We start from the raw sequence: 64,384 nt of genomic DNA, 5'->3' as shown, positions 1-64,384 counted from the left end.
GACCCACTGACTCTAGCAGGCTTCGGCCTACTCACTCTCCTCAGGACGACGCTAGTTTTGACCCACCGACTCTCGCAGGCTTCGGCCTACTCACTCTCCACAGGACGACGCTAGCTTTGGCCCGCTGACTCTCTCAGGCTTCGGCCTACTCACTCTCCTCAGGACGACGCTAGCTTTGGCCCGCTGACTCTAACAGGCTTCGGCCTACTCACTCTCCTCAGGACGACGCCAGCTTTGGCCCGCTGACTCTCACAGGCTTCGGCCTACTCACTCTCCTCAGGACGACGCTAACTTTGGCCCGCTGACTCTCACAGGCTTCGGCCTACTCACTCTTCTCAGGACGACGCTAGTTTTGGCCCACTGACTCTAAACAGGCTTCAGCCTACTCACTCTTCTCAGGACGACACTAGATTTGGCCCCCTGACTCTAATAGGCTTCGGCCTACTCACTCTCCTTAGGGCAATGCTAGCCTTGACTCACTGACTCTAACAGGCTTTGGACTACTCACTCTCCTCAAGACGATGCTACCTTTGACCCACTGACTCTAGCAGGCTTCGGCCTACTCACTCTCTTCAAGGCGACGCTAGCCTTGGCCCACTGACTCTAACGGGCTTTGGCCTACTCACTCTCCTCAGGACAATGCTAACTTTGACCCACTAACTCTAATAGAGTCTGAGCCGTTTGTGCTCCCCTCAGAGCCAATCATGTGGTCTGCAGCCCCTTCCCACATCTTCTCAGGAAAAACATAGAGTAACGAAAGACAGCTGCATTCCAGAACATACATATAATAAGTAAATAACGGTTATATACAAACAAATTACTAGGAAAGGCTTGAAGGAATGATTAGGATGAATGGTAGACAGACATGGTAAGGAGAGATGAAGTGGGGTATAAATCAAACTGCTTTCATTCTAGATTCACCATGAGCAACATTCAAATAAGGTGCAAAAAAATCCCCTATTTCTCAAATCTGGGCCCTCCAGCTTGTTTGGACTTCAACTCCCAGAAGCCTCAGCTGCCTCGGTCCATAATGAGGGATTCTGGGAGATGGAGTTCAAAAGGCCTAGAAGGGCAGAGCTTGGGAAACCGTGCCTGGGAGCGAAGAGGCTCCCCCTGGCGGACAGTGCCGCCTTCGCAGCCTGTGCTGACGTCAGAGCCTCTGTTTGGACTTCAGCCCCCAGAAGCCTCAGCTGCCTGGGCTTAGGCGCAGGGATGCTGGGAGCTGTAGTCCAAAACCCCTGGAAGGGCCAAGCGTGGGACACTAAAAAGGGGGCTGGGGAAAGCATGTTGGGGGCTGGCTTCTGGATACTTGAGAGGACTTTGTCTTCTTTTTCTCCTCACCTTAACAAGGGGAACGAGCTCTGAGGATTATTACCTGGGAAGGAATCCCACTGGAGCATTGCAACACACCCAAACACCTGGGAGTCACTCTGGACCGTTCTCTGACCTACAAGAAGCACTGCCTGAACATCAAACTAGAAACAATATCATACAAAAGCTGACTGGCACAACCTGGGGATCACAACCGGACACAGTGAAGACATCTGCCCTTGCGCTATGCTACTCTGCTGCTGAGTATGCATGCCCAGTGTGGAACACATCTCACTAAAACAGTGGATGTGGCTCTTAATGAGACATGCCGCATTATCACGGGGTGTCTGCGCCCCACACCACTGGAGAAATTACACTGCTTAGCCGGTATTGCACCACCTGACATCTGCCGGGAAGGAGCAGCCAATAGTGAAAGGACCAAGGCAGAGACATCTCCAGCTCATCCCCTGTTTGGGCATCAGCCAATACGTCAACGACTTAAATCAAGACATAGTTTTCTTAGATCTACAGAGACACTCGCTGGAACACCCCAGCAAGCGAGAGTCCAAAAGTGGCAGGCCCAAACCCAGCACCTCAACCAATGGCTGATACCCAATGAGAGACTCCCCCCTGGGCACACAGAAGACTTGGCAACTTGGAAGGCGCTGAACAGACTGCGCTCTGGCACCACGAGATGCAGAGCCAACCTCAAGAAATGGGGCCACAAAGTGGAGTCCACGACATGCGAGTGCGGAGAAGAGCCAACCACTGACCACCTGCTGCAATGCAACCTGAGCCCTGCCACATGCACAATGGAGGACCTTCTTGCGGCAACACCAGAGGCACTCCAAGGGGACAGAGACTGGTCAAAGGACATTTAATCAACTACCAAACTTGCAAACTTTGTGTTTTATCTGTTTGTTTGTTTGTTTTTGTTCTGTTAGAAATGTAATACAATGTTCTGGTTGCAGATGACACGACAAATAAAGAAATAACAAGGGGAACCTGGTGTTTGGGGGTTTTTTTGCACCCAAGCAAGCCTGTAACCAAGGGGGCACTTTAGGGGTTCAACCCCCCCTCCCAAGTTTTCCAGTCAAACAAACAAACAAAAAACAATGTCTTGTTTACTCATGAATCCCGCTGCCAAAAAAACAGAGTTCCTCCAGAATTGCAAGCACCATCTCAACCAAATTTGGGTTATTCCCATTGTTATAACCCAAATTTATAACCTGGGGGTGCAACGGGTTAAACCGCTGAGCTGCTGAACTTGATGATTGAAAGGTGGCTGCTTCAAATCCGGGGAGCGGGGTGAGCTCCCAATGTCAGTCCCAGCTTCTGCCAACCTAGCAGTTCGAAAACATGCAAATGTGAGTAAATAAATAGGTACCGCTCTGGCAGGAAGGTCATGGCACTCCAAGCAGTCATGCCCATGGCTACATGACCTTGGAGGTGTCTACAGACAACACTGGCTCTTCAGATTAGAAATGGAGGGGAGCACCAGAGATTGCAATTTAGCAATCCTAGGCGAATAATGCATGCAGATCCCAGTAGGGTGGCTAGTTGCTGCTGACAGATAGTTATTTTGTCAGCACCGATTGTGTTTAAGTGCAGGCCAAGGTTTTTAGGCACTGCATCCAGTATGCCGATCACCACTGGGACCACCTTGACTGGTTTGTGCCAGAGTCTTTGCAGTTCGATCTTTAAATCCTCATATTGTGTTATCTTTTCAGGTTGTTTCTCTTCAATACTATGTCACCTGGGACTGCAACATCATAGAATCATAGAATCAAAGAGTTGGAAGAGACCTCATGGGCCATCCGGTCCAACCCCATTCTGCCAAGAAGCAGGACAATCACATTCAAATCAACCCTGACAGATGGCCATCCAGCCTCTGCTTCAAAGCCTCCAAAGAAGGAGCCTCCACCACACTCCGGGGCAGAGAGTTCCACTGCTGAACGGCTCTCACAGTCAGGAAGTTCTTCCTCATGTTCAGATGGAATCTCCTCTCTTGTAGTTTGAAGCCATTGTTCCATTGCGTCCTAGTCTCCAGGGAAGCAGAAAACAAGCTTGCTCCCTCCTCCTCCCTGTGGCTTCCTCTCACATATTTATACATGGCTATCATATCTCCTCTCAGCCTTCTCTTCTTCAGGCTAAACATGCCCAGTTCCCTAAGCCGCTCCTCATAGGGCTTGTTCTCCAGACCCTTGATCATTTTAGTCGCTCTCCTCTGGACACATTCCAGCTTGTCAATATCTCTCTTGAATTGTGGTGCCCAGAATTGGACACAGTATTCCAGGTGTGGTCTAACCATAATCCATACCTTGTTTTTTAACACAATCGTGAGGTCAGGAGTCTTGTGCTCCAAAACTCTGTCAGTCTGAATTTGGAAGTCCCAGAGTAGTTTGATGTGTTCATTCTCTTTAACTTTTTTCTGTCTTGTGATCCCACCACTTCTTTGTCGCAGGCAGATTGTGTTTGTGGCACAAGTTTCAATGAATCATCTGAGCAAGGGTGTTGTGCCTCTGCTTGGAGTCTGTTTGCGCGATCTTCTTGCAGCAGCTGAGGATGCGACTGAGAACAAGCCACGAGAATAAAGACCAAGACCCACCCAGAGGGAAAGTGTTCTTGCCAGACATCAAGGGAACCACTGACCGCAGAGGGAAGCTGATGAGGAAACACAACACACAAACTATCTCCAGATCCACCAAGAAAATCCAACCAATGCTCTGTTAAGCAAAGGACAAGAGGTGTCCTCTCTCTTCTACAGGAGTCTACCATTGTATACCATGCAGCTGTGGACAAGAAGTCTCCAGAGGGACCCCCAAATACAATTCAAGGTGCTGGTCTTGACCTATAAAACCCTGTACGGTTCCGGTCCAGTGTATCTGTCCGAACGTATCTCCTGCTACGTCCCACCTCTGAGTTTGAGATCATCTGGGGAGGCCCTGCTCTCGACCCCACCACTCTCACAAGTGAGGCTGGTGGGGACGAGGAGCAGGGCTTTCTCAGTGGTGGCCCCTCGCCTGTGGAACTCACTCCCCGGGGAAATCAGGGCATCATCATCCCTCCTCGCCTTCAGGAGGAGGGTGAAGACTTGGTTATGGGACCAGGCCTTTGGGCAACCAGGCAATTAAAGACCAGCAGGATTGACGAAATGGTATTAAAAGCAGATCTATGAGACAGCAAACACTGATAATGTAAGGGAGGAATTAGGTTTGTATTGATTTTATAGATTTTATTGGAATAATGCATGAAGCTGTTGGTAACTGTGAATTTATTGTAATTTGTGATGATTGTTGTGATGCAGGCATCTAAGCGTGCCTTTACTGTGTAAGCCGCCCTGGGTCCCCTTTGGGCGGGGTAAAAGAACCCCAAATAAATAAATAAATAAATACAGCAGCAGCATTGCCCAGACACGCGTCAAGGAACAGGAAAGACTACTTCAGACTCCTTCAACCAGAGAAGTCAGCCATAGCAGAGCACCTGATGAACCAGCCTGGACACAGCATATTATTTGAGAACACAGAGATGCTGGACCACTCCAACAACCACCATGTCAGGCTACACAGAGAAGCCACTGAGATACACAAGAAGCATATGGACAATTTCAACAGAAAGGAAGAGACCATGAAAATGAACAAAATCTGACTACCAGTAATTAAAAAAACTCTAAAATTAGAACAGCAACCCATTACATTTTTATTTATATAGATTATGGTCTGACTTGGCCACGGTAGTCCACGCTCTGGTTACATCCCGCCTAGATTACTGCAACGCTCTCTACGTGGGGTTGCCTTTGAAGACAGCTCGGAAGCTCCAACTAGTCCAACGCTCGGCAGCCATGATTCTAACAGGAGCGGAGCGCAGGGAGCATACAACCCCCCTGTTGCGCCAACTCCACTGGCTACCGATCTGCTACCGGGCTGAATTCAAAGTGCTGGCGTTGGCCTTTAAAGCCCTAAACGGTTCCGGCCCAAGCTACCTATCCGACCGCATCTCTGCCTATGAACCCACCAGGAGTTTGAGATCTTCCGGGGAGACCCTGCTCTCGATCCCGCCTGCTTCTCAAGCTCGGCTGTCGGGGACGAGAGATAGGGCTCCTCGGCTGTGGAACGCCCTTCCTACGGACATTAGACTAGCACCATCTCTAATGGTATTCCGCAAAAAGGTGAAGACCTGGATGTTTGTGCAGGGGTTTGAGTAATTTAGTGCAATCTGGTAATGGAACATAGGAATGGAACAATGGACGACGAACCTGGACTACGCTTGGATGATGAGAAGATTGGGTACGGTTGTTTTTTGTAATAATTGTGCATTGTAATTGCTTATTGGTAATTTATGGATAATGTGTTAAGTCAATTGTTATATGTTGTATGGAACCACTGCTGTTTCTACTGTTTTTACTGTTTGTGAACCGCTGTGAGTCGCCTTCGGGCTTGAGATACAGCGGGATAGAAGCAAAGTAACGACACCAAATTGGGAGGGAGAGCCAATAGTCCAGAGGACAGGAGCAGAATTCAAAACGATCTTGACAGATTAGAGAGATGAATGGCCAAAACTCACAAAAAGAAGTTCAACAGTGACAAATGTAAGATACTCCACTTTGGCAGAAAAAATGAAATGCAAAGATACAGAATGGGTGACGCCTGGCTCGAGAGCAGTACGTGTGAAAAAGATCTTGGAGTCCTCGTGGACAACAAGTTAAACATGAGCCAGGAATGTGATGTGGCGGCAAAAAAAGCCAATGGGATTTTGGCCTGCATCAAGAGGAGCATAGTGTCTAGATCTAAGGAAGTCATGCTCCCCATGCTCTATTCTGCTTTGGTTAGACCACATCTGGAATACTGTGTCCAATTCTGGGCACCACAATTCAAGAGAGATATTGACAAGCTGGAATGTGTCCAGAGGAGGGCGACTCAAATGATCAAGGGTCTGGAGAACAAGCCCTATGAGGAGCGGCTTAGGGAACTGGGCATGTTTAGCCTGAAGAAGAGAAGGCTGAGAGGAGATATGATAGCCATGTATAAATATGTGAGAGGAAGCCACAGGGAGGAGGAGGGAGCAAGCTTGTTTTCTGCTTCCTTGGAGACTAGGACGCAATGGAACAATGGCTTCAAACTACAAGAGAGGAGATTCCATCTGAACATGAGGAAGAACTTCCTGACTGAGAGCCGTTCAGCAGTGGAACTCTCTGCCCCGGAGGGAGTGTGGTGGAGGCTCCTTCTTTGGAAGCTTTTAAGCAGAGGCTGGATGGCCATCTGTCAGGGGTGGTTTGAATGCAATATTCCTGCTTCTTGGCAGAATGGGGTTGGACTGGATGATGGCCCAGGAGGTCTCTTCCAACTCTAGGATTCTATGTTCAGCAGTGGAACTCTCTGCCCCGGAGTGTGGTGGAGGCTCCTTCTTTGGAAGCTTTTAAACAGAGGCTGGATGGCCATCTGTCAGGGGTGCTTTGAATGCAATATTCCTGCTTCTTGGAAGAATGGGGTTGGACTGGATGGCCCAGGAGGTCTCTTCCAACCCTTTGATTCTAGGATTCTATGAAATAAGTAAATTATCTTAATTATAATTTTAAGTATGCTATAATTATAATTAGTTTTATAATAATAATCATAATTAATCCAGCATATAGATCTCGTTTGCTGTGACATAGTGTGCTTTTCTGTCAGTAAAATGATAATAATAATAATAATAATAATAATAATAATAATATTGTTGTTGTTGTTGTGATTCCTAGGAGGAATAGGGAGGGCTGGTGACGTCACGCGGAGGGGGCGGGGCAAGGGAATGTGGGCGGAGCAAGCGCGGGGAGGGACCCGATTGGGCAGCTGCAGCCAGCCACGCCCCTTCCGGTCTGAGCCAGCCTTTCCTTTCGCTTTCGTTTCCCGGCTTCCTGTTTCGGAGGGCGGCGGTGCCTGAGGGCCAGCGGGAGGATGGCGTCTCCCTCTCCGGCCTGCCCGTGGGTGGAGGTGCGGGGCTTCCCTGCGGAGGCGGCGGAGGAGCTGCTGGTGCTCTACTTCGAGAACCGGCGCCGGTCCGGAGGGGGCCCGGTCAGGGACTTCCGGCGGAAGGGACCCCGCGCACTCCTGGCCTTCGAGCAGGCCTCAGGTCAGGGACCCGGATGGAGAGGGATACAGAGCGGGGAGGGGGGCCTCAGGGTGTCCGAGAAACACCGGGAAAGTGGGGTGGGCTCCCCAAGGGCCCTGGATCTCTGAATGTAGGTGAACTATAACTCCCAGAACTCAAGTTCAATGCCCACCAAACCTTTCCAGTATTTTCTGTTGGTCATGAGAGTTCTGTGTGCCAAGTTTGGTTCAATTCTATCATTGGTGGGGTTCAGAATGCTCTTTCATTGTAGGTGAACTATAAATCCCAGCAACTACAACTCCCAAATGTCAAGATTCTATTTTCCCCAAACTCCACCAGTGTTCACATTTGGACATATGGAGTATTCGTGCCAAGTTTGGTCCAGATCCATCATTGTTTGAGTCCACAGTGCTCTCTGGATGTAAGTGAACTACAACTCCAAAACCAAAGGACACTGCCCACCAAACCCTTCCAGTATTTTCTGTTGGTCATGGGAGTTCTGTGTGGGAAGTCTGGCCCAATTCCATCATTGGTAGGGTTCAGAATGCTCTGTGATTGTAGGTGAATTATAAATCCCAGCAACTACAACTCCCAAATGTCAAGATTCGGTTTCCCCCAAACTCCACCAGTGTTCACACTTGGGCATATGGAGTATTTGTGTAGAGTTTGGTCCAGATCCCTCATTGTTTGAGTCCACAGTTCTCTCTGGATGTAGGCAAACTAAAACTCCAAAACCAAAGGACACTGCTCACCAAACCCTTCCAGTCTTTTCTGTTGGTGATGGGAGAACTGTGTGCCAAGTTTGATTCAATTCCATCATTGGTGGGGTTCAGAATTCTCTTTGATCGTGGGTGAACTATAAATCCCAGCAACTACAACTCCCAAATGTCAAGATTCTATTTCCCCCAAACTCCATGTGTGTTCATATTTGGGGATATTGAGCATTCATGTAGACTTTGGTCCAGATCCATCATTGTTTGTGTCCACAGTGCTCTCTGGATGTAGGTGGACTACAACTCTAAAACCAAAGAACACTGCTCACCAAACCCTTCCAGTATTTTCTGTTGGTCATGGGAGTTCTGTGTGGGAAGTCTGGCCCAATTATATTGTTGGTGGGGTTCAGAATGCTCTTTCATTGTAAGTGAACTATAAATCCCAGCAACATCAACACACAAATGTCAAGATTCTATTTCCCCCAAACTCCACCAGTGTTCACATTTGGGCATACTGAGTATTCCTGTCAAGTTTGGTCCAGATCCATCTTTGTTTGAGTCCACAGTGCTCTCTGGATGTAGGTGAACTACAACTTCCAAACTCAAGCTCAATGCCCACCAAACACTTCCAGTATTTTCTGTTGGTCATGGGAGAACTGTGTGCCAAGTTTGGTTCAATTCCATCATTGGTGGGGTTCAGAATTCTCTTTGATCGTGGGTGAACTATAAGTCCCAGCAACTACAACTCCCAAATGTCAAGATTCTATTTCCCCCAAACTCCATGTGTGTTCATATTTGGGCATATTGAGCATTCGTGTAGACTTTGGTCCACATCCATCATTGTTTGTGTCCACAGTGCTCTCTGGATGTAGGTGAACTACAACTCCAAAACCAAAGGAAACTGCCTACCAAACCCTTCTAGTATTTTCTGTTGGTCATGGGGATTCTGTGTGGGAAGTCTGGCCCAATTCCATCGTTGGTAGGGTTCAGAATGCTCTGTGATTGTAGGTGAACTATAAATCCCAGCTACTACAACTCCCAAATGTCTAGATTCTATTTTCCCCAAACTCCACCCATGTTCAGATTTGGGCATACTGAGTATTCGTGTAGAGTTTGGTCCAGATCCATCATTGTTTGAGTCCACAGTGATCTCTGGGTGTAGGTGAACTACAAATCCCAGGAACTACAACTCCCAAATGTCAAGATTCTATTTTCCCCCAACTTCACCAGTGTTGACACTTGGGCATATTGAGTATCTGTGCCAAGTTTGGTCCAGATCCATCATTGTTTGAGTCCACAGTGATCTCTAGATGTAGGCGAACTACAATTCCAAAATCAAAGGACACTGCCCACCAAACCCTTCCAGTATTTTCCGTTGGTCATGGGAGTTCTGTGTGGGAAGTCTGGCCCAATTCCATCATTGGTAGGGTTCAGAATGCTCTGTGATTGTAGGTGAATTATAAATCCCAGCAACTACAACTCCCAAATGTCAAGATTCGGTTTCCCCCAAACTCCACCAGTGTTCACACTTGGGCATATGGAGTATTCGTGTAGAGTTTGGTCCAGATCCATCATTGTTTGAGTCCACAGTGATCTCTGGATGTAGGTGAACTACAACTCCAAAACTCACCAAGATATGATATCCATGTATAAATATATGAGGGGAAGTCTGGCCCAATTCTATTGTTGGTAGGGTTCAGAATGCTCTGTGATTGTAGGTGAACTATAAATCCCAGCAGCTACAACTCCCAAATGTCAAAATTCTATTTCCCCCAAACTCCACCAGTGTTCACATTTGGGCATATTGAGTCTTCGTGTAGAGTTTGGTCCAGATCCATCATTGTTTGAATCCACAGTGATCTCTGGATGTAGGTGAACTACAACTCCAAAACTCAAGGTCAGTGCCCACCGCCATCAACTCCGCTGGACCAGCCATGTTATCTGGATGCTCGACCACCGTCTCCCAAAGCAGTTGCTCTACTCCGAACTCAAGAATGGAAAACGGAATGTTGGTGGACAGGAAAAGAGAATTAAAGATGGGCTCAAAGCCAACCTTAAAAACTCCGGCATAGACACTGAGAACTGGCACCCTTGAGCACTCCAGCTGGAGGTCAGCTGTGACCAACAGTGCGTCAGAATTTGAACAGTCCTCTTGGGTAGATAGAGAGGAATTTAAATAAAGTGTTGTTGTTGTTCTGCTGCTGGTGTTGTTGTCATTAACTGGCCCTTGAGCGCCCCAGCTGGAGGTCAGCTGTGACCAACAGTGCTGCAGAATTTGGTCCTCTTGGGTAGATAGAGAGGAATTTAAATAAAGTGTTGTTGTTGTGCTGCTGTTGTTGTTGTCATTAACTGGCCCTTGAGCGCTCCAGCTGGAGGTCAGCTGTGACCAACAGTGCTGCAGAATTTGAACAGTCCTCTTGGTTAGATAGAGAAGAATTTAAATAAAGTGTTGTTGTTGTGCTGCTGTTGTTGTTGTCATTAACTGGCCCTTGAGCACTCCAGCTGGAGGTCAGCTGTGACCAACAGTGCTGCAGAATTTGAACAGTCCTCTTGGGGAGATAGAGAGGAATTTGTTGTTGTCATTAACTGGCCCTTGAGCGCCCCAGCTGGAGGTTAGCTGTGACCAGCAGTGCTGCAGAATTTGAACAGTCTTCTTGGGGAGATAGAGAGGAATTTGTTGTTGTCATTAACTGGCCCTTGAGCACTCCAGCTGGAGGTCAGCTGTGACCAACAGTGCTGCAGAATTTGAACAATCCTCTTGGGGAGAAAGAGAGGAATTTGTTGTTGTCATTAACTGGCCCTTGAGCGCCCCAGCTGGAGGTTAGCTGTGACCAGCAGTGCTGCAGAATTTGAAGAGGCACGAATAGAGGGTGAAAGAAACGTGCCAAGAGGAAGGTGCATCAAGTCAACCCCGACCGGGACCGCCTTCCACCTGGAAACCAATGTTCTCACGGCGGGAGAACATGCAGAACAAGAATAGGGCTCCACAGTCACCTACGGACCCAATGCCAGAACACTAATCCTGGAAGACTATCCTACTTGGCCAACGAGGGATCACCTAAGTCAGTAAGTAAGACCTAGACTAACATTTGTCTCCCACATTTCTGTCAGCCGGCACTTCTGGTTATTTATTTGTCGTGTCAGAGCAACCAGTCCATTATATATTACATTTCTAACAGAACAAAGCAAACAGACAGAAAAATACACAACTTGTGAGTTTGGTAGTTGGTTAAATGTCCTTTGACCAGTATCTGGCCCCTTGGAGTGCTTCCGGTGTTGCCGCAAGAAGGTCCTCCCTTGTGCAAGTGGCAGGGCTCAGGTTGCATTGCAGCAGGTGGTCAGTGGTTTGCTCTTCTCCCCACTCGCATGCTGAGGATTCCACTTTGTAGCCCCATTTCTGAAGGTTGGCTCTGCATCTCGTGGTGCCAGACCTCAGTCTGTTCAGCGCCTTCCAAGTCGCCCAGTCTTCTGTGTGCCCAGGGGGGAGTCTCTCATTTGGTATCAGCCATTGGTTGAGGTGCTGGGTTTGAGCCTGCCACTTTTGGACTCTCGCTTGCTGAGGTGTTCCAGCGAGTGTCTCTGTAGATCTTAGAAAACTATGTCTAGATTTAAGTCGTTGGTGTGCTGGCTGATACCCAAACAGGGGATGAGCTGGAGATGTCTCTGCCTTGGTCCTTTCACTATTGGCTGCTCCCCCCTGCCACTTTTGGACTCTCGCTTGCTGGTGTCTCTGTAGATCTTAGAAAACTATGTCTGGATTTAAGTCGTTGACATGCTGGCTGATACCCAAACAGGGGATGAGCTGGAGATGTCTCTGCCTTGGTCCTTTCACTATTGGCTGCTACTTCCCTGCGGATGTCAGGTGGTGCAATACCGGCTAAGCAGTGTAGTTTCTCCAGTGGTGTAGGGCGCAGACACCCCGTGATAATGTGGCATGCCTCATTCAGAGCCACATCCACTGTTTTAGCATGGTGAGATGTGTTCCACACTGGGCATGCGTACTCAGCAGCAGAGTAGCACAGCGCAAGGGCAGATGTCTTCACTGTGTCTGGTTGTGATCCCCAGGTTGTGCCAGTCAGCTTTCGTATGATATTGTTTCTAGCGCCTACTTTTTGCTTGATGTTCAGGCAGTGCTTCTTGTAGGTCAGAGCACGGTCCAGAGTGACTCCCAGGTAGGTTCCCATGAGAACAAACCTCACCGTCTCCAGTTTCTTGGGAACTGCCAGGAGCAGATTCCAAAACCACTCTCTCTGGGCCATTTCCATTCTACTCCAGGTCCTCTGACTCTCTCATAGCATCCCCTTTCTCCTCATCTGAACACTCAGAATCATACCAGGCCGCAACAACAACACCCCAGTGTTGTGGGACCTTGTCAAATGGGCTGCATCCACAAGTTCCCTCTCTTGCTCAGCTCTCCTTCTTCCTCTTCAGATGCGGAGAGGGTCCTCTCCAGAGCCGAGCACGTCCTGCAAGGCGTCCACCTGGAGGTCCGTCCTGGGCCTCCTCGTGACCAAAAGAAGGTGCTGATCCACGGCCTGAGTCCCCAGAGCAGCCAGGACTTGGTGGAGCTGTACGTGGAGCACATGCTGAAGTGCGACCGGGGCGCCTACTCCCTCTTCCGCAGCCCGGATGGCAGGCAGGCCCTCGTTCAACTCCAGCGGCCCATCAGCCACGCAGGTAAGCATTTGTAAGCTTTGTTGGGAGACTCTGGGGCCTGAGTATTGGCCACCCAGCTTTGCCCCCTGCTCAGCCCTGGGCTTACCCACGAGGAGACCTGTATAAAGATATACGCTCTTGATGGCCAAACAATATAACTGGACAGGGGGCAAACAGATCCCAACACTGTCCCTCCTTTTATAAGGAATTCACACCACTTTGGCACTTATAGCGTTTGAGGGGATGTCTCTTGATTTAAAACCTTCGCTGCCACCATAAACCAAATAATCAGGAACCCTCTAGCTATTTAAAATGTTAAAAGGCTTTTCTAGGACCACCAAACACTATATATTAAAAGGCTTCTTTGAGGAGAAACAGGAGAGGGTAATTTAAAAAAAGGAAATAGACTCAAACCACAAATGGCACTTGACTCAGGCTTAAATGTTAAAAATAACAAGAAAACGTTTATTGAATACAAGTTACAGAATAAAAGTGAATGCAGGTTCAGAGGCTTGGCTGTTACAATTAAAGTGTTCTTGGTTCTTAGAAACGTAACGGTTGCTTGAGAGAATGGTTCTATGCTTTGTTACAATTCCTAAACTCAACCCAGCTATTTTCTTTCCTAAAATAGCTGTAACCAGTCTGCCACAGCCTGCTTTGCTGTGCAAACTTCAAGCAAGCTGCCTATTTCCTAACAGAGACTCCTAAAACTCTAATCCTACTCTAACATCACCCAGAACTGAACTGCACTGTCAAAATAAGCTTCTCTCTTTCCCTCCAACTGGCTAACTCCGCCCCCCTTTTCCAAACCAATCCTGGCTGTTTCAGGGCTGGCTCAGGCCTCGGCCACTCCCCCTCTCTGAACTGGAGCTTTTCCCTAAACCAAGATGGCTCCTGCAGCTCTCTGCCAGGCCTTCCAAGCTGAAACTACCTAGCCTGTCTCTTCCTAGGCCCTGCCACCCCCAGCTGGCAAGGTAAGGGATCTTCACATTCTGCAACCACACCCTCATTCCAGCCAGCTGACCCAGCAACTTAAATTTCCAGACAGCAATTTAAATTTCTGGGAAGACCTTATCACACCATGTGCTGGCAATGTCTTTATCACTCTTTTCCACCTGTTACTAAGGAGGCTGTCCAGGTCCTGAACCGGTGCTTGGCCGCTGTAACGGACTGGATGAGGGACAACAGATTGAAACTTAATCCAGACAAGACAGAGGCACTCCTGGTCAGTCGTAAGACCGAACAGGGTACGGGGTTACAGCCTGTGCTGGACGGGGTCACACTCCCCCTGAAAGCTCAGGTACGCTCTTGTTACATCCCGAATAGACTACTGCAATGCGCTCTACGTGGGGTTGCCCTTGAAGACTGTTCGGAAACTTTAACTAGTCCAGCGAGCGGCAGCCAGATTGCTCACCGGAGCGACATACAGGGAGCATACCACCCCCCTGCTATGCCAGCTCCACTGGCTGCCGATTCAGTTCCGAGCACAATTCAAGGTGCTGGTTTTGACCTACAAAACCCTGTACGGTTCCGGTCCAGTGTATCTGTCCGAACGTATCTCCCTCTACGTCCCACCTTGGAGTCTGAGATCATCTGGGGAAGCCCTGCTATCGACCCCACCACTGTCACAAGTGAGGCTGGTGGGGACGAGGAGCAGGGCTTTCTCAGTGGTGGCCCCTCACCTGTGGAACTCACTCCCGGGGGAAATCAGGGCATCATCATCCCTCCTCGCCTTTAGGAGAAGGGTGAAGACTTGGTTATGGGACCAGGCCTTTGGGCACTCCGGCAATTAAATCAGACAACCAGGCGAGTAAGACCAGCAGGATTGATGAAGTGGAACGTAAACCTAGATCTATGAGTAGTGAACGCTGACCATGTAAGAGGAGAATCTGGGTTTGTATTTGGTTTTATTGATTTTATTGATTTTATGGTTATAATGTATATTAGGTGTTAACTGTGTATTGTTGTAATTTTGTGTTGATTGTTTTTATGATGCAGGCATCAAATTGTGCCTTGCTTTTGTCAGCCGCCCTGAGTCCCCTTCGGGGTGAGAAGGGCGGGGTAAAAGAACCCCAAATAAATAAATAAATAAATACGCAGTCTGGGAGTTCTCCTGGATTCATCGCTGAGCCTGGAACCCCATGTTTCGGCGGCGGTCAAGGGAGCTTTTGCACAATTAAAACTTGTGCGCCAGCTGCGTCCGTACCTTGGGAAGGCTGACTTGGCCACGGTAGTCCACGCTTTGGTTACATCCCGCTTAGATTACTGCAACGCTCTCTACGTGGGGTTGCCTCTGAAGACTGCCCGGAAGCTGCAGCAAGTCCAATGCACGGCAGCCAGATTACTAACGGGTGCTGGGTACAGGGAGCACACCACTCCCCTGTTACTCGAGCTCCACTGGCTCCCGATTAGCTTCCGAGCACAATTCAAAGTGCTGGTGTTAACCTATAAAGCCCTAAACGACTCCGGCCCTGTTTACCTCTCCGAACGTGTTCTCCCCTACGAACCATCAAGACCATTAAAATCGTCTGGAGGGGCCTTGCTCTCGGTCCCTCTGCCTGCACAAGCACGGCTGGTGGGGACGAGGGACAGGGCCTTCTCGATGGTGGCCCCTCAACTTTGGAACTCCCTCCCATTAGAGATCAGAACTGCCCCCTCCCTCATGACGTTCAGGAAACTAACAAAGACCTGGTTGTGGAACGCGGCATTTGACAACTGATTTAATTCTTTGCCCACATAGAATCATAGAATCAAAGAGTTGGAAGAGACCTCCTGGGCCATCATCCAGTCCAACCCCATTCTGCCAAGAAGCAGGAATATTGCATTCAAATCACCCCTGACAAATGGCCATCCAGCCTCTGCTTAAGAGCTTCCAAAGAAGGAGCCTCCACCACACTCCGGGGCAGAGAGTTCCACTGCTGAACGGCTCTTACAGTCAGGAAGTTCTTCCTAATGTTCAGATGGAATCTCCTCTCTTGTAGTTTGAAGCCATTGTTCCGTGTCCTAGTCTCCAGGGAAGCAGAAAACAAGCTTGCTCCCTCCTCCTCCCTGTGGCTTCCTCTCACATATTTCTACATGGCTATCATATCTCCTCTCAGCCTTCTCTTCTTCAGGCTAAACATGCCTAGCTCCTTAAGCCGCTCCTCATAGGGCTTGTTGAAAGGAGGATGATGAATGGGATTGGACGATTTGGCTCTTTTAACTGTGTTGATAATGTTTTAATGTGTATGGTGCTGATATTTTAATCGTGTTATAAAGTGGCATTGTGTTGTTATTGTATATTTTTTGTATGTTAACACATGTTGTGAACCGGTCCGAATCCCTCTTTGAAGGTGAGAGGGTCAGTATATAAAATCTCGAAATAAATAAATAAATACATTTATTAGGCTAATTGAAAAGGAACACAAATAACAACAAGAACTTCAGTTCTTACCTGCTTCTCCTCTTGGATCGAGGTGGGTTACAGCAAAGTTAAAAAAACATCAACACTGTAAACATTATAAATACACAAATGTTTTTCTATGAAAGATGGATAAGTAAAGGTAAAGGTTTTCCCCTGACATGAAGTCCAGTCGTGTCCAACTCTGGGGGTTGGTGCTCATCTCCATTTCTAAGCCGAAAAGCCAGCGTTGTCTGTAGACACCTCCAAGGTAATGTGGCTGGCATGACTGCATGGAGCGCCGTTACCTTCCCACCGGAGCGGTACCTATTGATCTACTTGTTGCGGAAGGTTCGTTACCAGAGATCATTTAGAGCACAATCAGGAAGGAAGAGAAAGGAGACAGCAACTGATTCCAGGCTTTTTAATTCTATCAAGCTTGATAGGGTGTCCAGAAAACAATATCTGACACAAGTTGGAAGTAAGATTTGCTCCAGCATTTATAGCATAAATTCACAGGTTTACACATGCGCATATGAGTCTTGACATTTACACAATCTAATCAATATCAATTTGTCCTCGAGGAACCGCAGCCAAGAACAATTGTTGGCAAGATATTATAATTTCCACTGCTCCCCTTTTTGTCAGCTGATCAGCCACGTTCCCAGACGAATTACGTAATCTTTAGAATGAATCATAACTTCATATATATCTCTTTATACATATGTCTTCATATATGTATCTTTAACATAAAACTTATTCAAAAGCAGCCTCCCCATTAATTCTTCTGTGATTACTTTCACAATACATTATTTTCCTCAGTTGATCATTTAAAAGGTGTGTGAAATTTCCTGCTATTTTCATCAACCAGACAGGAGGTGGCGCTACTACTACGTGACCTTTAGATGTTAGTTTTCGGATCAATAATATCGATTTAACTCATGAGCCAAGTTTCCTACCTCAGCCTTCAGCCTTTAACCTTGGCTTCTTCAAATATTGACTTAAGATAGAGCCAGCCTGAAAGTTTTTTAAGTCATCTGTTAAATTTCTCTTCCACCAAAATCTTTGCTTCCCAGCCTCAAGAACGGACAGGTAAGCCTTACTGCTCATTATTTTCATTTTAAATTATGATTATTTTATTTTTCTCCTTATGGCCACCACATACTCACATTTGCATGTTTTCAAACTGCTGGGGCCGACAGCAGAAGCTCTCACCACTCCCCAGATTTGAACCTGTGACCTTTCGGTCACCAAGCTCAGCAACCCAGCGGTTTAACCCACTGTGCCACCGGGGGCTCCATTGAAAGATGGATAGTAACACATATTTCTAAAAAAAAAAAACATATTAAAATACATAGAAGAGAGATTAAAATACAGGACACGAGTGTTTACTATGCCCGGAAACTCATTGGCAGCCAGTGGAGTGGCTTTAGTATCAGAGGTGTAATATGCTCACTCCTGGATGGTCCTGTAACCAGTCTGGCTGCCGTATTTTGAACCAGGTGCAATTCTTGAATATAGTACCATGCTTACACAAATCGAATGCTCTCCTTATTTGGCTAAATAACCATATATACTTTGTGTATTTGTGTGCTTCATTGTGTTTCAGGACATTGAATGTTTGCCTGAGTTAATATATATGCTGAAATCCGTTTTGAGTCCCCTTGAGGAGATAGGACGGAATACATTTAAAGTGTTGTTGTTGTGATGGTGGTTATAGGGTGTGCATTAGGGTCACCTAACATGGTCATCTTAGTGCTGAGTCAAAGCAAAAGAGGAAGCTGCTTCAGGAGCTGCTCTTGGACTTCCTATTTCAGGGACGCCACCTCTATTTTAATGGCCATGGCTCAGTGCTAAGCAATGCTGGGATTTGTAGTTTGGTGAGGCACCAGCATCCTTTGCCAGCCCCCATGACTCCACAGCATTGATCCAGGGCAGTGAAAGTGCCTTCATTCTACAGCAGAGAGACACCCCGAGGTTTTATTTTCTGTTGCTGGAACACACTTAGAATCATAGAATCCTAGAATCAAAGAGTTGGAAGAGACCTCCTGGGCCATCCAGTCTGACCCCATTCTGCCAAGAAGCAGGAATATTGCATTCAAATCACCCCTGACAGATGGCCATCCAGCCTCTGTTTAAAAGCTTCCAAAGAAGGAGCCTCCACCACACTCCCTCCGGGGCAGAGAGTTCCACTGCTGAACGGCTCTCACAGTCAGGAAGTTCTTCCTCATGTTCAGATGGAATCTCCTCCATTGCGTCCTAGTCTCCAAGGAAGCAGAACACAAGCTTGCTCCCTCCTCCTCCCTGTGGCTTCCTCTCACATATTTATACATGGCTCTCATATCCCCTCTCAGCCTTCTCTTCTTCAGGCTAAACATGCCCAGCTCGTTAAGCCGCTCCTCATAGGGCTTGTTCTCCAGACCTTTTATCATTTTAGTTGCTCTCCTCTGGACACATTCCACTTGTTTTTTGAAGAAGGAATGCTAAGCAGGCAGTCAATATAATGTGTGCCTTTTTTGGCCAGATTACAGAGAGTGCACTTTTTGCTGCTGTGCATTACATTTGGCAGCAAATACTTTTTTTTATACCAGGGTTTTGAAAATGGAGGTGTTGTCAGAGCGAGACCCTCCGGTCTGGCACAGCGAACTTGAGGTTTCCAAAACACACAGACTCAATTACCACACAGCATTCTTCTTCGGTTTCGAAATAATAAGCTTTACTGGAAGCATCTATGTACAGGCGACTACATGTTGATGAGGAAAGATGGCGACTGACAAAGTACAGGACTAAACACACAGACAAAGAAACATCCTGCCCTTCTGTCTTATCTGTCTACTAGCCGGTTAGCCCCCTTGTCTTCTCAGGGCTGTTATCTCAGTCTCAAGGACTTTACTCTCTGGCCTATAACAATAATAATCTACTACACGAATGAACATGACTGAAACCATCTTGTTGTTGTTCATTCGTTCAGTCGTCTCCGACTCTTCGTGACCTCATGGACCAGCCTACGCCAGAGCTCCCTGTCGGCTGTCACCACCCCCAGCTCCCTCAAGGTCAGTCCAGTCACTTCAAGGATGCCATCCATCCATCTTGCCCTTGGTTGGCCCCTCTTCCTTTTGCCTTCCACTTTCCCCAGCATCGTTGTCTTCTCTAGGCTTTGCTGTCTCCTCATGTTGTGGCATTCAAAGGACTTCAACTTTGTCTCTCGTCTCCTTCCCTCCAGTGAGCAGCCGGGCTTTCTTTCCTGGAGGATGGACTGGTTGGATCTTCTCGCAGTCCAAGGCACTCTCAGAACTTTCCTCCAACACCACAGCTCAAAAGCATCTCTCTTCCTTCGCTCAGCCTTCCCGAAGGTCCAGCTCTCACATCCGTAGGTGACTCCAGGGAAGACCATGGCTTGGACTAGGCAATGGATCTTGGTTGCCAGTCTGATGTCTCTACTCTTGACTCTTTGATCGAGACTGGACATGGCTCTCCTCCCAAGAAGGAAGCATCTTCTGATTTCCTGGCCACAGTCTGCATCTGCACTCATCTTTGCGCCTAGAAATACAAAGTCTGTCACGGCCTCCACGGTTTCTCCCTCTATTTCCCAGTTGTCAATCATTCTTGTTGCCATAATCTTGGTTTTTTTGACGTTTAGCTGCAACCCGGCTTTTGCGCTTTCTTCTTTCACCTTGATTAGAAGGCTTCTCAGCTCCTCCTCGCTTTCGGCCATCAGAGTGGTGTCATCTGCATATCTGAGGTTGTTCATGTTTCTTCCAGCAATTTCCACCCCAGCTTTGCATTCCTCCAGCCCCGCACATCCTCGCATGATGTGTTCTGCATACACGTTAAAAAGGTTGGGTGAGAGGATGCAGCCTTGCCGGACGCCTTTCCCAATCTTGAACCCGTCTCCTGTTCCGTGGTCAGTTCTGACTGTGGCTCCTTGGTCCTTGTACAGATTCCTCAGGAGAGAGGGAAGGGGGCTTGGGATGCCCATCCCACCCAGAACTTGCCACAATTTATTATGATCCACACAGTCAAAGGCTTTAGAATACAATACTAACACATTGAAAAACATATATAAAATAATTGCAATTATCCTGACAGGTGTGCATTAGATTCGATGGCGCGTGAGACTTGAGTCAATACAGTATTAATATGACAATATTGATGGTGTCTCCGGCAGAGTTCCTGTCGCTGGCGGAGCAGGTGGGGGGCCGCCCACTGGAGGGGTCCACGCTGTGCCTGGAGTGGCTGGAGCAGACGGAGAGCCTGCTGGTGCGCAACCAAGGTGGGAAGGAGCCCTTGCAGAAGGACCTGCTGGAGCTCTACTTCGAGAGCAAGCGCAGCGGAGGGGGGCCCGTGCGCGAGGTACGCCTCCTCCCGGGGGGCCACACTGCCATCGTCACCTTCCAGGAGCGGGAAGGTAAGCGGGAAATGGGGAGGGGACCACAAGAAGGGGGAGCGAGGGAGGGACAGGCCTCATCCTCTATTGCTTTGCCCCGAGCGGGCAAGGCTTCCCTCTCCCCAGCATGGCAGGGATGTGCATAGACACAGGCACAGCAGTGTAGCCGGCATTTTCATGTTTGATGAATTAATGAACTCTACTCTTAGCCTGCCCTGAGCTTGCAGAGAGATGTTTGGAACGTCAGCCACCCATTTGGGTCAGTATTTATTTGTCGTGTCAGTATCAACCAGACAAGTGTATTACATTTTTAACAAACAGACAAAACAGAGTTTGCAAGCTTAATAGTTGATTAAATATCCTTTGACCAGTATCTGGCCCCTTGGAGTGCCTCTGGTATTGCCGCAAGAAGGTCCTCCCTTGTGTATGTGGCAGGGTTCAGGTTGCATTGCAGCAGGTGGTCAGTGGTTTGCTCTTCTCCGCACTCGCATGTCGTGGACTCCACTTTGTGGCCCCATTTCTTGAGGTTGGCTCTGCATCTCGTGGTCTGTTTCGCACCTTCCAAGTCGCCCCGTCTTCTGTGTGCCCAGGGGGGAGTCTCTCATTGGGTATCAGCCATTGGTTGAGGTTCTGGGTTTGAGCCTGCCACTTTTGGACTCTCGCTTACTGGGGTGTTCCAACGAGTGTCTCTGTAGATCTTAGAAAACTATTTCTTGATTTAATTCGTTGACGTGCTGGCTGATACCCAAACGGGCTGAGCTGGAGATGTCTCTGCCTTGGTCCTTTCACTATTGGCTGCTACTTCCCGGCGGATGTCAGGTGGTGCAAGACCGGCTAAGCAGTGCAATTTTTCCAGCGGTGTAGGGCGTAGACATCCTGTGGTAATGCGGCATGTCTCATGAAGAGCCGCATCCACTGTTTGAGCATGGTGAGATGTGTTCCACACTGGGCATGCGTACTCAGCAGCAGAGTAGCATAGCGCAAGGGCAGATGTCTTCACTGTGTCTGGTTGTGATCCCCAGGTTATTCCACACTGGGCATGCATACTCAGCAGCAGGGTAGCACAGCGCAAGGGCAGAGGTCTTTACTGTGTCTGGTTGTGATCCCCAGGTTGTGCTAGTCAGCTTTCATATGATATTGTTTCTAGCACCCACTTTTTGCTTGATGTTGAGGGTCAGTGCTGATTTATACGCAGATGTTGGTGCTTAATGTGTAAAAATAATAATGCCATTTGACATTGAATAGGCATTAACCCCTTCTGATGATCCAACATTTTCACTTATTCAACTCTCTCCCGGCCAATTTATGTTGGACAAGTGAGACTCTACTGTATATTTAAAAAGCAATTCAGCAAAATAGTGGAAAATTAATGATCGAAAACCAGGAATAATCCTCAGAGTTCAAAGTACATGAAAAGCAACAAAAACCAGGAATACAAAAGCAGGTAAAGTCCAAACATTCAACACAAGAACAATCCACAGGAACATGAAGCATGAACTATGGAATCAGGAAGCATGACACTCGCTGGAACACCTCAGCAAGAGAGAGTCCAAAAGTGGCAGGCTCAAACCCAGCACCTCAACCAATGGCTGGTACCAAATGAGAGACTCCCTCCTGGGCACACAGAAGACTGGGCGACTTGAAAGGCGCTGAACAGACTGCGCTCTGGCACCACGAGATGCAGAGCCAACCTTCAGAAATGGGGACACAAAGTGGAATCCTCGATGTGCGAGTGTGGAGAGGAGCAAACCCCTGACCACCTGCTGCAATGCACCCTGAGCCCTGCCACATGCACAATCCTTCTCTTCTTCAGGCTAAACATGCCCAGCTCTTCAAGCCGCTCCTCATAGGGTTTGTTTTCCAGACCCTCGATCACTTTAGTCGCCCTCCTCTGGACACATTCCTGCTTGCCAATATCTCTCTTCAATTGTGGTGCCCAGAATTGGACACAATATTCCAGGTGTGGTCTAACCAAGGCAGAATAGAGGTCCTTAGACCTCAATATTGAACTCATCTGTGGCACTACTTCCCTTTGGCCACGTGGAGGCAGCATCTGCACAACAAAAACAGCATCTATAAAAACATAGCATGCCACCCATTCGAAGATAAATACTAATTTCAGAAGAAAATGCTTTATTTATATAATATATAAGGGGCTGAGGGGGAAAAGGAAGGGGCCCGAGGTTGTTAGAAATTGTGGGAGTTGAAGTCCAAAACACTTGGAGGGCCAAAGTTTGCCTATGGCTGATACAAAGCAAAGGTGCATCTTTCTGGGCTCCACTGTCCCTTTGGCCAGTCTTTTGGGGAGCGGGGGAAATGTTAGTCAGGATCCAGGGTGTCCCCACCTTACGCTTCCTGCATACATAACTATGAAACACGGTGGGAAGAAAATTATTATTATTATTATTATTATTATTATTATTATATAAATTTCAAGGGATGTTCTAAGGAATAATAATAATAATAATTATAATAATAATGTAAACAACTTCATTTATACTCTGCCACCATCTCCTCAAGGGACTTCCTTAGTGATTTTAAGAGCTGTTCAACTGTGGAACTCTCTGCCTCAGAATCCAGTGTAAGCTCCATCCTTGTAGGCTTTCAAACAGAGGTTGTATGTCCATCTGCCATGGGTGCCTCAGTTGTCCTTTTCCTGTGTGGCATCATAGGGTTGGATTACATGGTCCATGTGGTCTCCTCCAACTTTAGCAAGGACTTCCTAAGTGCTGTTCAGCAGTGGAACTCTCTGCCTCAGAATCCAGTGGAGGCTCCATCTTTGGGGGCTTTTAAACAGAGGCTGGGTGGCCATCTGTCATGGTTGCTTTAATAGTGTTTTTTTGTGTGGCACCATGGGATTAGATATGATTCTATTTACAGTTGTGCTGAATGTGGTTTGTTTGTGCTTGGATTGCTATCTGCCTGGGGAGGTGCTTTGAGAATGTTTTTCCCGCAGGGCAGAAGGAAGTTGGACTAGATGACCTTTAGAGCTCCCTTCCATCTCTAGGGTTCCTTTGGGTTTGCCCTTGTCCTCTGTTTGCCCTTCTCCTCTGTATTTGGGTGTGCACCTGGGTCACTTTCCACCTGACCGGTTGATCCAGCTGGGCTCAGCCTTGGGGTTTGTCCTTGTTTGAAAGAAAGTGAATGGCCAACTATGCCAGGAATGCGTCCTTTTGCCAAATGGGAGGGAACCTTGCCCAGAGAGTCCCACGAAGGCTCCCCAGTCCATCCCTTTGGTTTCAATGCACCTGCAAAGGGTCCCCAAAGGTCACACCTGGCTTGGGAATGGTCTCCACCCTCTCTGACCAACAGCACAGCCTCCCGGTGCCTGACCATTAGAATCATAGAATCATAGAATCAGAGAGTTGGAAGAGACCTCCTGGGCCATCCAGTCCAACCCCATTCTGCCAAGAAGCAGGAATATTGCATTCAAATCACCCCTGGCAGATGGCCATCCAGCCTCTGTTTCAAAGCTTCCAAAGAAGGAGCCTCCACCACACTCCGGGGCAGAGAGTTCCACTGCTGAACGGCTCTCACAGTCAGGAAGTTCTTCCTAATGTTCAGATGGAATCTCCTCTCTTGTAGTTTGAAGCCATTGTTCCATTGCGTCCTAGTCTCCAAGGAAGCAGAAAACAAGCTTGCTCCCTCCTCCTCCCTGTGGCTTCCTCTCACATATTTAGACATGGCTATCATATCTCCTCTCAGCCTTCTCTTCTTCAGGCTAAACATGCCCAGTTCCCTAAGCCGCTCCTCATAGGGCTTGTTCTCCAGACCCTTGATCATTTTAGTCGCCCTCCTCTGGACACATTCCAGCTTGTCAATATCTCTCTTGAATTGTGGTGCCCAGAATTGGACACAATATTCCAGGTAAAGTGGTCTAACCAAAGCAGAATAGAGCATGGGGAGCATTACTTCCCTCATTCTAGACACTATGCTCCTATTGATGCAGGCCACAATCCTATTGGATTTTTTTGCCGCCACATTGGGACGGAGGCCTTTCCCTTCCAGGGAGGGGGCTTTCTTTCAGGCCTGCTGCTTTGGAGCTGCCTCTGGTTCCCTTTGGTGCATCATCATCATCATCATACTCATAATAGCAGCCTTGGAGAAGGGTCACCTGGCTGAAGCAGGAACAAGTCATCAAGAAATATGTGATATACCGTAATGGCTTGAGTTTTATGTGACATTGTGTCATGATACCAGGGCTCTGATGTATTCAGGTATTTATTTATCATGTCAGGAGCAACCAGACAGTTGTATTACATTTTTAACAAAACAAACAAACAAACAGACAGACAAAACACAAATGTTGCAAACTTGTTATTCTATTAAATGTTCTTTGACCAGTGTCTGGTCTGGCACCTCAGATTAGGCTTCACCTTGCTCTCAAACACCACCAGACCACGGCTGTAGGATTTATAGTTTATTGTAAAGTTTCCAAAAGAAGGCAAAGGTTAAGTCAATACAAAGTTACAAAGTTCAGGTAAAATGCATGGTACAGTTCCAGAAATCCTTACATAGGTAAACAGGAATCATGAAGCAGGAAGCACAAACCCTGTGCCCAGCAGCTTAGCCCAAAAGCAGCACGAAGAAACCCAGGCTTTCCAGCCTCAGTGCAGGTAGTAGATAGCCACATTGAAACTGACAGCTAAGAATTGCCCGTGGAAGCCCTAAATACATTTTGCACATCAAAACAATCTAGTTTCCCACAATCTACTTTCTCACTGCTCCCTTGACCTGACGCTGACTTAACTTGGCTGCGATCCGAGAGCTCCATCTCACGGTTTCGTTATCCCTTTGAAGCAGCACCTGGCTCTCCTCCTTATCAGTTGCATTCCTGTCCTGTGAGAACTGCTTCTCCATCTCAGAAGCAGGCTAAGAAAACTGAAAACTGAAAACCATCAGGCTCAGGCCGCTCAGGAGCCCGTTGAACCACAACATCTGGCCACTTGGCGTGCCTCTGGTGTCGCCGCAAGGAGGTCCTCCCTTGTGCGTGTGGCAGGGCTCAGGTTGCATTGCAGCAGGTGGTCAGTGGTTTGCTCTTCTCCACATTCGCATGTCGTGGATTCCACTTTGTGGTCCCATTTCTTGAGGTTGGCTCTGCATGTCGTGGTGCCAGAGCGCAGTCTGTTCAGCGCCTTCCAAGTCACCCAGTCTTCTGTGTGCCCAAGGGAGGGGGAGTCTCTCATTTAGTATCAGCCATTGGTTGAGGTTCTGGGTTTGAGCCTGCACTTTTGGACTTGCTTGCTGAGGTGTTCCAGCGAGTGTCTCTGTAGATCTTAGAACACTATTTTTTGATTTAAGTTGTTGATGTGCTGGCTGATACCCAAACCGAGGATGAGCTGGAGATGTTACAGCTTTGGTCCTTTCACTATTGGCTGCTACTTCTTGGCGGATGTCAGGTGGTGCAATACCGGCTAAGCAGTGTAATTTCTCCAGTGGTGTAGGGCGCAGACACCCCGTGATAATGCGGCATGTCTCATTAAGAGCCACATCCACTGTTTTAGTGTGGTGAGATGTGTTTCACACTGGGCATGCATACTCTGTAATCTTTTAATCTCCTCCTTGTTCTGGCCTTCCTTTGCAGTGGTGGAGAGGGTCCTGCAGCAGGGTTCCCACCAGCTCCCGGGGGTCGCCTTGGATGTCTGTCCTCACTATGACTTCCTGGAGCCCCCACAAGAGAAAGAGAAGGAGGAAGAGGAGGAGGAAGAAGTGTGGGAAGTGCCCAATGGAGGAGAAGGGGAAGGGGGCATGGAGGCCTTACCAGAGGAGGCCCCCCAGCTGATTTGGATCCCTCTCACGGAGGAGGTCCCCCTGCGGCTGCTGCAGTCCGACCTGGTCTTGCAAGAACTGTCCTCTCCAGTGCCGGAGTGCTCCTTGCGCCTGGAGGGGCTCCAGCTGTGCATCTCGGGGGGAGACTCCACTACACGCTCCCGGCTGGAGGCCCACGTCCGAGGTGCCTTGCGGGGGGCCGTGATGGAGTTCGTGCCCCTCCCCGACTGGACAACAGCGGACTTCCTGCGGCGGGAGGACGTCCAGCAGGGCTTGGCGGAGCGACTGGCAGAGCGACGGGTGGCGGCCTGCTTCCTGCCTCCGGACAAGAGCGGGGTCTCTGTCACAGCGGTGGCTCTGACGGCGGTCCAGGCGCGGCAAGCGGCCTCCTTGCTGGGCTCTTTCCTGCGGCGCTTCTCGCTCCCGCTCTCGGAGCGGCACCTGCCGGCCCTGGCCTCCTCCGCCTGGGAGCGCCTGCAAGCGGAGCTGCGGCTGTGCCTCCTGCGCCCAGCCGAGGATGGGACCCGTCTGGAGGGGGTGGCGCTGTCCGGCCTGGAGGACGAGAACGCGGAGCGGGCAGAGGTCTTCCTGCGGGAGAGCGCCCCCGACGAGGCTCTGGTGGCTATGGAGCCTGGGCAACTGCGCTTCCTGCAGCTCTATCATCAGGAGGTGTTGGCCGGACTGGCCCACCTGGCCCCACTGCCCATCGAGGGGAAGGATGTCACCGGCCTGCGGGTAAGAGACAACGGAGTGGGGGGGGGGGGGGACACCCAGGGTTGGGAGGGACCCCCACCTTGAGATAAATCATCCCTTCATATCTCAATTATTTGTCAATTTTCTCAAGGAACTCCTCTTGAAATTTCAGTAAGGCCTTCGACAAGGTCCCCCATGACCTTCTGGCAAGGAAACTAGTCCAATGTGGGCAAGGCAAAACTACAGTGAGGTGGATCTGTAATTGGTTAAGTGGACGTACCCAGAGGGTGCTCACTAATGCTTCCTCTTCATCTTGGAAAGAAGTGACGAGCGGAGTGCCGCAGGGTTCCGTCCTGCGCCCGGTCCTGATCAGGATCTTTATTAATGACTTAGAAGAAGGCCAAGAAGGCGGGATCATCAAGTTTGCAGACAGGACCAAATTGGGAGGGATAGCCAAGACTCCAGAGGACAGGAGCAGGATTCAAAACGATCTTGACAGATTAGAGAGATGATTGGCAGAAAAAATGAAATGCAAAGAGACAGAATGGGGGACAATGAGGCCTGGCTCGAGAGCAGTACGTGTGAAAAAGATCTTGGAGTCCTCGTGGACAGCAAGTTAAACATGAGCCAACAATGTGATGTGGCGGCAAAAAAAGCCAATGGGATTTTGGCCTGCATCAAGAGGAGCCTAGTGTCTCGATCTAGGGAAGTCCTTCTCCCCGTGCTCTATTCTGCTTTGGTTAGACCACATCTGGAATATTGTGTCCAGTTCTGGGCACCACAATTCAAGAGAGATATTGACAAGCTGAAATGAGTCCAGAGGAGGGCGACCAAAATGATAAAAGGTCTGGAGAACACACCCTATGAGGAGCGGCTTAAGGAGCTGGGCATGTTTAGCCTGAAGAAGAGAAGGCTGAGAGGGGATATGATAGCCATGTATAAATATGTGAGAGGAAGCCACAGGGAGGAGGGAGCAAGCTTGTTTTCTGCTTCCTTGGAGACTAGGACGCAATGGAACAATGGCTTGAAACTACAAGAGAGGAGATTCCACCTGAACATGAGCAAGAACTTCCTGACTGTGAGAGCCGTTCTGCAGTGGAACTCTCTGCCCCGGAGTGTGGTGGAGGCTCCTTCTTTGGAAGCTTTGAAACAGAGGCTGGATGGCCATCTGTCAGGGGTGATTTGAATGCAATGTTCCTGCTTCTTGGCAGAATGGGGTTGGACTGGATGGCCCACGAGGTCTCTTCCACTTTCCTCATTTTCAACAGATCTCTGAACAAACCTCTGAAGATGTCATTAGCCAGAGATGCAGAGGAAACATCAGGAGAGAATGCTACTGGAACGTGGCCAAATAACTCAAAAATCTCACAATAACCCAATGTTGTTTGTGTTTCCAATTCTGAAAGGAATATTCCCACTAATTGCAAATAGGCTTTGGAGAGAGCAGGGTTCCATAAAGTTGGTCTTTCGGTGGTGGTGGTGGGGTTGATGCAAAACGATGGGTCCTCCTTTCTGGTGGTGCCTTCTGGGAGGCGGGCCCAATTCCCCTCCAGGCCACTCATGTCGTGCCTTCCTTTGCAGCTGAGCGGGGGGTCCAGGGCGTGCCAAGCGGGGGCCGAGCTGCTCCAGAGCCTCCTGGGGGCCATCCACTCGCAAACGATGCTTCTGCCTCGCCTGCCTGGCATCAGCCGCTTCTTGCTGGAGGATCGGGGCCGTGCCATCGTCCAGGGCTTGGAGCCCCGCTTCCGCTGCGCTGTGGGTCTGGAGCGTGTCCGCTGGAGCCCCCCAGAAGGACGGGTAAGAGGCTTTTTTTCAGGGGATGGGGGCAAAGGCATTGGGGGTTTTGCAGCAGTTCAGCAGATCAGAAGCATCCAGTGCCAGCAGTAGAGCCATTGAGCTTCAGCAAATCAGGAGGCAAGCTGTCAGGGGTGATTTCCAAAACAGAAAAAAAACACTCAAAAGTACCCATTTTGCTCACATCTAATGCTCACTTTTGAAGCTATATTACCTCTCCAAAATTAAGGTGTGCAGGAGTGTCCTGTCATACGGTGACCTTTAGTGCTCAACCTGGGGGTCGGGACCACTGAGGGGGTCGTGAGGGGGTGTCAAAGGGGTCGCCAAAGACCATCAGAAAACACAGTATTTTCTGGTGGTCATTGGGATTCTGTGTGGGAAGTTTGACCCAATTCTATTATTGGTCGAGTTCAGAATGCTCTTTGATTGTAGGTGAACTATAAATCCCAGCAATTACAACTCCCAAATGTCAAGATCTATTTTCCCCAGACTCTACCAGTGTTCACATTTGGGCATACTGAGTATTCGTGCCAAGTTTGGTCCAGATCCATCATTGCATGAATCCACAGTGCTCCTCTGGATATAGGTGAACTACAACTCCCAAACTAAAGGTCAATGCCCACAAAACCCTTCCAGTGTTTTCTGTTGGTCATGGGAGTTCTTTATGCCAAGTTCGATTTAAATCCATCGCTGGTGGAGTTCAGAATGCTCTTTGATTATAGGTGAACTATAAATCCCACCAACTACAACTCCCAAATTACAAAATCAATCCTTGGATGGTCCAGCAGACCATCACCAGCATTCACATTTGGGCATATTGGGTATTTGTTCTCAATTTAGTCCAGTGAATGAAAATATATCCTGCATATCGGATATTTTCATTACGATTTATAACTACTAAAATGACAGGTATCAAGTAGCAACCACACCAGCTTGGTAAAATCAGCAAGCAGTTTATTGAAGAATATATGTAGGCAAAGCAGTAAAAATAGCAAAATTAGTAAAGTTCCAAAATAGAAAATAGTTCATAAGCTTCAAAGGAAAACAGGATGCATGAGTACATAAAAATCCATGGAACTAGGCACTTGAATTCATGAAACAAGACAGCAGGGAAATCCCATAGGCAAAACTTAAGGTTGGCAAAAACTTGATACATGAAACTCAGAGCACTTGAAAGCAAGACTGGGATAAAATAACTACATTGCCTCAACTGAGGCAACTCTCTCCCATGAATCATTATAACGCTTTCTCAGATCCCAAAACTGAAAGTAAAGCATTTGTCAAGACCCAGGCGGACCAGCAAGGCAAGACAGCAGTTAAGGAGTTAAACAAAGGTCTTTAATGTCAATTAACATAAGAAAAAGGGCTCTTGAAGGCAGAAAAGGGCTTGCAGCCAGCAAGAATGTAAACAAACCAAGTCCCAGTCAGTCCTCGCTGGGAAAAGGAAAGCAGCAATAACACAGGCAGTAAGGCTTGAATTCAGCGGCAAAAACTCAGTCCATTCCAAATCCAAACAAAACAGCAAACAGCAATCCGCATGAGGAGCGGTCCAATGAAGTCACCAAGGGATAAGCAGGAGCGTAGAGTGGTCAGGCAGTCCGAGGGTCAGGGCAGGAGATAAGACTCACGAATCCAGTTCCGGCAAGGTCGTCCACACAATCAGGAATCCACGAAGCTGTAAGCAGGAGCTCAGGGCAAGAGTTAAACACAAGGCACACGGTAACACGACACTTTGAACTCTGCAACTAGACTGCTCCCAAACTGCTCCTTAAATCTCATCCGAGTCGCTGGAGTCACTTCCAGGTGCATCCATTTCCACAGGTGAATCACGACTTCTCCACTGCTGCCATTCTGTACTTCGGACTGCATCCTGCAAAGTAGTATCTGAAACCCAAGTGTCAGTAAAACCCTGGAACTCATCACTAGAAGTGGGAGCATTAACCACAGCTAACACTTCCTGGACCTTGGTCCAATCCAGCTCTTCCTCTTCGCTGTCAAACTCCTCACAATCAGCTACATCTTTAAGGCGTTTAGAAACAGATTCCTCATCACTATCCGAGCTGCGTGCTACTCGCTTTACACCGCGGTAATCCTCCACCTCCATTTCCTCGCGAGTAAACCCCTCAAAATCCTCCTCATCCGTAGGCTCTAGGAACAAGTCTCTAATACGCTTCAGCTGTTGCTGAGCGTCTTCCTCTTCCAAACCTCGTTTCCTTCTACTACTACTAGTAGGTACATGAGACAGACGCTAAGACACAACAGCATTTCTCTTGACTTCCCCCCAGATAAAGGTTTATGATCTCTCTTTTGCTGTGGATGAACTGATCGTCTCGGTCTCTGTTTACTAATTTTTTTCTTTCTGTTTAAGCTTTCATTATATTCTCTCTCATTAACTTCTACAACATACAAATCATTTTCAGACACTTGTTCTGAGAAAAGCTGTGAAGGGCCTCTCCCAGGAATGTGGCCTTGTGAATCTTTCTGAGACAGCTCAAGGTCCCATCTGTGACGTAGGTAGCTGGGTGTCAGCTGCATTAAGATCACTCATGACCGAAAGCTCATGAGTTTGAAGCCAGCCCTGCACAAAATCTAAGACTCCAAAAACACACTTCTTCTTCCTCTTCCCTTGAGAAAGAAGCCCCAAAGTGACCACTCTCCATAGGGACACTACCTCTCTCCTTCGCCTGGAGCAGAGCATGGCGGGTGGAACAGACTCCTCAGGTCTGCCACACTTTGAGCATTATTAGACTGAGTATTTTATAGGAATATTCTGCTGATATCATCCCAAAGTTGTAAATGAATGATAGAAGCCTTCCATCCTGGATCCATCTCAGTTTCCTGGCCAGATGTTGATTCTTCTTGATTGGTGTTGATCTTACATTGACTTCCTTCTTAACATTGTAAACAGTTCTATTACCACTGTCCCAATTCCTATCAGAGTTTACTTTTTCAGTTCTTATTAGCAACTTTTAATTACAGTCCAGCAAGAAGGTAGTTTGTCATTGCAGGCCTTAATATTATACTGGTGTCGCCAAAATTATTAGCTCCATCCATACATCCTTCCATCTCAGTTTCCTGGCAGAATGTTGATTCTTCTTGATTGGTGTTGATCTTACGTTGACTTCCTTCTTAACAGTTCTGTTACCACTGTCCTAATTCCTATCAGAGTTTACTTTTCAGTTCTTATTATCAACTTTTAATTACAGTCCAGTAAGCAGGTAGTTAGTCATTGCAGGCCTTAATATTATACTGGTGTCTCCAAAAGTATTGGCTCCATCCATACATCCTTCCATCTCAGTTTCCTGGCCAGATGTTGATTCTTCTTGATTGGTGTTGATCTTACGTTGACTTCCTTCTTAACAGTTCTGTTACCACTGTCCTAATTCCTATCAAGAGTTTACTTTTTCAGTTCTTATTAGCAACTTTTAATTACAGTCCAGCAAGAAGGTAGTTAGTCATTGCAGGCCTTAATATTATACTGGTATCTCCAAAATTATTAGCTCCATCCATACATCCTTCCATCTCAGTTTCCTGGCCAGATGTTGATTCTTCTTGATTGGTTTGATCTTATGTTGACTGCAAGTCGCTTCTGGTGTGAGAGAATTGGCCGTCTGCAGGGACATTGCCCAGAATTGGCCGTCTGCAAGGACGTTGCCCAGGAGACGCCTGGATGATTTGATGTTTTTATCATCCTTGTGGGAGGCTTCTCTCATTTCCCCGCATGAGGAGCTGGAGCTGATAGAGGGAGCTCACCCGCCTCTCCCCGGATTTGAACCTGCGACCTGTCAGTCTTCAGTCCTGCTGGCACAGGGGTTTAACCTGCTGCGCCACCGAGGGTTTGCAGTTTCTCAAGTCACTCCTGACACAACAGAAATAAAATCTTATGTTGACTTTCCGTTATCACTGTCCCAATTCCTATCAGAATTTACTTTTCAGTTCTTATTAGCAACTTTTAATTACAGTCCAGCAAGAAGGTAGTTAGTCATTGCAGGCCTTAATATTATACTGGTGTCTTCAAAATTATTAGCTCCATCCATACATCCTTCCATCTCAGTTTCCTGGCCAGATGTTGACTCTTCTTGATTGGTGTTGATCTTATGTTGACTTTCCGTTATCACTGTCCCAATTGCTATCAGAGTTTACTTTTTCAGTTCTTATTAGCAACTTTTAATTACAGTCCAGCAAGAAGGTAGTTAGTCATTGCAGGCCTTAATACTACACTAGTGTCTCCAAAATTATTAGTTCCATCCATACATCCTTCCATCTCAGTTTCCTGGCCAGATGTTGATTCTTCTTTATTGGTGTTGATCTTATGTTGACTTTCCGTTATCACTGCCCCAATTCCTATCAGAGTTTACTTTTCAGTTCCTATTAGCAACTTTTAATTACAGTCCAGCAAGAAGGTAGTTAGTCATTGCTGGCCTTAATACTACACTAGTGTCTCCAAAATTATTAGCTCCATCCATACATCCTTCCATCTCAGTTTCCTGGCCAGATGTTGACTCTTCTTGATTGGTGTTGATCTTATGTTGACTTTCCGTTATCACTGTCCCAATTGCTATCAGAGTTTACTTTTTCAGTTCTTATTAGCAACTTTTAATTACAGTTCAGCAAGAAGGTAGTTAGTCATTGCAGGCCTTATTATTATACTGGTGTCTTCAAACTTATTAGCTCCATCCATGCATTCATCTTCCATTCATTCCCACACATCATATTAAATTCACATGTGTCCAATCTGCACATTGAATGTCTTATTACACCTATCAACTCATTGCAATGGCCAGTGCAGATCAAGCCCAAGTCTGCAGAACCTTGACCTTCTGCAGTGAAGTTCAGCGTCAGAATGAATCATCTGAGTGTATATAATCATTCCAATAATAATTAACCGCTTTGTTTTACTTAGATGTCTTATCTCTCCGGTGCGTGGAAATTAAACAATTCTTGCACCATTTAATTGTCTGAGTGAAGAGAGGATAACGGAGCCAAGTCGTTGTGGAGAGAAGCCAAGCGAATGGACGGCGGCCAAATGTACTAATTGGAGTTGGGGCATTCTCTCGCTCTCCAAGGCCGCCCCTTCCCAATTAAAGATAATTCACCAAAAAAAAATCCTTTAAAGAAGCTTTAACCCTTAAGGTCTTTGAGGGGAACAGGCAGAGCAGTGGCAACACCCCAGAACTCTCCCTGTTGGGAGTTCAGCCTGTGATTGTGTTTCAAGATCAAGGTGCTTTGGATGTGGGAAATGATGACAATGAGGGTCAAGATGGCAATGGTCTAGTCAATGATATTAATGCAGAGAACGACATAGAGACAGCGGTTCAAAGTGTAGTTTCCCATGAGAATGTTCCTACAGGAGATAGGGATGATGGTTTGCTCCCTGAATTGTTCCCAGAGTTCCCAGAACTTGGGGCTTGAAAACAACTTGGCACCAGGGGAATCGAATGAGCAGATAGACAGGCGGGCGGAAATTAGTCAAAACAGACAGCTCAGCCAAGGCCTTCAGCGTTCTGCCAGGCTTTGACAGTTTACCTGTCCGAACGGATTCTCCCCCATAAGCCATCAAGGCTATTAAGATCTTCCGGGGGTGAGGGGGGCTGCTCTCGGTCCCACCACCCTCGCAGTCGCGCTTGGTGGGGACAAGAGACAGGGCCTTCTCGGTGGTGGCTCCCCGGCTCTGGAACTCCCTTCTACTGGAAATTCGATCTGCCCCCTCCCTCCTGACTTTCAGGAAATTACTAAAGACCTGGCTCTGGAATGTGGCTTTTGAGGACTGAATCTTTAATGAACTGTGACTACGACTACGACTGTGACTGTATTGACGTTTTGGCCTGGGTAATTGTAATGATGATGTTTTATTGTATTTTACTGTGTTGTTTTAATCCTTAATGATGTTGTACTCGGTTGTATTTGTATATTTTGTAATTGCATATATGCTGTAAACCGACCTGAGTCCCTCGGTTGAGGTGAGAAGGCCGGTATAGAAATCTTCCAAATAAATAGAAAAAATAAGGATGAGAGGCATTCAGGGAAAATGAAACCAATTTCTGAGTGCTTGGAATGGTTTAACGGGAGGATATAAAGTTCCAAGCATGGGAAATATAGTCAGATGAAGCATCATTTCAGATCCCTGCTAAGATCCTGCTCTTGTCTCATGAAAGCCTTGCTTGGAAGATTCATGTTTAAGGATTTCTTCCTGTATGGTCTGATTCTTTGTCTCTTGTGATTACATACTCATGCCTTGGATCAACGTTTCCCTGTTTCTTTGGATTTTATTAGGGAAGTCTGGACTTTGTTTTTGAGCTTTGCTTGGACTAATTTGTTCCTGCTTATCTTCTTTCCTAATTGGATTTACCTATTGCCTTAAAGCATTTTTTCTACTCTGCTGTTTTTACTTATCTTCAATAAAAGAGGATTGTTTTCCTACTCATCATACGGTGTTTCAAAGACAGAGGGTTATTCTTGTTCTGGAGTGCATCACTCCCCTCAATAGATAGACAGCAGTCTCCCTTCGGCAATGTTTCTTCTCCGTCTCAAGGGGGGAGCTGGTGTCGGACCGACTGTTGAGAGACTGGGCACAAAGGGCTCCGTTGGAAAGGTAGGAAAGATGGCCACTCCTCTGTCATGGCCCATTGATGACCCCCATCTCTTTGCTCCCAGCATGAACTAGAGATGTCTCAGGAGCCACTGGCCTTGGATTGCGAGCGGGATTCACCCCACGGATTGCAGCGTTTGGGGGTCCAAGGCATCACACAGCGGAACCAGAGCGGAGCCAGCCTGGGTAACGTAACTTACTTACGTACTTACTTAGGCGATCCCTCGTAGCCTGAGGATGATGGTCCTCCAAGTGGAGTGTCTTGGCGGCAGGTCCGTAGGTGGCTGTGGAGTCCTATTCTTGACCCGCATGTTCTCCCGCAGTGAGGGCATCGGTTTCCAGCTGGAATGCAGTCCTTCCTCTTGGCATATTTCTCCCTTTCGCCCTTCATTTGTGCCTCTTCGGATTCTGCAGCATTGCTAGTCACAGCTGACCTCCAGTTAGAGTGTTCAAGGGCCAGGTCCTCTGAGTAGCCATTGTGGTAACATGTGGTCAAGTGGCCAAAGCGACCGGGGGGGGGGGGGTAGCAGTTCCCTTATCAACCGTGTTCTGAGCCCTTTGAGATCCTAAGGGGGATAGGGGGCTGTCAGTCATAGAATCCTAGAGTTGGAAGAGACCTCCTGGGCCATCCAGTCCAACCCCATTCTGCCAAGAAGCAGGAATATTGCATTCAAATCACCCCTTACAGATGGCCATCCAGCCTCTGTTTAAAAGCCTCCAAAGAAGGGGACTCCACCACACTTTGGGGCAGAGAGTTCCACTGATGAATGGCTCTCACAATCAGGAAGTTCTTCGTCATGTTCAGATGGAATCTCCTCTCTTGTAGTTTGAAGCCATTGCTCCCTTGCGTCCCAGTCTCCAAGGAAGCAGAAAACAAGCTTGCTCCCTCCTCCCTGTGGCTTCCTCTCACATATTTATACATGGCCCTCATCATATCTCCTCTCCGCCTTCTCTTCTTCAGGCTAAACATGCCCAGCTCCTTAAGCCGCTCCTCATAGGGCTTGTTCTCCAGACCCTTGATCATTTGAGTCGCCCTCCTCTGGACACATTCCAGCTTGTCAATATCTCTCTTGAATTGTGGTGCCCAGAATTGGACACAATATTCCAGATGGTCTAACCAAAGTAGAATAGAGCATGGGGAGCATGACTTCCCTGGACCTAGACACTATGCTCCTCTTGATGCAGGCCAAAATCTCATTGGCTTTTTTTGCCTCCACATCACAAGTCAGGAGGGTTTGGATTGTGCCTTTCCCCTGGGCAGAACCAGGATGGATTGGATGGCCTTTGAGGGTCCTTTCCAACTCTAGATTGCCTGGGAGTCTGATAGAGACTCCATCTCTGGTGGTTTTGAAGCAGAGGCTGGATGGCCATCTCTTGGGACGGCTTAGATTGTGGCAAAAAGAAGAGGTTCAACCAGAGGGCTTTTGGGGGTCCCTTCTAGTGTTTAGCCCAGTGGAATTTCCTTCTTTGGTGTTTTTGGAGCAGAGGTTGGGTGGGATTGGGTTGTGCCTCCCTGCCTGGACTCGGTGGCCTTTAGAGGCCTCTTCCGGCTGTAGGATCCCATGAGTCTTGGGGCTTGGGGAACTGGGCATGTTTAGCCTGAAGAAGAGAAGGCTGAGAGGAGATATGATAGCCATGTATAAATATGTGAGAGGAAGCCACAGGGAGGAGGAGGGAGCAAGCTTGTTTTCTGCTTCCTTGGAGACTAGGACGCAATGGAACAATGGCTTCAAACTACAAGAGAGGAGATTCCATCTGAACATGAGGAAGAACTTCCTGACTGTGAGAGCCGTTCAGCAGTGGAACTCTCTGCCCCGGAGTGTGGTGGAGGCTCCTTCTTTGGAAGCTTTGAAACAGAGGCTGGATGGCCATCTGTCAGGGGTGATTTGAATGCAATATTCCTGCTTCTTGGCAGAATGGGGTTGGACTGGATGAAGAACTTCCTGACTGTGAGAGCCGTTCAGCAGTGGAACTCTCTGCCCCGGAGTGTGGTGGAGGCTCCTTCTTTGGAAGCTTTGAAACAGAGGCTGGATGGCCATCTGTCAGGGGTGATTTGAATGCAACATTCCTGCTTCTTGGCAGAATGGGGTTGGACTGGATGGCCCATGAGGTCTCTTCCAACTCTTTGGTTCTATGATTCATGGGAGAGAGTTGCCTCAGTTGAGGCAATGTTGTTATTTTATCCCAGTCTTGCTTTCAAGTGCTCTGAGTTTCATGTATCAAGTTTTTGCCAACCTTAAGTTTTCTGCCCCAATTGCAGTGGAGATCAAGGGGCTCCTGGCCGCCCTGCAGACCCCCAGCGCCGCCCCTTCCCTTCCGGCAGAGGAGGAGGAGGAGGACCTCTACACCGCGATGGAGCAGGTCCCGGCGGACGCGGCCCAGAAGGAGGAAGTGAGGGGGGAGGAAGAGGTGCAGGTGGGGCCCTTGGACCTGGAGGCGATGGAGGAGGGGCCCTTGCCCTTGGAGGAGCTGGCCAGGGTCAAGCGGGCGACCGAGGAAGAGGAGGAGGCGCAGCTGCTGCTGGCCATCCAGGAGTCCATGGACAGCGCCATGCAGGAAGAGGAAGAGATCCGCCGCGCTACCGAGCTCTCCTTGCTCTCCTGGGAGCGGGAGCGGCGGCCGGACTCCGAGGAGGAGGAGGCGGCCCTCCTGTCCGCTGTCAACGACTCCCTGGAGGCCAATGACGAGGCTACCTTGGTGGTCTGGGCGGAGTCTGCGGGGGCCGCGGAGGGGCTGCGGGAAGCGCTGGAGGCGGCCCTCCTTGCCCAGGTGCGGGAGGAGGAGGTCTCCCACGAGGCGCTGCGCCACCTGCCCTCGCTCTGCCGGGGTTACCTGACCCACCTGGAGCGCAAGCACGGCGTCCGCATCGCCCTGGACGGAGACAAGGCCAACCTGCGGGGCTTCGCTGACCACCCGGTGGCCGCCACCCGCGACCTGGCGCTGCTGCTGGCCCGCTTCCTGCCGGCCGAGACCCCAGTGGGAGGGGCCCAGTGGGTGCGGTGGGAGGCCTCTGGGCAGGGGTCCCCCACGCCCTACTCCGCCCAGGCCAGCGCCATCCTGGAGAGAGCCTGGCAGCGCGGGCTCCGGAGGGTGGACCTCTTCTTCGGGGGACGGCCCTTCGCCTTCGACTTCCACCGCATGGAGGAGTACGACGTCAGCAACGCCCGGACCCTGCCCATTGGACGCATGGAGACCCCTGCTGACCCAGGTAGGTCCCCCCCCCCCCCGATACACATACCCTACCCTGGAAGAGGCCAAGCGGGCGTCCAGGTGACCTCTTGCAAGGGCCATTGGATCTCTTGTCTTTGTGCTCATACTGGAGAGGCATTGGCTCTGACCAGGGTTCTATTCAGCTGGACCTTTGCTGCCAGGCTGATGGGCTTTGGAGTCCTTGCCAACATCATGGCCAATTTCTATTTATTTATTTATTTATTTCTGGTACTTTTACCCCACCCTTCTCAACCCCCAGAGGGGGACTCAGGGCGGCTTACAAAGAAGGCAGAATTCGATGCCTATACAAAATGGAGGGAAAGATACTAGAGACAAAGTTGAAGTACTTTGGAGACAGGAAAGCCTAGAGAAGGGAATGATGCTGGGGAAAGTGGAAGGCAAAAGGAAGAGGGGCCGACCAAGGGCAAGGTGGATGGATGGCATCCTTGAAGCGACTGGACTGACCTTGAGGGAGCTGGGGGTGGTAACGGCCGACAGGGAGCTCTGGCGTGGGCTGGTCCATGAGGTCACGAAGAGTCGGAGACGACTGATCGAATGAACAACAACAACACAAAATTACACATCATATACAAAAATATACAAAAGAACAAATATACAAAAATGTAATTAAAACGATTATCACAATTAAAACACCAGCAACCGGTACATAAGACATTATATAAAACATCATATAAAAGTCATTCTTACAATCAGCGTTTCGTTTCCAGAGTTCCACATGTCCAATCCGTTAGTCATTTCCTAGCCATCAATGGAGTTCTTTCTTTATTTGTCCACTTGTCCAAATGCCTGGTCCCAGATCCATGTTTTTAGTTTTTTTCCTGAAAGAAAGGAGCGAAGTTGCAGATCTGATTTCCCCGGGGAGTGAATTCCACAGGCGGGGGGCCACCACCGAGAAGGCCCTGCTCCTCGTCCCCGCCAATCTCACCTGTGATAGAAGCGGGGTCGAGAGCAGGACCTCCCCAGAAGATCTTAGGCTCCGGGATGGGACGTAGAGGGAGAACCGTTCGGACAGATACACTGGGCCGGAACCGTATTTCCTCCTCCTCCTCTTCTTTTTCTATTATTATTATTATTATTATTATTATTATTATTATTAATTGGAACTATTGTTGTTGTTACTGACACAAAAACACAGTATGTCACAGCAACAGCTGAGGATGGCAAAATTACGGTGAGGTGGATCTGGAATTGGTTAAGTGGACGAACACAGAGAGTGCTCACTAATGCTTCCTCTTCATCTTGGAAAGAAGTGACAAGCGGAGTGCCAAAGCAGGGTTCCGTCCTGGGCCCGGTCCTGTTCAGGATCTTTATTAATGACTTAGATGAAGGGCTAGAAGGCAGGATCATCAAGTTTGCAGACAACACCAAATTGGGAGGGAGAGCCAAGACTCCAGAGGACAGGAGCAGGACTCAAAGGGATCTTGACAGATTAGAGAGATGATGGGCAAAAACCAACACAATGAAGTTCAACAGTGACAAATGCAAGAGACTCCACTTTGGCAGAAATAATGAAATGCAAAGAGACAGAATGGGGGACGCCTGGCTCGAGAGCAGTACGTGTGAAAAAGATCTTGGAGTCCTCGTGGACAACAAGTTAAACATGAGCCAACAATGTGATGTGGCGGCAAAAAAAGCCAATGGGATTTTGGCCTGCATCAAGAGGAGCCTAGTGTCTAGATCTAAGGAAGCCATGCTACCCTCTATTCTGCTCTGGTTAGACCACATCTGGAATATTATGTCAAGTTCTGGGCACCACAATTCAAGAGAGATATTGACAAGCTGGAATGTGTCCAGAGGAGGGCGACTAAAATGATCAAGGGTCTGGAGAACAAGCCCTATGAGGAGCGGCTTAGGGAACTGGGCATGTTTAGCCTGAAGAAGAGAAGGCTGAGAGGAGATATGATAGCCATGTATAAATATGTGAGAGGAAGCCACAGGGAGGAGGAGGGAGTAAGCTTGTTTTCTGCTTCCTTGGAGACTAGGACGCAAGGGAACAATGGCTTCAAACTACAAGAGAGGAGATTCCATCTGAAGATGAGGAAGAACTTCCTGACTGTGAGAGCCGTTCAGCAGTGGAACTCTCTGCCCCGGAGTGTGGTGGAGGCTCCTTCTTTGGAAGCTTTTAAGCAGAGGCTGGATGGCCCTCTGTCAGGGGTGATTTGAATGCAATATTCCTGCTTCTTGGCAGAATGGGGTTGGACTGGATGGCCCAGGAGGTCTCTTCCAACTCTAGGATTCTATGATTCTATGTAAAAAAAATCATATAGACAGACTACAGGCAGAGGCACAACACAGATTATTATTATTATTATTGACACAAAAGCACAGTATGTCACAGCAAACGAGATCGCTATGCTGGATTTCATATCACAAAATCACAAGTTGAACCCTTCCCAAGCGTCTAGGACTGTGTGATTTATGTTTGATTGGACGCATGGACATTTTGGTCGCATTAACCCCGAGGTCCTCTCTTCCCGGTCTTGTTCCTCATTGGCCGAGCCATTAAGCCCTTCTCTGGTTCCCTCCATGTCAAGCTGTTCTCAGCACAAGGCTTGTCGCTTATCAGCAGGAGCCTCATTAACCTGAAAGGCAATCCCAGCCTCTGACGAGCAACGAGCTTCACCCGGCAGCTTCGAGTCTCCTCAAATTCCCATTAGCCATGGTGTTGAAGGCGCTTTGCATCACAGCACAACTCTCGGCGCATATTGCAAACTGCATATTGTATAACAAACATGCAATCACAATATGATTACTTATTTACTAATTACTTACTTATCTCAATACGATATAACAGTCTGGATAGATGCAGCATGGCAGCTCCAGCGCATAGGATCCAGACACAGTAATAGTCTCCCAGTGACGTTGAAATGGTTCATTTGTATTAGTGACATTGAATTATTATTCTTATTATTTTTGCACGTTGTGTTATTCTATATTCAGTTCTTGTGGGTTTTTTCGGGCTATATGGCCATGTTCTAGAGGCATTTCTCCTGACGTTTCGCCTGCATCTATGGCAAGCATCTTCAGAGGTCTGCTGGAGCTGGGAAAAAGGGGTTTATATATCTGTGGAATGACCAGGGTGAGACAAAAGGCTTTTGTAAGTTGGGCTAGGTGTGAATCTTTTCAACTGACCACCTTGATTAGCATACAATGGGCTGACTGTGCCTGGAGCAAACTCTTCTTGAAAGGTGATTAGATGTCCCTGCCTGTTTTTCTCTCTGCTGTTTTAATTTTAGAGTTTTTTAATACTGGTAGCCAGATTTTGTTCATTTTCATGGTTTCTTCCTTTCTGTTGAAATTGTCCACATGTTTGTGGATTTCAATGGCTTCTCTGTGTAGTCTGACATGGTGGTTGTGAGAGTGGTCCAGCATTTTTGTGTTCTCAAATAAAATGCTGTGTCCAGGTTGGTTCATCAGGTGCTCTGCTATGGCTGACTTCTCTGGTTGAAGGAGTCTGCAGTGCCTTTCATGTTCCTTGATGCGTGTCTGGGCAATGCTGCGTTTGGTGGTCCCTATGTAGACTTGTCCACAGCTGCATGGTATACGGTAGACTCCTGCAGAGGTGAGAGGATCCCTCTTGTCCTTTGCTGAACGGAGCATTGGTTGGATTTTCTTGGTGGGTTTGTAGACTGTTTGTATGTTGTGTTTCCTCATCAGCTTCCCTATGCGATCAGTGGTTCCCTTGATGTATGGCAGGAACACTTTTCGTCTGGGTGGATCTTCGTCTTTACTCTTGTGGCTTGTTCTTGGTCTTGCAGCTCTTCTGATGTCTGAGGTGGAGTCTCCCTTGGCCTGGAGAGCCCAGTTGAGGTGGTTCAGTTCATCTTGGAGGAGGTGGGGTTCACAGATTCTTTTTGCACGGTCTGCCAAGGCTTTAATGGGGCTTCTTCTTTTTTGACTTGGGTGATGGTTGGAGTTTTTATGTAGATATCTATCTGTGTGTGGGGGTTTTCTGTAGACGGTGTGACCCAATTGTTGATCAGGTTTGCGGATGACTAGGACATCTAGAAAAGGCAGTCTTCCTTCATTTTCTTTTTCCATAGTGAACTGGATGTTAGGGTGGAGTCTTTGTTGAGTCCGTTAGTTAATGGGGAAATTCATCTCAGGAAATAGAATTTCCCAAGATTTTGGCATGCTGAGGTCACGAAAAGGGTGGCATTTCATATTTTATTCGTAGACACATGTATGGGGTCCATAAGGCATACACTGGGAAAGAGGGGAAAGAAATTTATATCAACTCATCCCACCCACCAGAGTTTATCATAGAAATCCATGAGGTTTGGGGAGAAGAAAAAGTTTCTAAAAAGTTTCCAAAAGTTCTAAAAGTTGATCAACGTTGGAGGAAAGTTGCTGAATTCATGAGGGCAAAATGGGGGAGGTTCCCCATAGAGTCCTTGGGAAGTGATTGCCAGCGCTGGAGGTCATAGAATCATAGAATCATAGAATCAAAGAGTTGGAAGAGACCTCATGGGCCATCCAGTCCAACCCCATTCTGCCAAGAAGCAGGAATTTTGCATTCAAATCACCCCTGACAGATGGCCATCCAGCCTCTGCTTAAAAGCTTCCAAAGAAGGAGCCTCCACCACACTCCGGGGCAGAGAGTTCCACTGTTGAACGGCTCTCACAGTCAGGAAGTTCTTCCTCATGTTCAGGTGGAATTTCCTCTCTTGTAGTTTGAAGCCATTGTTCCCTTGCGTCCTAGTCTCCAAGGAAGCAGAAGACAAGCTTGCTCCCTCCTCCTCCCTGTGGCTTCCTCTCACATATTTATACAGGTCGAGATCCACATTGGAAAATGGAAAATAGATCCCATCTCGTCAAGGGCCAGGATGGCCCATTGGCTTCCTGGAGGTCCCAAAGGCTGGCCACAGCAGGTTCCCCAGGTCAACAGGCTCTTCAGGCATCGACGAGATGGTGGCAGCAATGTTGTGGCAGTGGGCTCCATGTCGGGTTTTGGGGGCAAAAAGGGTTATTCCTGGGGCTGAGAGGTTAGCGGAGCAAAAGCGAGGTAGCCATTAGTCTTAGAATCTGCCCAGGAGAAGAATGGCACTGATTTTGGGGCGATCCGTTGACCCGTGGATACGGGGACCCAATGGGTTTCTGTATCCACGGTTCAGAGGAACGCAGTTTCGGCCTCCCTGGGATTCTGGAATCGCATCCCAGGTGGGCTGGCAGCATTCTACAGCCCAGGCTCTTCAGGCATCGACGAGATGGCGGCAGCAATGTTGTGGCAGGAGGCAAAAAGGGTTATTCCCGGGGCGGAGATGTTAGCGGAGCAAAAGCATTAAAACAGTAAAACAGTCTCGTCAGTCAAATCGCCGTTCCAGTCAATGTCCCTCTAAAATGCTACATGCATGTACTGTCCAAAGGCCTGGTCCCAGAACCATGATTTAAATTTTTTCCTAAAAGCCAGGAGGGAGGGATTGGATCTTACCTCATTTGGGAGTGTGTTCCATAGGCAGGGGGCCACAGCCGAGAAGGCCCTGTCTCTCGTCCCTACCAGGCGCATTTGTGCTGTTGATGGGAGCGAGATTACGAGGTGGGACAGAGGGGTGGATGTGTTCAGACAAGGAAGCTGGGCCAGAACCATATAGAGCTTTATATGTTTATATGTTCCCTCATTTATCGTGGGGGTTACGTCCCTGAACCACCTGCAGTAAGTGAAAATCTGTGGCTCGGGGGAGGGAGAAAAACCCGTGAAACACCGAGTCCGCAATACCGAGTCCACAGATCAGAAACAGATATACAGCAAGAAGCAAGAATCATGGCAAGAGCATCATGGCTGTTACTCACATTTATACCCATAACTTATCATCAAACGGGGGAACAGGAAATGATGCAACTGTTGTCATGCCTGTCACATGTTCATGGCTCAGCTTCTTTTCCTGTCCCTCCATTTCCACATCACCACCTGCTTTAACCTTTCACTGGATGTGTGCGACCACATGTCTATTAGAACTGTATTTTCCCAGCTGGTAATGCACAATGGGGTTGCAGACAATGCATTTCTATCTAACAGTGCATTACCTACCTAACGTGAGGGCATCCCCTGTCTTTGCAGACCCCATGGGCCCGCTGGCGGAGGACGAGGTGAAGTTGGTGCCGCTGGTTGAGGGCTCCGAGGAGTTCAGGGACACCGTGCGCCGCTTCTACGACACGCTGGAGGAGCTCCACAGCAAGATCCGCATCGTCAAGGTATGCGATGTCATAGACTCCCAGGGCCATAGGGTACTCAGTTCAGAGCGTGGGGGCAACGTTTCCTACTCGGGCCCTGATCCGCTGCTATCCCTGCTTTCCAGGTGGAGAAGCTGGTGCACCCGCTGCTCTACCGCCAGTACCAGCTGAAGAAGGCCGCCATGGAGAAGGCTTGCGGGCACCAGGAGGTGGAGCGGGTCCTGTACCACGGCACCACCGAGCAGTCCACACGCGAGATCTGCCAGCACGGCTTCAACCGCAGCTTCTGCGGGAAGAACGGTGAGCCCCACACCTTGCAACACTTGGCCCCCTGGGTCTTTCTTTACCCGAGTCTTTCAGCCTGAGGCACAAGGATTGGCGGGCCCCTTGCGCTTTCCTTGGCTCCTGGGGCTGGTCCAGGCCCTCACACGCACAACACACATGCTAGTCCACCCCACCTTTCTGGTATAGAATAGCAAGAATAGAATCATGCAAACATAGAGTTGGAAGAGACCCCCAAAGACCATGCAGTCCATCCTCATTCCAGAAATAAAAAAGCAAGGATAGAATCATTATAATATAATTATAAATATAGAATCATAGAATCATAGAGTTGGAAGAGACCTCATGGGCCATCCAGTCCAACCCCATTCTGCCAAGAAGCAGGAGTATTGCATTCAAATCACCCCTGACAGATGGCCATCCAGCCTCTTTAAATGCTTCCAAAGAAGGAGCCTCCACCACACTCCGGGGCAGAGAGTTCCACTGCTGAACGGCTCTCACAGTCAGGAAGTTCTTCCTCATGTTCAGATGGAATCTCCTCTCTTGTAGTTTGAAGCCATTCCTCCATTGCGCCCTAGTCTCCAGGGAAGCAGAAAGGAAGCTTGCTTCCTCCTCTCACATATTTATACATGGCTATCATCATGTCTCCTCTCAGCCTTCTCTTCTTCAGGCTAAACATGCCCATCTCCTTGAGCCGCTCCTCATAGGGCTTGTTCTCCAGACCCTTGATCATTTTAGTCGCCCTCCTCTGGACACATTCCAGCTTGTCAATATCTCTCTTGAATTGTGGTGCCCACAATGTAGCCTCGCCCCGCCTATCAAACAAAGCAACACTCAAGCAGCTAATTTTAGACACTTACTCAGATTTCTAGTGCCCTCTAACAAAGCAACACTCAAAGCAGCTACCACTCAAAGCAGCAAACAAATCAACACTCAAAGCAGCTAATTTTAAACACTTACTCAGATTTCTAGTGCCCTCTAAGAGAAGGCTTATCCTGAAGCAGAAGGGAACAAGATGGCTTCTTACTTCCTCAACTTATGTGGGAGTATAATAATACAATACAATATACTGTGCTATAGCAAAGGTTTTATGTAATTTATTTTCTGATTTTCTGTTGTGTTTTTGTGTTTATATTGTGTTTACTGTGTTGATGGGTGTGGTCTTATGTAAGCCACCCCGAGCTGTGTTACTTAGTGTGCTATATTGTAATAATATGCTAATAATATTATAATAATACAATAAAATGTGCTATAGCAGGATGCCCCTCTTGCAAAGACAAAGTTTGTGCAGTTTAGCAAACTTTCCCCATGTTTTGATGATGGACCCAATTAGGAAGTGACATTGATAGCCCTGGAACAAAAAATGTGTCACTTAGTGTACTATATTATAATAATATAGTAACAAAAATTGTGTTACTTACTGTACTGTGTTATAATAATATAATAATGCAATATAATGTGCTATAGCAGGATGTCCCTCTTGCAAAGGCAAAGTTTGTGCAGTTTAGCAAACTTTCCCCATATTTTGATGACGGACCTAATTAGGAAGTGACATTGATAGCCCTGGAACAAAAATTGTGTCACTTAGTGTACTAAATAATAATAATAATAATAATAATAATAATAATAATAAACAACAATATGCTAATAATAATAATACAATATAATGTGCTAAAGCAGGATTCCCTCTTGCAAACACAAAGTTTGTGCAGCTTAGCAAACTTCTCCATGTTTTGATGTTGGTCCCAATTAAGAACTGATATTGATACCCTGGAACAAAAATTGTGTTACTTACTTTACTGTAGTAGTATAATAATAATATAATAATGCAATATAATGTGCTATAGCAGGGTGTTCTTTTGCAAAGACAAAGGTTTTGTAGTTTAGCAAACTTTGAGCATGTTTTGATGATGGAACCAATTAGGAAGTGACATTGATCAGCCTGGACCAAAAGTTATGTTACTTGGCGTGCTATATTATAATAATATAGTAATAATATTATAAAAATACAATATAATGTGCTATAGCAGAATGTCCCTCTTGCAAAGACAAAGTTTGTGTAGTAGAGCAAACTTTCCTCATGTTTTGATGATGGTCCCAATTAGGAAGTGACATTGATAACCCTGGACCAAAAAATGTGTATTATATTGTAATTATATAATAATATAATAATACAATATAATGTGCTATAGCAGGATGTCCCTCTTGCAAAGACAAATGTTTTGCATCTTAGCAAACTTTGAGCATGTTTTGATGATGGACCCAATTAGGAAGTGACATTCATCAACCTGGACCAAAAATTATGTTACTTGGCGTGCTATATTATAATAATATAGTAATAATATTATAATAATACAATATAATGTGCTATAGCAGGATGTCCCTCTTGCAAAGACAAAGGTTTTGCAGTTTAGCAAACTTTCTTCGTGTTTTGACAATGGACCCATTTAGGAAGTGACATTGATCAACCAGGAACATGATTGTGTTACTAAGTGTACTATATAATAATTATATAATAATTACAATAATTATATACATTATATGATTATAATATATTATAATAATAATAATAATAATTATATAATAATTATAATACTTATAACTATTATAATAATTATGTAATAATAATAATAATAATAATAATTGTTTAATAATTATATAATAATTATAATAATTAACCCAGGATCCGAAACGGTGTTGAATGAATGTCCCTTTCTCTCTCCCCCCCCCCCCCCCCCGTCTTTCCCTGCAGCCACGCTCTACGGCCACGGCGTCTACTTTGCCCGCAAGGCTTGCCTCTCGGTCAAGGAGCAGTACTCCCCCTCCGGCCCCAGCGGCAACAAGCATGTCTTCGTGGCCCGGACCTTGGTGGGGGACTTCACGGCGGGGCGCATCGGCTTGCGGGCACCCCCTTTCCGAGAGGATGAGGGGGAGGGAGAGAAAGAAGGCGGGGCTCCACGCCGGCGCTACGACAGCACTGTGGACTGCCCCCACGACCCCTCCATCTTCGTCATCTTCAACGACACCCAGGCCTATCCCCAGTTCCTCATCACCTGCCAATGGTCCAAGCTGCGCTGAGAAGGGCAGCTTCCCCTTTGATTGACACTTTCTGATCCGGAATCATGGTCTTGATTTTGGCATGGGCTCTCTTTAGCTCTCCAGGTGTTTTAGACTGCAACTCCCACCATTCCTCACATTTCCCTTATCCGTATCCCACCAATGGCTCTCCGTATCCACTTCCCACTAATGGCGCCCCGTATCCGCGCCCCACCAATGGCTCCCTGTATCCGCGTCCCACCAGCTTAAGCGGCCGAGGGGGAAAAGGAAAGGGCCTGAGGCTGTGAGGAATGGTGGGAGTTGCAGTCCAAAACACCCGGAGGGCCGTAGTTGGCCCATGCCTGCCTTACTCCTTCCTCAGGTATTTTGCCCCTTGTTGGGGGTCTCTGCAGAGGCCTCTTCACGGTGGGCCTTCTTGCCAAAAAGGGCTGTTTGTCTGCAAAACGGATGGAGAGGTTGACGCTTTATGAAGGTTGCACGACAGAATTAAAGAAAACCCAGGCACAGCTTCTCTTGCTTGGTAATTGCTTGAGTGGGGGGCGGGGGGGGGGTCCTAGCATTGGAAATGGGCCTAAGCAATCCGTTTACAGCTTGATACAGCGTAATGGTGTGAGCTGTATTAAGCTTAATAGTGTAGCATTAGAAAATGTTGACCATTTCCGCTCCCTTGGCAGCTACTTCTCCACAAAAGTGTGAGATGTGGACTGTCTACAGATGTCAACACTGACACTGAAATGCAACGGCGCCTAAGCACTGCAAGTGCAGCATTTTTCCGAATGAAGCAAAGAGTGTTTGAGGAATAACAAGGTGCTTGTTTATAAAGCGATTGTCCTCCCAACCCTGCTGTATGCCTGCGAAACGTGGACTGTCTACAGACATCAAACGCAACTCCTGGAACGATTCCTTCAGCGCTGCCTCTGGAAAATCCTGCAAATCTCTTGGGAAGACAGGCGGGGAAATGAAGGAGAGAGTGTTTGAGGACCGGGACATCCATAGGGAGGGCTTGTTTATAAAGCTGTTGTCCTCCCAACCCTGCTTATATGCCTGCGAAACGTGGACTGTCTACAGACATCAAATGCAACTCATGGAACGATTCCATCAGTGCTGCCTCCAAAAAATCCTGCAAATCTCTTGGGAAGATAGGCGGGGATATGAAGGAGAGGGTGTTTGAGGACCGGGACATCCATAGGGAGAACAAGGCTTGTTTATAAAGCTGTTGTCCTCCCAACCCTGTTATATGACTGAAACGTGGACTGTCTACAGACATCATTTGCAACTCCTGGAACGATTCCATCAGCGCTGCCTCTGGAAAATCCTGCAAATCTCTTGGGAAGACAGGTGGGGATATGAAGCAGAGAGTGTTTGAGGACTGGGACATCCGTAGGGAGACCAAGGGGCTTGTTTATAAAGCTATTGTCCTCCCAACCCTGCTCTACACCTGTGAAACGTGGACTGACTACAGATGTCATACGCAACTCCTGGAACGATTCCATCAGCGCTGCCTCCGGAAAATCCTACAAATCTCTTGGGAAGACAGGCAGGAAAATGAAGGAGAGAGTGTTTGAGGACCAGGACATCCGTAGGGAGACCAAGGTGCTCGCTTATAAAGCCATTGTCCTCCCAACCCTTCTATATGCCTGTGAAACGTGGACTGTCTACAGACGTCATACGCAACTCCTGGAACGATTCCATTAGCTTTGCCTCCGGAAAATCCTGCAGTCCTGGTCAGTTGAAACATTCACTCATAGCTCCAGTATACAAGAGTCCTTTGTCCCACCCTGGTCATTCCACAGACATATAAACCCATTTTCCTAGTTCCAGCAGACCTCACAACCTTGCCATAGATGCAGGCAAAACGTCAGGAGAGAATGCCTCTAGACCATGGCCATACAGCCCAAAAAAACCTACAACAACCCAAGAAGTCTTTGTTGAGTCCTTTAGTTAATGGGGGAATTCATCTCAGGAAATAGAAAAGGATTTCCCAAGATTTTGGCACGCTGGGTCACGAAAAAGGTGGCATTTCCGAAAGAGAGCTGATTTCCGGAAAATGAAGGAAACACTGAGCAGCATTCCGTGGACAGTGGACACAGATACTAAAAGACAAGGGAGTTATGGGTGGATGGGAATTTCTCAAGAGTGAAATACTCAAGGCACAATTGCAAATGAAGGAAACACTGAACAGCATTCCGTAGACACAGGAAGACAAGGGAGTTACGGATGGATGGGAGTTTCTCAAGAGTGAAATACTCAAGGCGCAATTGCAAGCCGTGCCAACAAAGAAAAAATAGGACAAGTGCAAAGAAGCCAGAATGGATGTCCAAAGAACTTCTAACTGTGCTAAGACACAAAAGAGACATGCACAAGAAGTGGAAAAAGGGAGAAATCACCAAAGAAGAATTCAAACAAATAGCTAACACCTGTAGGAAAAAGGTCCGCAAGGCTAAAGCACAAAACGAGCTCAGACTTGCCAGGGACATTAAAAACAATAAAAAGGGATTCTTTTCTTATGTCAGTAGGAAAAGGAAAAACAAGGAGGCGATAGGGCCTCTTCAAGGAGAAGATGGGGCAATGCTGACAGGGGATAGGGAAAAGGCAGAACTACTTAATGCCTTCTTTGCCTCAGTCTTCTCACGAAAAGAAAGTCATCTTCAACCTCAGCAAGATGGAGTGGATGAGGGATTGGAGGACATCCAACCCCAAATTGGGAAACAAGTTGTCCAGGAATCCCTGGCCGCTCTAAATGAGTTCAAGTCCCCTTTCAGGGCCAGATCAACTACACCCAAGAGTACTGAAGGAACTAGCGGAAGTCATTTCGGAACCATTGGCAACCATCTTTGAGAGTTCTTGGAGAACGGGAGAAGTTCCAGCAGATTGGAGGAGGGCCAATGTGGTCCCAATCTTCAAGAAGGGAAAAAAGGACGACCCAAACAACTACCGTCCGGTCAGCCTCACGTCGATACCGGGCAAGATTCTGGAAAGGATTGTTAAGGAAGCGGTCTGCAAACACTTAGAAACAAATGCAGTCATCGCTAATAGTCAACATGGATTTATCAAAAACAAGTCATGCCAGACTAATCTGATCTCTTTCTTCGATAGAGCTACAAGCTGGGTAGATGCGGGGAATGATGCCGTGGATGGAGCGTACCTGGATTTCAGGAAGGCCTTCTTTGACAAGGTCCCCCATGACCTTCTGGCAAGGAAACTAGTCCAATGTGGGCGAGGCAAAACTACAGTGATGTGGCGGCAAAAAAAGCCAATGGGATTTTGGCCTGCATCAATAGGAGCATAGTATCTAGATCTAAGGAAGTAATGCTACCCATGCTCTATTCCTGGAATATTGTGTCCAATTCTGGGCTCCACAATTCAAGAGAGATATTGACTCTAAGCTGGAATGTGTCCAGAGGAGGGCGACTAAAATGCTCAAGGGTCTGGAGAACAAGCCCTATGAGGAGCGGCTTAAGGAGCTGGGCATGTTTAGCCTGAAGAAGAGAAGGCTGAGAGGAGATATGATGATAGCCAGGTATAAATATGTGAGAGGAAGCCACAGGGAGGAGGGAGAACAAGCTTCCTTTCTGCTTCCTTGGAGACTAGGACGCAATGGGACAATGGCTTCAAACTACAAGAGAGGAGATTCCATCTGAACATGAGGAAGAACTTCCTGACTGTGAGAGCCGTTCAGCAGTGGAACTCTCTGCTTCAGAACGTGGTGGAGGCTCCTTCTTTGGAAGCTTTTAAACAGAGGCTGGGTGTCCATCTGTCAGGGGTGCTTTGAATGCAATATTCCTGCTTCTTGGCAGAATGGGGTTGGACTGGATGACCCAGGAGGTCTCTTCCAACTCTAGGATTTCATGTTTTATATGTAGACAGACACATGTATGGGGTTCATAAGGCATACACTGGGAAAGGGGGGAAATAAATTCATATCAACCCATCCCACCCACCAGAGTTGATCACAGAAATCCATGAGGTTTGGGGAGAACTAAAAGTTTCTAAAAAGTTTCCAAAAGTTCTAAAAGTTGATCAACGTTTGAGGAAAGTTGCTAAATCTATGAGGGCAAAATGGGGGAGGTTCTCCAGAGTCCATTGAGTCCTTGGGAAGTGATTGCCAGCGCTGGAGGTCGAGATCCACATTGGAAAATGGAGAAAACTATAGATCCCATCTCGTCAAGGACCGGGATGGCCCGTCGGCTTCTTAGAGGTCCCAAGGGGTGGCCGCAGCAGGTTCCCCAAGTCAACAGGCTCTTCAGGCATTGATGAGATGGTGGCAGCGATGGCATGTCGGGTTTTGGGGGCAAAAAGTTATTTCCAGGGTGGAGAGGTTAGCAGAGCAAAAGCGAGATAGTCATTAGTCTTGAAATTAGTCTAGGAGAAGAATGGCACCGATTTTGGAGCAATCCGTAGAACCGTGGATACGGGGAACCCAATGGGTTTTCCGTATCCACGGTTCCGAGGAACGCAGTTTCGGCCTTCTCGGGATGCTGGAATCGCATCCAAGGCGGGCTAGCAGTCACCTGCAGCCCAGGAGAGAGAAGGTTCATGCAGAGAATGGTCTGGAGGCAATAAAGGACACAAAGTAACTCTACAGAGAGGGAAAAGTTACAATTAATTGATACTTTATTGGGTTACAATGTTAGGTAGAGGAAGGATTCGTTACAATGTTAGGTAGGGGAAGAAAGTAAAGCAGAAGGAGAGTCTGATTGAAGCTGCTGCTGTGGCCACATTCCCTTGGATGCTGGCCCAACGGAGAACTGCGGAACTCCCTGCTGCGGGTTAGATTGGCTTCAAGGCAGGGGTCCATGGCTGGCTCGCCATTAATATATCAACACCCTTGTTTGGTTTCCAACAAACCCCTCAAACTCTGAGAAGGCCTGCTATAGTTGTGGGTGAAACGTCAGGAGAGAGTGCTGCTTGAACATGAGCATACGGAAAACTCGCAGCAACCCAAAACTTCCTCTTGGGCCAGAAGGGGGCGCTTGTGCTGCGTGGGTTTTGCCTGGAAGGGAGGGGCGAGCGAGAGGGCCATGTCCACTAATTGGGGGGGGGGGCTCTATTCTCAGCCCCCCCCCCCCCCGTCTATTTTCCCACTCACTCCCCAGGCGCCCATTCTCCCTCCCTCACTGCAAAAGGGAAAGGAACATTTCGGGGGGGGGGGGGGCAATAGGAATGTTCCCAGCAGCAGGAACATTTGGGGGGGGGGGGGGGGTCCTTGCTTTGGAACACAGCCCCTAATTGCAGTCTTATGGAAAGATTGAGAAGGTTTTTTAATGGGGGGGTGTCATTAGAAAGACCCCCTCCCCTAATTAGAATTTATAAACTTTTTTGGGGGGGGCTCCTTAGTTTGCATTGCAACTGAGGTGTCCCCATTAGGAAGACCCCTCCCTAAATAGAATTTATAAACTTTGGGGGGAGGTCCTTAGTTTGCATTGCAACTGAGGGGTCCCCACTGGGAAGACCCCCTCCCCTAATTAGAATTTATAAACTTTGGGGGGGAGTCCTTAGTGACCCCTCCCCAAATTAGAATTTATAAACTTTGGGTGGTGGTCCTTAGTCTGCATTGCAACTGAAGGATCCTCATTAGAAAGACCCCTCCCCTCATTAGAATTTATAAACTTTGGGGGGGAGTCCTTAGTGACCCCTCCCCTAATTAGAATTCATAAACTTTGGGGAGGGGCTTCCTAAGTTTGCATTGCAACTGAAGGGTCCCCATTAGGAAGACCCCTCCCCAAATTAGAATTTATAAACTTTGAGGGGGTCCTTAGTTTGCATTGCAACTGAGCGGTCCCCATTAGGAAGACCCCTCCCCAAATTAGAATTTATAAACTTGGGGGGGGTCCTTAGTTTGCATTGCAACTGAGGGGTCCCCATTAGGAAGACCCCTCCCCTAATTAGAATGTATAAACTTTTTTGGGGGGTGTCCTTAGTTTGCATTGCAGCTGAGGGGTCCCCATTAGGAAGACCCCCTCCCCTAATTAGAATTTATAAACTTTTTTTGGGGGGGGGTCCTTAGTTTGCATTGCAACTGAGGGATCCCCATTAGGAAGACCCCCTCCCCTAATTAGAATTTATAAACTTTTGGGGGGGGGGTCCTTAGTTTGCATTGCAGCTGAGGGATCCCCATTAGGAAGACCCCCTCCCCTAATTAGAATTTATAAACTTTTTTGGGGGGGGGTCCTTAGTTTGCATTGCAACTGAGGGGTCCCCATTAGGAAGACCCCTCCCCAAATTAGAATTTATAAACTTTTTTGGGGAGGGGCTTCCTAAGTTTGCATTGCAACTGAGGGGTCCCTATTAGGAAGACCCCTCCCCTAATTAGAATTTATAAACTTTTTTTGGGGGGGTTCTTTAGTTTGCATTGCAACTGAGGGGTCCCCTAATTAGATTTATAAACTTGGGGGGGGGGTTCCTTAGTTTGCATTGCAACTGAAGGGTCCCCATTAGGAAGACCCCTCTCCTAATTAGATTTATAAACTTTGGGGGGGTTCCTTAGTTTGCATTGCAGCTGAGGGGTCCCCATTAGGAAGACCCCCCTCCCCAAATTAGAATTTATAAACTTTTGGGAGGGGGCTCCTTAGTTTGCATTGCAACTGAGGGGTCCCCATTATGCTTCTGTGTCAGAAAAAAGGGGGGTCACATGCTTTGTCCTCTCCCCACCCCCAAAGTCAGGCTGCCCCTCCCTTTTTTGCAAGGGGGGGGCTCTCCAGGCCTGTTCTTCCCGCAATGGACGTATCTGTGCTCCTCCCCCCAATTTGCAAACCCACAACCCAACCCACAAAGAGGGAAGGAGCCCAAGGCCAATGCCAAGGCGAGAAAAGGGGGGGGGGGGGTTGCAAGGACATTCAGGGCGGGGCTCGGGTTGTGGCCGGAAAAGAGCCAACAGACAGAGTCACTCCCTCTCTGAGCTGGTTTTTCCAATGGGGGGGGGGACAAGGGGGCTGAGCAAGAGAGATGTTAATTAACCCTTTGCTGAGAAGGGTGTGGGGGGGGGGACTCCCCCCTTCCTGCCCATGAGGTCGCACCCCTGGGAAAAGCGCTCCCCAAAGTTTGCAAACTTTTGCAAGAGCCTCCAGGACACAAAGAGAGAGAGACAGAAGGGTTCAAACATTGTTTACTTATTTATTTATCTATTTACGACATTTCTATGCCACCCTCCTCACCCCGAAGGGGACTCAGAGCGGCTTACAAGATATATATATACATACAATATATTATATTATTAGCACAGTACAATATCAGTATTATATATTCCTATTAGGGCTGTCCAAACACATAAAAAATTGTTTCTAAACTCGATTCGTTTTTAGGATTTTTTTTGCGTTTCGTTATTTAAAAGAATTCCGAAATTTTCCTTTAAAAAAGTTGGATATTTACGAAATTTCGGAAATCAAAAACACAATTACGAATCGATTACGAATCGATTCGTTAATGGCGGCCGCGATCGCGCAATACACAAAAAGACTTCTGAAGCTTCCCTCTCCCTCTGTTGTTGACTGTTGGTGTGATAATTATATATTTTTTTTCACTGAGAAAACAAACAGCAACCCTAAAATTTTCACCAGACGTGCGGAAATAATAACGAAACATTTACGAATCAATAACGAATCAATTACGAAACAATTACGAAACGAATTGGAAAAATTCGTTTCGTTTTTTAGTTGCTCCTGAATGGTTCAATATCGCTTCGTTATCAAAAAAAAATAACGAATTTTTAACGAATTACGAAATTACGAAACGAAACCTCCCAGCCCTAAATTCCTATATTGTACTAGACCAGTGGTTCTCAACTTGTGGGTCCCCAGATGTTTTGGCCTTCAATTCCCAGAAAGCCTAACAGCTGGTAAACTGGCTGGGATTTCTGGGAGTTGTAGGCCAAAAACATCTGGGGACCCCAGGTTGAGAACCACTGCACTAGACCATTATATTGTAATAGTTTTAGTAATATTTACCATATTATTATTAGTATTATATTGCATTACAATATAATATTATAAATATACGTATAGGCATCCGGGACATCCGTAGGGAGACCAAGGGGCTTGTTTACAAAGCTGTTGTCCTCCCAACCCTGCTATACGCCTGCGAAACGTGGACTGTCTACAGACGTCACATGCAACTCCTGGAACGATTCCATCTGCGCTGCCTCCGGAAAATCCTGCAAATCTCTTGGGAAGACAGGCGGACAAACGTCAGCGTGCTGGAAGAAGCAAAGACCACCAGCATTGAAACGATGCTCCTACGCCATCAACTCCGCTGGACCAGCCACGTTGTTCGGATGCCCGACCACCGTCTCCCAAAGAAGTTGCTCTACTCCCAACTCAAGAACGGAAAACAGAATGTTGATGGGCAGGAAAAGAGATTGAAAGATGGGCTCAAAGCCAACCTTAAAAACTCTGGCATAGGCACAGAGAACTGGGAAGTCCTGGCCCTTGAGCGCTCCAGCTGAAGGTCAGCTGTGACCAGCAGTGCTGCAGAATTCGAGGAGGCACGAGTGGAGGGTGAAAGAGAGAAACGTGCCAAGAGGAAGGCGCGTCAAGCCAACCCCAACCGGGACCGCGTTCCAACTGGAAACCAATGCCTTCACTGTGGGAGAAGATGCGGATCAAGAATAGGGCTCCACAGCCATCTACAAATCCACAAGGAAACGCATAATGGAAGGCCATCTTACTCGTCCAACGAGGGATTGCCTAAGTAAGTAAGTAAGTAGCTCAGGTAGCATGAGGGGACTTCCTGAGCCAGGTGAGTTGCTGGATTTTGAAAACAGTGGCTTTCCTTTCACATTTCGGGGAACATATAAGGAAAGAGGAGGGCGACTCAAAGGATCAAGGGTCTGGAGAACAAGCCCTATGAGGAGCGGCTTAAGGAGCTGGGCATGTTTAGCCTGAAGAAGAGAAGGCTGAGAGGAGATATGATAGCCATGTATACATATGTGAGAGGAAGCCATAGGGAGGAGGAGGGAGCAAGCTTGTTTTCTGATTCCTTGGAGACTAGGACGCAAGGGAACAATGGCTTCAAACTACAAGAGAGGAGATTCCATCTGAACATGAGGAAGAACTTCCTGACTGTGAGAGCCGTTCAGCAGTGGAACTCTCTGCCCCGGAGTGTGGTGGAGGCTCCTTCTTTGGAAGTTTTTAAACAGAGGCTGGATGGCCATCTGTTGGGGGTGATTTGAATGCAATATTCCTGCTTCTTGGCAGAATGGGGTTGGACTGGATGGCCCAGGAGGTCTCTTCCAACTCTTTGATTCTATGATTCTTAGGTTCCCACACGGGGAGAGATGGGATCATTCCAACCTGGTGTCCTTGGTAAAACTATCATTCCATCCAGAGAGAACTGTGGACTCAAACAATGATAGATCTGGATCAGAATTAGCACAAATACTCATACCCAAATGTGGTGAGGTTTGGGGAAAATAGACCTCGATATTTGAGAGTTGTAGTTGCTGGGATTTATAATTCACCTAAAATCAAAGAGCATTCTGAACTCCACCAACGATGGAATTGAACCAGACTTGGCAAACAGGACTCTAATGACCAACAGAAAATACTAGAAAGGTTTGGTGAGCATTGACCTTGAGTTTTGGAGTTGTAGTTCACCTACATCCAGAGAGCACTGTGGACTCAAACAATGATATATCTGGATCAGAATTAGCACAAATACTCATACCCAAATGTGTTGAGGTTTGGGGAAGATAGACCTCGATATTTGGGAGTTGTAGTTGCTGGGATTTATAGTTCACCTAAAATCAAAGAGCATTCTGAACTCCACCAATGATGGAATTGAACCAAACTTGGCACACAGAACTCCCACAACCAACAGAAAATACTGGAAGGGTTTGGTGGGCATTGACCTTGAGTTTGGGAGTTGTAGTTCACCTACATCCAGAGAGCACTGTGGACTCAAACAATGATAGATCTGGATCAGAATTAGCACAAATACTCATACCCAAATGTGGTGAGGTTTGGGGAAAATAGACCTCGATATTTGAGAGTTGTAGTTGCTGGGATTTATAGTTCACCTAAAATCAAAGAGCATTCTGAACTCCACCAATGATGGATTGGAACAAACCTTGGCACACAGAACTCCCACAACCAACAGAAAATACTGGAAGGGTTTGGTGAGCATTGACCTTGAGTTTGGGAGTTGTAGTTCACCTACATCCAGAGAGCACTGTGGACTCAAACAATGATAGATCTGGATCAGAATTAGCACAAATACTCATACCCAAATGTGGTGGCGTTTGGGGAAAATAGACCTCATATTTGGGAGTTGTAGTTGCTGGGATTTATAGTTCACCTACAATCAAAGAGCATTCTGAACTCCACCAACGATGGAATTGAACCACACTTGGCACACAGTTCTCCCATGACCAACAGAAAATACTAGAAGAGTTTGGTGGGCATTGACCTTGCGTTTGGGAGTTGTAGTTCACCTACATCCAAAGAGCACTGTGGACTCAAACAATGATATATCTGGATCAGAATTAGCACAAATACTCATACCCAAATGTGGTGAGGTTTGGGGAAAATAGACCTCGATATTTGAGAGTTGTAGTTGCTGGGATTTATAGTTCACCTACAATCAAAGAGCATTCTGAACTCCACCAACTTTATTTATTTATCGTGTCATCAGCAACCATACATTACAATTCTAACAGAGCAAAACAAACACACAAATTTTGCAAATTTGGTAGTTGATCAAATGTCCCTTGACCAGTATCTGGCCACTTGGAGTGCCTCTGGTGTTGCCGCAAGAAGGTCCTCCATGGTGCATGTGGCAGGGCTCAGGGTGCATTGCAGCAGGTGGTCAGTGGTTTGCTCTTCTCCACACTCGCATGCCGAGGATTCCACCCTGTAGCCCCATTTCTTGAGGTTGGCTCTGCATCTCGTGGTGCCAGAGCGCAGTCTGTTCAGCGCCTTCCAAGTCGCCCAGTCTTCTGAGTGCCCAGGAGGGAGTCTCTCATTTGGTATCACCCATGGATTGAGGTGCTGGGTTTGGGCCTGCCACTTTTGGACTCTCACTTGCTGAGGTGTTCCAGCGGGTGTCTCTGTAGATCTAAGAAAACTCCACCAACGATGGATTGGAACAAACCTTGGCACACAGAACTCCCATGACTAACTCCGCGGCCAAGCTGAGAGAGCCTTCACGCGAGGTGGGGCCTAAGGAGGCAGCCTCACGACCCCTCTGAAATGGCCAAACGACCCCCCTGGGGGTCGCGACCCCCAGGTTGAGAACCGCTGTTTTACAGAGTCCGGGGGGGGGGGTCACCTCCACTTTGGCAGAAAAAATGAAATGCAAAGATACAGAATGGGGGACGATGAGGCCTGGCTCGAGAGCAGTACGTGTGAAAAAGATCTTGGAGTCCTCGTGGACAACAAGTTAAACATGAGCCAGGAATGTGATGTGGCGGCAAAAAAAGCCAATGGGATTTTGGCCTGCATCAATAGGAGCATAGTGTCTAGATCCAGGGAAGTCATGCTCCCCATGCTCTATTCTGCTTTGGTTAGACCACATCTGGAATACGGTGTCTAATTCTGGTCACCACAATTGAAGAGAGATATTGACAAGCTGGAATGTGTCCAGAGGAGGGCGACTAAAAGGATCAAGGGTCTGGAGAACAAGCCCTATGAGGAGCGGCTTAGGGAGCTGGGCATGTTTAGCCTGAAGAAGAGAAGGCTGAGAGGAGACATGATAGCCATGTATAAATATGTGAGAGGAAGCCACAGGGAGGAGGAGGGAGCAAGCTTGTTTTCTGCTTCCTTGGAGACTAGGACGCAATGGAACAATGGCTTCAAACTACAAGAGAGGAGATTCCATCTGAACATGAGGAAGAACTTCCTGACTGTGAGAGCCGTTCAGCAGTGGAACTCTCTGCCCCGGAGTGTGGTGGAGGCTCCTTCTTTGGAAGCTTTTAAACAGAGGCTGGATGGCCATCTGTCAGGGGTGATTTGAATGCAATATTCCTGCTTCTTGGCAGAATGGGGTTGGACTGGATGATGGCCCAGGAGGTCTCTTCCAACTCTTTGATTCTAGGATTCTATGATTCTATAACTTCCTGACTGTGAGAGCCATTCAGCAGTGGAACTCTCTGCCCCGGAGTGTGGTGGAGGCTCCTTCTTTGGAGGCTTTTAAACAGGGGCTGGATGGCCATCTGTCAGGGGTGATTTGAATGCAATGTTCCTGCTTCTTGGCAGAATGGGGTTGGACTGGATGGCCCATGACTGTGAGAGCCGTTCAGCAGTGGAACTCTCTGCCCCGGAGTGTGGTGGAGGCTCCTTCTTTGGAAGCTTTGAAACAGAGGCTGGATGGCCATCTGTCAGGGGTGATTTGAATGCAATATTCCTGCTTCTTGGCAGAATGGGGTTGGACTGGATGGCCCATGACTGTGAGAGCCGTTCAGCAGTGGAACTCTCTGCCCCGGAGTGTGGTGGAGGCTCCTTCTTTGGAATGCAATATTCCTGCTTCTTGGCAGAATGGGGTTGGACTGAAGGATGGCCCATGAGGTCTCTTCCAACTCTTCGATTCTATGATTCTATGATTCCTTGCAAGGAGTGCCAGTTAACAGCCTGGCAGCCGCCCGTTGAACCAATTTAAATTTCTGGGCCGTTTTCAAGGGCAGCCCCACGTAGAGCGCATTACAGTAGTCCAATCTGGAGGTGACTAAGGCATGGACCACCCTGGCCAGAGGTATGGTCACAACTGATGTATGGTTGGGAGCATTCCAACCTGGTGTTCTTGGTAAAACTATGAAGCCCTTGGTTTTGAACCATCTTTTACAGAGTCCTGTGGGGGGGGGGGGGGTCACCTCCAATATCAGTGGGCTAGATGGCCTTTGGGGGCCCCTTCTGAGCCTAGGATGGGATGCTTGCCTGAGTGGCTTTGTTGCTGCTTCTGCAAGGAGAGCAAAGAGGAGAAGGAAGAGGAAGGCAACTCTCCCCACAGCCGGCCGGCCGGCCCACGAGAGAGGGATGACTCAGAGGGAGTGGGCCCGTGCACATCTGGAACCCATCTGTCCTGTGGCGAGAGAGAGAGAGAGAGAGAGAGAGAGAGAGAGAGAGAGAGAGGGTTAACTCCATCCTCTGAGCACACCCTGCTTCCTCCTCCTCCCCTTCTGTGTGTCAGCAGCTGGCGTGGCAAGGCTGGCCGGCCTGCCTGCCTGTGTCCTGGGCATGTCCTCCTCGTTGGTGGGCCCGTGGGTGCTGAGCGACCCATCCTGGCTGCGCGTAGCCTGGGTGGGCGGCCTGGTCCTGGGCTCCCTGGGCGTCTGGGGACTCTTCCTGCTCTGCTCCCTCCGGGGGGAAAGGAGGCCCCCGCCCTCCCTCTGGGCAGGTAGGTAGGAAGGAAGGGCAGGGAAGGACCCCGCCCTCGCCACCTGTGGGGTGACCCACCAAGACCCCCACTCCTCCAGGAAAGGAGAGGAAGAGCATTCTCATAGCAAGAGCTTAGTTGACAATGGGATCGACTGCTGCTTCCTGGTAGAGGTTTCAAAGCAGAGGCTGATGGGCATCTGTCGGGAAGGATCGGATGGTGTCCTCCTGCCTAGCAGAAAGAAGGGGCTTGCAGTGGATGGCCCTTAGAAGTCTCTCCCAACTTTAGGATCCTATGACAGATCGAATCATAGACTAAAGTGCTTCTCTTCCTATCTGTCATTTCTCCGGCTGAATTGGCATCTGTTGGGAGGGATCGGGTGGTGTCCTCCTGCTGGCAGAAAGAAAGGGCCTTGCAGTGGATAATCCTTAGGAGTCTCTCCCAACTCTAGGATCCTCTGCTCCTTCCTGGCAGAGGTTTCAAAGCAGAGGCTGATGGGCATCTGTCGGGAAGGATCGGATTGTGTCCTCCTGCCTAGCAGAAAGAAGAGGCTTGCAGTGGATGGCCCTTAGGAGTCTCTCCCGACTCTAGGATCCTATGATAGACGGAATCATAGACGAAAGTGCTTATCTTCCTATCCGTTATCTCTCCAGCTGGATGGGCATCTGTCAGGAGGGATCGGGTGGTGTCCACCTACCTGGCAGAAAGAAAAGGGGCTTGCAGTGCATGATCCTTAGGAGTCTCTCTCAAGTCTAGGCTCCTATGATAGATGGAATCATAGTTCTTTCTGCCCATCATGTCTCCAGCTGGATGGGCATCTGTTGAGAGGGATCGAATGGTGTCCTCCTGCCTGGCAGAAAGAAGGGGCTTGGACTGAATGGCCTTTGGGGGTCTCTCCCGACTCTATGATCCTATGATAGATGGAATCATAGACTAAAGTGATTCTCTTCCTATCTGTCATCTCTCTGGCTGAATGGGCATCTGTTGGGAGGGATTGGGTGGTGTCCTCCTGCCTGTCAGAAAGAAAGGGGCTATGATAGATGGAATCATAGAATGTAGTGCTTCTCTTCCTATCCATCATCTTATCTTCCTGTCTATCATCTCTCCAGCTGGATGGGCATCTGTCAGGAGGGATTGGATGGTGTCCTCCTACCAGGCAGAAAGAAGGGGCTTTGACCAAATGGGGTCTCTCCCAACTCTAGGATCTTATGATAGATCGAATCATAGACTAAAGTGCTTCTCTTCCTATCTGTCATCTCTCCAGCTGAATGGGCATCTCTTGGGAGGCATCGGATGGTGCCCACCTACCTGGCAGAAAGAAAAGGGGCTTGCAGTGGATGATCCTTAGGAGTCTCTCTCAATTCTAGGATCCTATGATAGATGGAATAATAGAACATAGTTCTTCCTGCCCATCATGTCTCCAGCTGGATAGGCATCTGTTGGGAAGGATCGGATGGTGTCCTCCTGCCAGGCAGAAGGAAGGGGCTTGCAGTGGATGGCCCTTAGGAGTCTCTCCCAACTCTAGGATTTATGATAGATGGAATCATAGAACATAGTGCTTCTCGTCCACCATCTTCTCTTCCTGTCTATCATCTCTCCAGCTGAATGGGCATCTGTTGGGAGGGATCGAATGGTGTCCTCCTGCTGGCAGAAAGAAAGGGGCTTGGACTGAATGACCTTTGGGGTGTCTCTCCCAACTCTAGATCCTATGATAGATGGAATCATAGAACACAGTGCTTCTCTTCCTATCCATCATCTCTCCAGCTGGATGGGCATCTGTTGGGAGGGATCGGATGGTGTCCTTCTGCCTGGCAGAAAGAAAGGGGCTTGGGCTGGATGGCCTTTGGGGGTCTCTCCGGACTCTAGGATCCTATGATAGATGGAATCATAGACTAAAGTGCTTATCTTCCTATCCGTCATCTCTCTGGCTGGATGGGCATCTTTCGGGAGGGATCAGATGGTGTCCTCCTGCCTGGCAGAAAGAAGGGGCTTGCAGTGAATGGCCCTTAGGAGTCTCTTTCAGTTCTAGGATCCTATGATAGATGGGATCATAGACTAAAGTGCTTCTCTTCCTATCCATCATATATCCAGCTGGATGGGCATCTGTTGGGAGGGATCGGGTGGTGTCCTCCTGCCTGGCAGAAAGAAGGGGCTTGCAGTGGATGGCCTTTGGGGGGTCTTTCCTGACTCTAGGATCCTATGATAGATGGAATCCTAGAACATAGTGCTTCTCATCCTATCCATCATCTTCTCTTCCTGTCTATCATCTCTCCAGCTGGATGGGCATCTATCGGGAAGGATCGGATGGTGTACTCCAGCCTGTCAGAAAGAAAGGGGCTTGGGCTGGATGGCCTTTGGGGTGTCTCTCCTGACTCTAGGATCCTATGATAGATGGAATCATAGACTAAAGTGCTTTTCTTTCTATCTCTCGTCTCTCCAGCTGAATGGACATCTGTCGGGAGGGATCGGGTGGTGTCTTCCTGCCTGGCAGAAAGAAAGGGGCTTGGGCTGGATGGCCTTTGGGGGTCTCTCCCAACTCTAGGATCCTATGATAGATGGAATCATAGACTAAAGTGCTTATCTTTCTCTCTGTCATCTCTCTGACTGAATGGGCATCTGTCGGGAGGGATCAGGTGATGTCCTCCTGCCTGTCAGAAAGAAAGGACTTGGATTAGATGGCCTTTAGGGGGTCTCTCCTGACTCTAGGATACGATGATACATGGAATCATAGAATAGAGTGCTTGTTTTCCTACCTATCATCTCTTCAGCTGGATGGGCATCTGTCGGGAAGGATCAGAGCGTGGCAGAAAGAAGGGGCTTGGACTGGATGGCCTTTGGGGGTCTCTCCCAACTGTAGGATTCTATGATAGATGGAATCATAGGCTAGGGTCCTCCGAACAGCATCCCCTCTGTGTGTCTTCCAAGGGTCGTGCACCTCTTGGTCAAGACGGACTGCGGTCAGT

General features: G+C 48.0%; 2 protein-coding genes across 2 annotated transcripts in view; both read left to right on the top strand.

The window, feature by feature from the left end:
- Positions 1-7,181: 7,181 nt before the first annotated feature.
- Positions 7,182-48,625, top strand: PARP10 (poly(ADP-ribose) polymerase family member 10). The gene is made up of 10 exons (XM_067467199.1): positions 7,182-7,419; positions 12,543-12,788; positions 20,315-20,554; positions 26,118-27,037; positions 28,577-28,792; positions 35,444-35,564; positions 37,639-38,586; positions 44,668-44,801; positions 44,906-45,080; positions 47,815-48,625. The coding sequence occupies exons 1-10, from the start codon at positions 7,245-7,247 to the stop codon at positions 48,138-48,140; spliced, it is 3,501 nt and encodes a 1,166-aa protein (XP_067323300.1). The 5' UTR covers positions 7,182-7,244; the 3' UTR covers positions 48,141-48,625.
- A 12,629-nt stretch (positions 48,626-61,254) lies between these two features.
- The window catches only part of PLEC (plectin), a 301,817-nt gene continuing 298,687 nt past the window's right edge, over positions 61,255-64,384 (top strand). Inside the window, exon 1 of the mRNA XM_067466996.1 lies at positions 61,255-61,442. Within this exon, the coding sequence (XP_067323097.1) occupies positions 61,283-61,442 (160 nt within the window). The 5' untranslated portion in view covers positions 61,255-61,282. The remainder of the gene's footprint in view (positions 61,443-64,384) is intronic.

Source organism: Anolis sagrei, chromosome 4, assembly GCF_037176765.1.
Source record: "Anolis sagrei isolate rAnoSag1 chromosome 4, rAnoSag1.mat, whole genome shotgun sequence".
NCBI classification, from domain to species: domain Eukaryota; kingdom Metazoa; phylum Chordata; class Lepidosauria; order Squamata; family Dactyloidae; genus Anolis; species Anolis sagrei.
Note: the sequence above shows the minus strand (reverse complement) of the source record. Positions and strands in the feature narration are given on the sequence as shown.

Bases quoted from the DNA above. Each gene is read 5' to 3' on its own strand.
- PARP10 (XM_067467199.1), top strand. From the start codon at position 7,245: ATGGCGTCTCCCTCTCCGGCCTGCCCGTGGGTGGAGGTGCGGGGCTTC. The intron at 28,793-35,443 runs GTAAGAGGCTTT...CTTTGCTCCCAG, and splicing joins GGAGCCCCCCAGAAGGACGG to CATGAACTAGAGATGTCTCA. The intron at 38,587-44,667 runs GTAGGTCCCCCC...CTGTCTTTGCAG, and splicing joins GGAGACCCCTGCTGACCCAG to ACCCCATGGGCCCGCTGGCG.